Genomic DNA, 72,089 nt, shown 5'->3' on the forward strand with positions numbered 1-72,089 from the left:
ACACACACACACGCACGTTCGCCATATCAACTTTATAAAAAGTACAGCTGTTCTGTATGAGTCAGCCAGTAGAGCTGGCCAGGCACGTGCACACATAGACAGCAAAGGGGGCTTGAGCCCTGCCCTTTTATCCGTCTGTAAAAAGCGCCCTCTCCAGACCATGAATGCTGTTTTTACTATGGTAAAAGAAATGCTAATGCCATTGCCCCCTTCCCATGCCATAACTGAAGGCAGCATTCAAGAGAACGGCCTTGTCCAAATTCTCCTGAACTTGAATGCAGCATCTTATGTTGAAATAATTGCTCTCTCTGTGTAGAAATCCATGCCGTTACGCCACAATTCCAGAATCGACTTCTGATTATGCTTATTTCAGTGTGGTATCACTCACCGAAAATAGCCGACCTCCAAGCTCACAACGCGTCGCAGTGCGACTCATTGTGAGCTTGGAGGTCTGCTATTTTCGATATTTCCACCAAAAGGCCCTTTTAGAAATTTCAGCCCCTGCCTCTCTTAAAGAGGTGGTGCCATGATATTCCCCCCATCTAAAACATGATTATCAGGTATTATGATTATACTAGGAGGAAGATTTTTTCCAAAAAAGTATACAGAAAGAGTTAAAATTGGGTTTTTATGTGGCCACACCCCCAGTTCATTAAGTATGCATGGATGTCATGGTGGGTGGTGACCTAGCTGAGTTAGCCACACCCCACAGTGTTGGGTGAATGGCAATTAGGGGAGGAGTTGATTCTGTGATGTCATCATATCTGTGTTTTTTAACTGACACTTTTGACCAGAGGTGGCAGCCTCCAAGAGAAAACAAACAAATACCAAGTGAATAAATAATTGCTCATAAAAACCCCACCAGGGGGTCTAATGAGGTACTTTCAACCTCCTAGACACATGAAAAATAGAAAAAGTACAAAACTATGGCACCACCTCTTTAACATTCTTTGCACATCCCTGGAGCTGGCCTATGAACTCTTGTCAGACTCATAGGCAAAGCCCAGACGTTGCAAGACATTGGTTTCGCTGCATATGCTAAATTCAACAGGCTTGTGTGTGTCTGGAATAAATGTATGATGAGGTTGGGGTTTGGGGAATAGGCTGCTGGGGGATTGATGATAACAGATGAACTAATAGAGCGTTCAACTGGGACATCACCTCCAAAATGCTGCTGTGGGTGAGATTAGCTTGTGAGGGTGTTTATATTAATGGGATATTTCACTTTCAATCGTGTTTGGGGTCATTTTAACGTCTACTCAGTCAAACCCATTGTGACTTCAAACTCCATTTGAACCGTGATAGATTGATCAAAAACATCCGTCATTGGTTCTGGTGACTCATACCGCGTTGTTTCGATTACTTTTTTCATAAATTTTATTTTATTTGTATTGTATTCTTTTCATTTTCCCAAAAGATTATACAAAATAAATGAAAGGAATTGGTCCTGGGTTCGATTCCCGCCGGGGGACGCTGTGGGCGCTGGGGGCGGGTTCTCTCCTCCGTGTCATCAGCGCCCACACCCTAGGTGGGGTTGGCAAAAGGGCCTTTCTGTGTGGAGTTTGCATGTTTCCCCCTTGTCTCCTAGGGTAGATACCCTCACAAAAACATGCAGTAATCCTGGTCTCTATAATGCAGTAGTAGCGAGATCATTTAGCGACCTACAACCGGGTCGCAACGTGGTCTGTCGTTTTCAGCGACCGGGTCCCCCTGGTCAGCCTGGGCGCCTGATGGAGGGGAAAGGAACAGGTTGGAAAAACGTGTTCCTTCCACGCGCTACGTCCAACCGGGGATGCTCCCCCCTGTCAGGTGATAAGAAGCGGAAGCATGAGCTCATTTCGGGGCCCTCCCCAGGTTGGCAGAGGGAGAGCAGAGCCCAGGATTACAGCTTCTTAGGCAATTGGCACTGGGTGAAAAATGGGTTACAAAATCGTGGGATAAGAATTTAGGAAACAATGAAAAGGGTTATTGAAATACACGGCCCCCTCACACATTAAAAGGGCAAAATTGATTGATGACTTTATACAATAGAAAAGATGTCATTGTATCGTTCATTCATTCATTCTTTCATACTCACACACACGCACGCACGCGCACACACACACACACACACACACACACACACACACACACACACACACACACACACACACACACACACACACACACACACACACACACACACACACACACATCATGTTCTCACCTTCCTCCTCTGCGTAGGGCATTAACAAAAAAGTCGACAAGTCGTCTCAGTCAACTTCATTACACAAGTCGACTCCCACCAGAGAAAGTTGAAAGTCGAAGTTGAAAAAAAAAACTTTCTATTGTGAAAATAGCAGATCTACATGCTCACAACGCCTCGCGTTGCGAGGCGTTGTGAGCATGTAGATCGGCTACTTTCACAATTTCTGCCTCTATATATTTGACAATTTGGACAATGTTTAATTTGCCATTTTAGAGCTATTAAAAAGTCCTTAAATTGGCACTTTAGAAATGTGAAGATCCCTATATACACTTAAACGTTATGTTGGTTTGTTTACAGTTGAGTGAGAAAACAATGTTGCACATTAAGTTAATCATCTGGGGACCCCCGAAAATAATTGGGGGGGTCGTTTGTGATGTGATGACGTCATCGAACGATAAAGACGACTTCAACTCAACTTTTTACTGAGTCGAGTCGACTTGCAAAAAATCACAAGTCGTTAATGCACTACTCTGCAGTACTTGTCGCTGGAGGAGCCAGTGAGGAGGAGGTGCCGAACGGTATCTCTGGGGGGTACGTATCCCATCGCCAGGGGTTTCCAGCTGCTTCCAGCCAGCGCTGACTTCGGGACCCTCAGAGAAGGCAGCTCCTATGCCATCACCGTGGTGATGAAGAATGTTGGCGTCGACACCTGCAGGTGAGAAGGAAGACAGATTGCATGATGCACGACACGCAGCTCATAAGGAGTGTCCCAGACCTTCACAAGAAGGACCACTTGCACCGTATATAAATTACTTCATTGACCGGGGACCCCCAAGGGTCTATACCACGTGCCCTCTTTTTCCACTCTACATCAAATCTCTCTCTCTGAAAATAACCGTGCGACAACATCTCAACACGATGCATTGTGATCACGTGGATCTGCGATATTTGTCACATTTTCGCTTATTTTCTTCCTATAACATTATGTCATGCCCAGAATATGAATGCTAGTGTTCAAGTGGTTATGAATCGATTTGACTCGGCTGGTTGCTTTCTTCTGAATGTTCAGATTGTTCACAGCACACCATCAAAGACATCACAAGTAGAGACCTCTGTAATAGCAAAACCAAAATGTCCATAAACAGAAATTGGACAATCATACAGTAAGTACCACTTATATAATGATGCAGATCAAACGAATGGCCTTTGAATCGCAATTTCAGGTGCAAAATATTTTTTCCCTGAAAGGGTCATTGATTTCAAATGGAGAGTGGAGACTAAAATCTTTAGGCTTGTGTAGATTGGAGTACAGTGTATAAACATATTCATGCTGCCCCAGAAATCAATCACCATTCATCTGTGTATAAACACTGAAGTTAATGCTGTTCTAACCCTGGAAAGAAGATACAGAGGGCCAGTGAAGGAAGTACCATCACAATTATATTTAATGATGGATGCTGAAATTGACTTTACTTATTCAACTGCATCACAAAAGAATTGGGTGGGAGGATTGTATTTGAATTAATGCTTGTTTACAAGTAAATGGACTGTGTGCGCACACACACACTTCTTTAGGTAAGTTGGTTGACCTACAAGTGCTGTATAAAGTAACAGTGCTCACTTCTAACAGTTTGTTCTTGCTTCTTATTCCAGGTTCACGGTGAAACAGCCTCCTCCAGCTACTGGGCTCCGAGTCATCTACAACCCTGGGCCTGTAAGCTTCGCTCTGGCTGTGTGTTGGTGTGCGTGTGGGCTTGTGTGGGTGTTGTGTTGAGCATGTTTGTTTGCAAGTGTGTTTTCTCTTTGCTTTGTTATAGTTAAGGTTGTATGTGCAGTTGTACTGTTAGAATTCTATCTTTGCCATTTTTGCACACTTGAGATATATATGGTACTGTGTTTGTAAAATAACGAACTAATTCACTAATAGCAGATCTACAAGCTCGCAGCGCGGCGCTCGGTGCCGCGCTGTGAGCTTGTAACTAGACATGCAGTCACGCAGACTGTTTTAAACTGACACAGAGTTTAGTCTAGTGCAAACCAAACTGGAGGTTCTTGAAATGAGAATGTTTGAGAAACTCTGACTTAAATGTACAGTATGTATGTTTTGTTGAACCATCTGTCCCCTCTAGGTGGCTGCTGGGTTGCATGTTGAGCTGCAGGTGCAGCTGTTTGCCATGTGTGTAGTCCAAGAAGAAGAGGCGGGACCAAAGAACTACATCTCCCAGCACATCGTCATCAACACGGAAACAGAGATCCTCTACCTCCCCGTCACTGCAAATATCCTTCAAATACCTGTACTATAACTGAAAATGTTGTCTTTTGTCATGCATGTTCAGAGTCAGCAGTGTCACTTTATAGGCCAAGTACGTTAAACAGACAAGGGGTTAAATGCAGCCGATGCTCATGCGTAGTCACAACAAACAAAACATGCATATCTATTAAACATATAATGTAATATTATACAATGTAATTGACAGAAACACCTGAGGGCCTGAATAAAGAAGTACAGTAGCAGCAGCAGCAGCAGCAGCAGCAGCAGCACTATTATACCCACTGATTAAAAACAACCCTCCACAATTTAAAACGATCCTTAGGCACATATCTCAGACAGTACATCCAAAAATAGATTTGCTGAAATGATATAAATGTAAAAAAAAAGTGTTGTAATAGATGAGCTAGCAAATTACAATGATGGTGTGTATCGGAAGAGATGACATCCACTGGGGCCGGTTGTTTTTTCACGTGTAGGCCACTGTGCCAGGAAAAAGAAACAAGCTCCTTAACATGAAATCTCTCACCCGTCCTGCCTGAGACGTTGTATGATTCATGGGCAAAGGAGCGCGGCACTGCATCGCGCAACAAAGAAAGGCCTGGGGTGAACCTAATCACCTCCACGCCTTCTGTGAGACGAGGAGTGGTACTGCCCCACAGGCAGCACCGCCTCTGACAGCTGGGTGCAACAGTGTGTCCTCCTAAATCCCATGATATGGGTTCCACTTCCCTCGCCAGATCTCCAATGCCTTTTCTTCCATAGGGTTCACAATTTATCTGTGTATGACATACTGTAAGCCTAAGAGAGTTTCAAGTTTTATTCTATGACATTAATTACACAGATTAGATAGATAAATAGATAGATTAGAGTAAAGGTTGGGGTTATACCTTTTTTGTTATATTTATTTGTTTTTATATTTCAGAGGCCATATTGTATCACTGGCTCCGGAACGATATTCCGAACACAATTTCAAGTAGTCACAAAGAGAAATGTAAACTTTTAAAATAATATTCGCCCAATTTAAAAAACTGTCCTGTCTCTCAAAGATCCTGGAATCAGTAAATAACCAGCTGAAATCATTCCTCTCAGACCATTCTTTCCTATAAGTCTATGTCTGGTTTAACAGCAGCAGCACCAGCGCAGCTGTCACACTGGTATTAATTTGTTGATTTCTTTTGTTTGATTGATTGAATTAACAGTTTGCAAAAACAAGCACAGGAAAGTACAGTTCAATACAAGGTCTGCTCAGAGGATTTTAAACCCAAGTTTCCATTGGGGTCCTTTGTACTCAATTCATAAAAAATAATCACTGGTTTAGCAGGAAACATTGCCCTGCTATACAGTATTCATAGCATTTCATACAGTTGACTATTTTCTATACATTTCTAGCTTTAACTGGGACGCTTGCAGCTGGTTTCAGAATTACTTATGTGACAGCTGACAGTATTTGAAGGTCGGGGGTAGACCAGTCTGGATACCTGCCAGTTAAAATGGATGTGCCGCAGGGATCCATTCCTCACCACTGTTTCCTCTATGTCAAGGTCAGTGGGTCTTCAGAGAGATGCAATAATCATTGGTGTCTGTCTGTACGATAAAAAGCCCAGCACGGTCAGCCAATTACCACCATATCTCACATCTATGTTACATGGGTCATCAATATGTCCGTAGTACACAGACTTGTCAAAAGACTTGTCCTTGTCCGTGGCACATTTTAGCTTTTCTGTTTTACACACCGTTATAATGTTCTTATTTTGATGATAATATCCAACAAAAACTGTGGGAGGAGTAGGGCGTCAAACGTTTGGTTACTCTAGAAACAGAGAATAAATAAAGTTTCCCCAGGACTATAGGCTGGTTGCCCTGCTGGGTAACCACACTAATTACTGAATGTCGGTCTCCAGGTTTTCTTCAGAATATGTATGTCACTGATTTACCAAGACACCATGGCACATGATGAATGTTTTATTTGCAAGGACCACCGTAACTCTGAGAGTGTACAAATGGAACCAAATGGGCCCATAGGGGTCCATTTGTTTCCATTTGTATTATTATTTATTTTTTCGTTGCAGGGCCGGACTGGGCCCCCACACAGTAGACGTTGCAGGGCCGGACTGGGCCCCCGCACATTAGGCGTTGCAGGGCCGGAATGGGCCCGCACACAGTAGGCGGTGCAGGGCCGGACTGGGGCACCACACAGTAGGCGTTGCAGGGCCGGACTGGGCCCCCACAGAGTAAGCAGTGCATGGGCCCCCACACAGTAGGCAGTGCAGGGCCGGACTGGGGCACCACATAGTAGGCATTGCAGGGCTGGGCCCCCACATAGTAGGCGTTGCAGGGCCGGAATGGGCCCCCACACAGTAGGCGTTGCAGGGCCGGACTGGGCCCCCACAGAGTAAGCAGTGCATGGGCCCCCACACAGTAGGCAGTGCAGGGCCGGACTAGGGCCCCCACACAGTAGGCGTTGCAGGGCCGGACTGGGCCCCCACACAGTAGGCGGTGCAGGGCCGGACTGGGCCCCCACACAGTAGGCGGTGCAGGGCCGGACTGGGCCCCCACACAGTAGGCGGTAAAAGGCTGGACTGGCGGTGCTTGGCCAGACTGGGGCACCACACAGTAGGCGTTGCAGGGCCGGACTGGGCCCCCACACAGTAGGCGGTGCAGGGCCGGACTGGGCCCCCACACAGTAGGCGGTGCAGGGCCGGACTGTGTCTAGCTGCATTAACTACTAAGCCACTTAACCCCCGAAAAAAGGATTGTCATTTCCACAACCACAACCCCTTATTATATTACATGCGCATGTGGGGGGGAAAATGAAGGAAACTGGTTACAAAAAGATAAAATAAAAGAGAAGTGACCAAGTTAAAGAAGTGGTCAATTTTATCATCAACTTTATGTTGAAATCTTTGGACCAGGAGATCATATCTCACACTAAGTGTGCGTGAGTCCACTATGCAGAAACAAGATACATAGAAGGAAGCATAAGGTGAGCCCGAAAAGGAAGGTTAAGCCGGACCTTAATTAAACCAGTATTGTGACTTATGAAACTATTCTCATATTTTACTACTTTTTTCACCTTATGGGAGGAAACTGGTTACAAAAAGATAAAATACCGGTAAAAGAGAAGTGACTAAGTTACAGAAGTGGTCAATTTTATCTGAATTCGTAAGAACAGTTCTCTAAGTGAGTTGTGGGGAAGTCCATGGGTCGTCATAACCATGGCAGCTTGTGATGGACAGTTCTTTTCATATTTCAGGAAGGAAGGTTGATTTTTGGAGCCTTGTATACTAAAATAGTTTCAGTTAGCGTGCGTGTGTGTGTGTGCGTGCGTGTTGCATATACAGCCATAAGGAGCTCTGGGCTCCTCATTGTTCACTGATCACAGTTTGAAGACATTTCTCTGACTGAGGTCTCTTCGTCACTTCAAAACAGGTATCTTTCATTTTATTTCTATTGCTATCTAGAATATATAGAGCCATTTAACACTTATTTTAACATGAATAAATATATCACAAGATGTTGAGAACTTGCATCGGCTGTATTTAGTAACGGTAGGCCTATCTATGATAGGTATAATATTTTATTATTTTATATCCAGTAACATCCATCCAGATCCAGATTTTTCTCTATGCTATTTTGATAATGTATTATTAAATTGTAATAAGGTAGGCAATATAAGCTCTGGCTTTAGCCCATACCTTTTCGGCCTAATAGTCATCTTGTTGACTAAATTGCACTGTATTTTCTGTTTTATTTAAGAAATATATATGTTTGACCGAAATAAATGAACTAAACTAACAGAGGGAGCTGTGAGCGTCTCTTAACAGGTGATCATGTGTGCAGGTCTGCAGGATATTCATTGATCTTTAGAAAATCTCTCCTGTTAGAAACCTTAGCAGGTGATTTTGTCCAAAACTGACAAAGATTGATACACAATGTGTCTGTCAGGTGATCAAGACAAGATGTATCAGTCATATTTTTCATATTCCATGGCTATGACATTTGATTAAAAAAAAAAAAAATCACTTGTGTGTGCAAAATGTGTTTTAATTGAGATAAAATTGCTGACACATTTTAACAAAACAAATCTTGTAAGGAGGTCCCTGGCACCAAATATTTTCAGTATAATAATAAAATATGCATGTTAAAACAAAACATTAACCTTTGTTTTTTCATCTTAGGTGTTATGAGATTATGACCTCAACTGCTGTTTAACACAACGAAGAGATGTATCTGTCTGGTGGAAACTATGAGGAGTATGAATATGATGACTACAATGACGAACAGCCTGAAGTCAACAAATCCATGATCGTGTCCCTGGTCGTTTACAGCCTGGTCTTTGTGCTTGGTGTGTTGGGGAACGGTGTTGTCATCTGGGTGATGGGCTTCAAAATGAAGAAAACCGTCAAAACTATTTGGTACCTCAACCTCTCTGTGGCCGACTTCCTCATTACAGCGTTCCTGCCCCTGAGAATCACAAAAACAGCTCTGGACAACCACTGGCCTTTTGGCAAATTCATGTGCAAAATGGAAGGTATGGTTTTCTTCATGCACATGTATGCCAGCATCTACATCCTGGTGGTCATCAGTGTTGACAGATGTGTATGTGTGGTGTGTCCAGTGTGGGCCCAGAACCAACGCAGTGTCAGAAAGGCATCTTGGGTGAGTCTGGGTGTCTGGGTGTCTGGGTGCTGGCCTTGGCTCTCAGCTCCCCTTACGTCATCTTTAGGGACACACAGCCTGACTATGATAAGGACATCATCTGTTGCTACAACAACTTTGCACTCACTGATGACTACATTACAGCTGAAGTGAGGCAATTGGGGGGCATTCGATTTGGGGACCTGATCATCACTCACTTCCACTTCCTCATGGGATTCGTGGTCCCTTTCACTGTCATCGTCTCCTGCTATTCTGTCATCATCTACCGGCTCAGGAATAATCACTCGCTGGCCAGCCACTCTGGTCGCTCCTTCAAAATCATACCAACTGTTATCACTGCATTTGTCCTGTGTTGGGTCCCCTATCACATCATACATCTGATTTATTATGTGAATGTTCGGCCGACAGAGTTCACTGAAACATTGAATCAAGTGAAAACCATCGGGATCCCCATAACCATCGGTCTGGCACTTCTTAACAGCTGCCTGAACCCACTGCTGTACGTGTTCATGGGTCAGGATTTCAAGGATGTTTTCCGCAGGTCTATCCTAAATGTGCTGGAGAAAGCCTTCACTGAAGAGCTGCCTCAGACAAACGCTTCCACAATCCCAGAGAGAACCCGTCAAGAGACTGCCTTTCCTGAGAAGATAATGTTGAAGTAAAAAAAAAAGAAAAAAAGAAAAAACATTCTTTGGAGATTCTCTTTGCCATGCGTCTTTAATGTTTGAGTTTTTATTTTTTCCCTGCTCTCCCTCTCCTCCCTCCTTTTATTTCTTCTCCCTTTATTAATAAAAACAAAATTATGGGGAATATAATATTTCACCCATGTCTTTACACCTGTAAAACAGTGATGTGACAATAAAGTTGATTCTTGATTCAGGTTTCAGAGTTTGTAATTGTACACAGTGTCATGAAACACATTTTAATTTAGTGTTTGTTTGTTTTGGCCATTGGAGCATTTAGCAGGACTTTGCCGCTATGTGGGCAGAAGGAGAATTCCGTAGTAGGATTTTGTGCAGTTTACTGTAACCGGTATATGTAACAATTAAGATTTTGATTCACACTTATAATTACGCACACACACAAAGGCTATGACATATACAAGTATGCAATAAAAGTATATAAACATGTAGGGCTATACCAGGGTCCGAAATAAGCTGGTGAAACGTTTATTCAAACGGTTTTGTTTAAAGTGTAACTAAGGAGCATTTTTCATCTTACGGTATCTAATATCCTCAGCTGATGCAGAGGAGATTGACACTGGAGCAGCTTGGACAGCCTTGTATTTAGGTGCTACTAGTACAAAAAATAATGACTTGTTATTTTTTCAAGTCATTCAAAAGCTGCTCCAGTGTCAATCTCCTCTGTTGTCCCTGCTCCTGTGACGGACGCACTTGAGACCATATTAGGCTGAGGTGCGCCGGTAGAATCCCTTTATCCCCATTTGATGATTTTAATATCAAACTGAGATAGCCTACTCCATTCTAACAGACCGACACGTTATATCCATTAAATCTTTTTTAATTGCATTTGAAGACAGTGTGCGGGAGTTGTTTCCTCTCCTATTGCACCTGTGCAAATAAGAATACTTGGTTTGTATTAGTCCTCTACAAATAAAAAAAGAATTTATGAAAAACTATATAGCACAATTCAATCGTGCTTGGCCAGCTGAAAAGAAATCGATGCAAAGTTGAGCGACAATGGCTAAGTGTCCACCTTGACATTTCTATGTAACAGACTGCAGTGCTGTCACAAGGTCACTTGAGGCCTTGTGGACATTGTTCAGCGGAGAGAGCAAGGTCATGACCATACTCGAAAAGCTGTCCAACCAGAAGAGGACTGGTGATGACTTATGTTGATCAGCAACCAAATGCTGTACCACTGAATGTTTTCCCCTGCCAACAAAGACCAAAGATGATAGTAGAATGCATGTAGTGTTTTGACCGCCATGATCTCCCATGTTCCATGAAGGAGGCCACATGGAAGAGATGCCAGGGTGACAAGCCCTCAACTACTTCAAGTGGAAGACACCAGTGGGAAAGTGCCAGTAAAAAGAAGTTCCTGTCTGTGACATGTTTGTTTCATTTTCTTTTTCATTCTGTGGACCCGGTTGGTGTCATTGAAGGCTGATAATACTGTAACTGCGACTAAGCTACCACTTGGGAATGGCTATCATGTTGAAATATTATCAAGGTATATAGACCTTTTCAAAATACCAAACTAGAATTTGCCTTGTCACCGATTAGTGAAAATTCTGGACTGGGCCGGCTGGATCATCATAGCATACCATGATATCTGCTATAATTTAGTGAATTGATTTTTTATTTTATTTTTATTTTAATTAACACTAATGCTAATTTGAGTAAAATCACTGCTCTTTTCCTCTGGATTCTTTTGCTGGGAAGAATGCATGACAGCAGCTAAATGAGCGGCTGCATATAAGCCTAATATTACACCATGACTCAGTTTTATTTTATTTTATTTTAGGTTACAATATTAGGCTGAAGTTACGATTATTTGCAAATAAAACGCGCGCGTGTGCGCGTGCGTGCGTGCGTGCGTGCGGGGGGGGTTATCACGGGAATCCTTTGCAGGTGGTCATGTATGACATCACCTCCGGAGACTGCGATAGGCAGGTAAGCGGAACAGCTGACAGAAAGACGTATAATAATAAAGAAATAAAGTTGTTTCGCTTGTTTTAAATAAATCTCGAAATCATTAACCAAATCCATTATCACGTCACCGGCGAGCAAAAACCCATTAAGACCGGTTATTAATAACCATAATAAAGTAAACGACCTCTGTATTTTTGCGTTTTAATTATTTTTTTCCTCCCACATTTCCTCCTGCAGTCTCTCTCCAGCGTGTTTCATCATCCGCCTGTCTCGGCGTGCGTGCCCGTCCGTGCCCCCCAATCCAATCTCTCACGCTCACACGCACGCGCGCAGACGTTCACCGCCTCGTTTTGAGCATCAGGGGTAGCAGCAGGCAGGCAGCAGAACACGGAGCAGCGGAGAGTGAACCAGACTCTTGGTCTTGCTGCCGTGCTGCGTGGTGTTGTGTTTGTTTGGCGTTCGTTTTGTCGCAGGGAGAGGAGAGCGAGAGAGAGGGAGCTGAAGGATGAAGGGGAGACGTTGTGTGTAATAGGACAGCTTGACATCATTCTGGGGAAAGCTGACGGACCGTGAAGAAGACAGAGAGGGGACGGGGGACGGTCACGGGGAAAAAAAACGGACGTTTTATAGACGAGAATGCTTATTTGCCGCAGGCCCCGCCATCACCATCATCATCATCGTGAAACTGGATACCGACTTGCGGCGGATGGGGTGACCGAGCGTCCTCCTGCTCCGCCGGGGAGGTCCTCGACCCTCCTCCTGCCCGTTACCGGGGCTGGAGCTGCTGCTGCTGCTGCTGCTGCAGCCCGGGCCCGGTTCTGAAGGAGAGGACGGGACTAGGAAGGTGGTGAGAGAGAGAGAGAGAGAGAGACACATAAAGAGAAGGGGAAAATGCAGACGGAAGAGGAGACGGCGGCCGCAGAAGAGCCCATTTTGGAGGAAGGTGCAGGGAGAGAGCAGGTAAGGGGGGAACATAAATCTCTCTCTCTCTCTCTCTCTCTCTCTCTCTCTCTCTCTCTCTCAGTTGTAAACAGAGATGGTAGGCTAATGGGGAGGAAGGACCACTATCTTTCTCTTGAGTGTCTTCTTCATTCCATCACTTATAATTTGTTTTTGTCCTAAGAAGAAAATAACAGTTCTTCTACATGCTCTAATTGTGTAGACTTCTTGTAGGCCTAAATGAAATCACTAATCAGTGTATCTCAAACATTTCAATTTCAAGGTCTCCCCTTAACTCTGGTGTATCTCAAACATTTCAATTTCAAGGTCTCCCCTTAACTCTGACAGTGTAGGGTTCATTTGGTTCCATTATTTGTACACTGTCAGAGTTACAGACTTGTATGGGTCAATTTAGACCCCCAGGAACCCCCGGAGTCCCTGGAAGCCACTTTGAGAAACACTGAATTAAATAATGCAGATGTTTTACAATAATGTAACTCTTGAGAGCGTAAAATGAAACCAAATGGACCAGTCAGGGTCCATTTGGTTTCATTTTACGCTCTCAAGAGTTTAAGTCCTATAAGGGTCCATTTGGTTAGCAGCTCTCCATCATTTAGCTGGGGACCACCTGGAACCTCCTCGAGGACCACTGGTGGTCCCCAGACCACTGTTTGAGAACCACTGCAGTATACACCTTTACAGTTATCACCAGTCGTGTCTTCCTCACAGCACACACTTCTTGCGTGTGTGTTGTGTCGTGTAGTGTCATCTTTAAATGCATGGGTGATGCAGCATGCTGCATGCCAGAACGGGCTATAGCCAGTGTAAAAGATGTACAGTAGTAGACCTACTATTTGGACATTTGGTACTTGAAACATTGGAGAGGACACAGGACAGGATATTGGCCTTTTTTAATGTTTTGCTTTGATTTAGCCTAAATCTTAGGCAGACAGGGAAGAAGGGTGGGGGTAATGCTCATCTATGTTGTTATGAATTGTTTATACGTACTGGCTTTAATACAGACACAACATCTAGGGCAAAGCTATAAATAAACTAAGTAAAAATCTGCGAGTAAGCAGAAATAGTTCAAGGTTTCTTTCCCCTTCAGGGAACTTGTATTGGTCAAGAACGGTAAAAGGACACAGTAAGAAAATAGTTCATACAAAATAACGACTGAGTAAAAGAGGCAGTGTGGTTTGGGATATATTTGTATGTACGATCTTACTTAGGTAGTTCTCAATAATAGACCCGGACCAGGGATCTTCTGCGTTTTTCAAGCCAAGGAACCCTTAGCTGAGAGTGAGATGAAGCAGGGACGAAGGACGCCCACTACATGTTGAATAGAATTGTGCTGCAATTCTCCACATATTTCATAGATAGCTTCTTGTACTTGTTTGACAGCACTATCATCAGTGTATGTTGGAACTTGACCTTTGGCTCTGTACTCGGTCTGCTCTTTTCCCCCCTCTACACCAAACCTCTTTGCAGAGGCTTGTAGATCTGCTATTTTTGGCCAAAGTTCTCAGAATATGGATGCTAGGGTTCAAGTGGTTAATGTAAAAACCACACCTGTGTTAAGTGAGTGGTGCTCAATTCACATTGATTGCGACCGTTAGGGAGCAGTTTATTGCGACCGTTAGGGAGCAGTTTACTACCAAAACCTCCACCGGCCGTCCGTCCGTCACACGTCACACCTTTGTTTGTGTACGGTGTGATGTCATATATCTTCAGTATGACATCACACCACATGTGTACACAAACCTTTGTGTACGTTGCTGTGGCAACAGTCTGTTGTTGCTGGTCTGTTAGTGTACGTTAGCAACCACCTTAGCAACCATGGTTTTACCCTAGCAACCAACTGTTTACCCTAGCAACCAACTGTTTACCATAGCAACCATGTTTTTTTACCCTAGCAACCAACTGGGCATAAAAGGGATTCTGTTAGGGATCTCCATATATGGGCATAAAAGGGATTCTGTTAGGGATCTCCATATATGGGCATAAAAGGGTATGGGCATAAAAGTGATTCTGTTAGGGATCTCCATATATGGGCATAAAAGGGATTCTGTTAGGGATCTCCATATATGGGCATAAAAGGGATTCTGTTAGCTGTTAGTGATCTCCATATATGGGCATAAAAGGGATGCTGTTAGGGATCTCCATATATGGGCATAAAAGGGATTCTGTTAGGGATCTCCATATATGGGCATGAAAGGGATTCTGTTAGGGATCTCCATATATGGGCATAAAAGGGATTGTATCCCAGATGATGCCCTGTTAGGAGATCCACACTAACAGAATCCATATATGGTCCTACCGACAGCTGCTATAAGCCAACCCTGGCGATAAGGTCTGAATCGAAGAAATGCTTCTTTCCTGGCAAGAATTGCCCCTTCATACTGTAGGGCTCGTTTGTGTATTGTATGACATCACGCCACATCATCGGCTGAGGACTGTGTGATGTCATCATATCTCCATATATGGAGACATAAGTTGCTCATGCCCAAATATGGGCTGGTGAGGTCAGACTTAGTGTGATGCGTAGGTTATCTCCATATATGGAGATTCAACTTCAATGAGTAACCATGGCAAACTGTCAACTGCCCGTATGTCTTGATAATTGGTAAAACAAACTTTTGGCCTATTTGTGGAGATAAGCGACCAACGATTAGGGATTAGGGAGTCTTACTGGTATCCTGTGACGTAATTTCAGTTATAACCCCACAGACTTACGTCATCCAATGGGAAAACCCTTGGAAAAATCACAGCCAATGTGAAGTGAGCGGTGGTCGTGCTTGCATAACGTCTTCAGACTAGGATTTGAGTCTAGGATGTACAGGCTATGCTACACACACAACGACATATGACATCACTAGACAAACATGATGCTACGTACACACATTTTGCTGTGGCAAAACGCTGAGGAAAAAGGCTACAGACACATGCACAGCCACTTATAGGAGCGGTTTGCACCGCTCAAAAAATGATAAGCCACGTATAGGAGTGGTTACTGATTAGACCACTAAAAAAATCCTATCACACTAAGATTTGATGGGCCCTCCTGTAGTAACTCTGGACACCCCCTAGGGGTCCCAGACCCCCTGTTGAAGACCCCTGTAATAGACCTCTACCCACCTACCAGTTTCGACTCCAATAAAACACTTAGGATGATCCCACCTACTCCCCTGGGTGTGTAGAGCTACCCATTACCTGACATGCAGCCTCATTTACACTGAACTAGTTACTGGAATCACCTCTCCTCAGCAGGCAGGCCTATTTATCTGTGGCTAATCCACCATGTGTTCACCTAGCAGCCTAATTTCTAGAGAAATGGAGCAAACTGAGAAATGGAGCACAAGATAGTGGGAACACTGTATACATTAGAAGAAAAAAACTAGAGCATGCACATCACATCCACTCTGGTGATGATCAGGTGCAGGGCGAACGGAGAGTCAGCATAATGACATAATAAGAGAGTCTGCACACTGTTAAGACTCACTCCCACCACGTTTATTGAATAAACATGGTGGGAGCGACTCTAGCAGTATGCAGACAGACTCTGAGGCTGCACACTGTCTGTTATTTTACCATATCATTCCTTCAGCCTACCCCGTTTAGTCTTCTATAAAGAAATATTGGAGGAGTGGTCACAGACTCACAGTATGTTTATCTCTCACTTCTCCAGCAATATTCACTATCCTTGTTGCAATATATTCAACCTCCTCAGCTATACATTACCGGTATGACTCTGAGATATACAGTATATACTACACACACACACACACACACACACACACACACACACACACACACACACACACACACACACACACACTGTATGTACAGTATATAAACTGTGCAATCACTACGCCTGTGCAATCATGTGTGACTAACAAGGTGTCTTTACTGCTGAGGAAGTTGCTGATATTGTAACAGCAGGGTGAGAAATGACTTGCAGAGAGATATACAGTATACCACACTTTAGTGTGTACCGTCCTACAGTGTTATGTTTTCATCATTAGGTGTTTTGTATTTTCTCCTATTTGGCTAGTACTTTGTGAACAAAGTTTGTAAGATAATGGACATATTTATTTAAAGGTAATAATAATCTATTGTGAAAGACATGTTGGATGGGGTTAGAGTTAACAGTGGCTGGTGAATTTTGGGGATTTTTCCATTTTGTGTTAGTTAGGCTTAAATTACGTGTTGTGTTATATTTTTTAATTTATTTGTAGGCAGTTGTATATTGTATTTTCAGTTTTTTGTCATGTTTGTGTTGTGATTCTGCATCATGTTCAATTGATTCACTCATTAACGTGCACTTTCCCATAAATAAACGAATAAAGTTGGGTAAAGTAAAGTTTATAAGCCAATATGGCAAGTGGACAAGGGAAACGGTGTTCGGCTCTGGCTGTGATCTTCTTAAAGGAGTAGTTAACCCCCAAAATTACTTATTTTCTTATCAATGACACACCCCAGGAAACCTTGAATTCATGGAGATTGTTTTGTATTTGTTGCATTCCTGAGACAACATTTTGCTGACCGGCAGAGTCTCCGGTAGGAGACTTGCGGAGACATTAGCATCTTTCCGCCGGTCATCAAAATATTGGCTTAGGAATGTGACAAAGACATCTCCAAGGCTTGATTGGGTGTGTAATTGATTGAAAATAAGTAATTTTTTGGGCTGAACTGCTCCATCTCTCTCTTGTGGGGATTGATGTAACAGCAGGTCGATGAGGCTGTTGGAGGGATGATGTGATGTGATTCCCATCATGATTCTGCCATATTCAGAAGTCATGCTAGGTCAGACATCATCATTATTATTGGATTCTGTGCAGATGACACACATTTGAGCAGTGATGGACTGTAACTAAGTACATGTACTTCAGTACTGTACTCTAGTACATTTTTGAGTATTTATTGATGACTTTCACATAGAAACTACGCTTCTATGAAGGGACCCTTGGGACCAAAACTTATATTTATATATTTATATATATATATATATTATGAATTAACCACTTATTAAGCCCTGTTTAAAATACAGTGAAAATAACAGATCTACAAGCTCGCACCACGTTAGTGCGTGGCTTTGTGAGCTTGTAGATCTGATAACTGTACTTCATAATTTGTACCTCTTGAATGCTTGAGTGTTTACTTGAGTGTATACTTTGTCCACCACTGCTAATAACTAACCCTTAAAGTCACTTAAAAGAAAAGACACAATGGGCTGGCCAGTTGCCAAAGTGGCAAGTGGAATTGACAGAGTCTAACAGACACATTTAACAGCATTTTGTCTGGCGAACTGGAGACCGGTGACATTTTGAAGCTCAATATCTACCCCATTACAACCAGGAAAGCATCGCTCTCATTTTAGATTTTATACTGTATATATGAGTGTATTTTTAAAAAATAGATCTGTTTTAAATATATATTTTTAAGAGAACATTTTTAACTCAAATCTTTGCTTCTATCAGGGGTCCCTCTGACAAATTATTTTGAGAGGTGGGGTCGGCGGCCAAATACCGGTAGATATAATTTTCAGGGTCCTTGACATGAAAAGTAAAGGTTTGATGACCTCTGATATAGCAACATAAGTTTTTCAGAAAACTGTTAGGATTTAGAAGACCTTTTTAGAACTGGCCTCAGGTCTTAACAGGTTAAAGTAGTTCATTGTCTCACTGTTGTGTCTACTGTGCTTCCCTCCCTCCCTCCTCCCTCCCTCTCTCTCTCTCTTTCAATCTCCTGCTGTCTTTAGCCTTTCACACTGAGTTGAGTTCAGTCAGTGTCTGCTCTCTGCAGTGCAGACAGGGCGAATATAATGCAATGCATTTCCGTCTGCGTCTGTTCTCGTTCTCTGCCTCCATTACTCTCTCTCTCTCTCTCTCTCTCTCTCTCTCTCTCTCTCTCTCTCTACTTCCCCTTTGGTCTGTTCTTTTCTCTAAAGCTCTGCCTTTCCTGGAGAATGTAACATCATCCACCGATCTCTCTCCCTCAGCTCTCCATCTTTCTCTCTTTTACATTCCTCTTCCTCACATGCACTCACTCTCATATCGTCGGGCAGAAACCCTTTTTTCATAAATTAAAGCCATGCCTCATCAAGACTGTCGTACAGAACTAGTGAAAATAGCAGATCTACAAGCACACAACGCCTTTTATAATTACAAAACGAACGGTTTTGGACATGGAAGGTTTTCCACCTGACAACAGCGACTACAGTGCACACATGCACAAACACACACACACACACACACACACACACACACACACACACACACACACACACACACACACACACACACACACACACACACACAACATTCCATATGCATGCTTGCAGGAATGCACGTCGTACTACACATGCATGCTGTTAATGGGTGCACTGATGGAATAAATGGCTCAGCTGATTGTAAAAGGGGAGTGGGAGTGATAAGGGAATTGGATAGAACTCAAAGGAGTCAGCATCCTCCACTGTTTATGGTATGGTGGTCATGTATACAGCGGTGGAAAAAGTACTCAACATTTTTACTTTTATCAATACTGCAATATAGAATTAGTCTGTTACAAGTAAATGTCTGGAATTCAAAATGTAATTGAATAAAAGTATGAAAGTGTTGGCGTCAAAATGTACTTAAAGTACCAAAAGTAAATGTAATGTGACGCGTTGTCTTGTGAGCTTGTAGATCGGCTATTTTCAAATAGCCTAGGTATCAAATAGGGTGTTTAAGTGTTTATGTATGTTTTATAAAATCAGAATCAGAAATCTGAAATACTTTATTGTCACACCTTAAAGAATACTTTTCAGTAAAAAAAAGTGAAATTCATTTGACAGTGCTCCTCGGACTTGCAGTTCATCATTTAGTAGAACATAATATAAATAGCCTATATATAAAAACATCATCTCATAATAAAAAATATAATATTATAATTTATACCTGCAAAAGTACAGTATTTGGATGTGAGATGTAATGGAGTTGAAGTAAAAGTATTGGAAATTGGAAATGCCCAAGTACAAATACCTCAAAACTGTACTTACCACTAAGTACAGTTCTTGAGTAAACGCACTTTGTTACTTTACACCACTGGTCATGTACTCTTGGAACCCGAGGCTCTGGGATTGACAACATCGCTTTATTGGCTGCCGTAAAAGCGACTTAATCTTATTGTCACGGTGTGAAAAGATTAGTGACATAATCTTCTTCTCTAATAAAGGATGATGTATCTGATCCTTGGTTCATCCTAACATGTTAAAGGATTATTTAGGCTCAATAGATTGTGGGACTGTTAATCTGCCAAATTTGGGGTTTGCCTAAACACAATGATGAAAAGCACCTTTTTAAATCTTAGTAGATAGAGAGGTGCTTATAATTGGCCAGGAAATAGCCCAACTAACCCAATACAGAAGAAATACCTAAATTAATTGGCAAATTGTTTGACTAAGACCTCGACATTATTCAGGAATGGAATCGTCTTCCATAGCCGATACAGCTGCAGCAGTTAATTTGTTGATTTAATCCATTATCAAAATAAAACATTTTACTAAAATAATCCTTACTTATCATCCATAGTACCGGTATGTTCCGGCTTCTGTGGATTATCAGTTGATCATAACGGTGGTTGCCCATGGCCTGCAGAGCAACCACCAGACTATAGTACTTGTCCGACTTTATTAGTGCGGTTGCCCCTGCAGGGATTTTATTTCCATCCATCCATCTTTCCATCTTTCTAGATAAACTTCTTTTGCCGCGCTACTCCTCCCACAGTTTTGGTGGCACGCACTCGGTCCATACTGTATGTCAAATCGACCGGCTTCATTGGGACACTGTCGTAGATTAGAGATTATCATGATTGATTATGTGTGACGTTATCATGTGTTCATTGATTATATTAATATCTAGGTCTTCATGATGATATTAATACTTGATAGTTAGGAGTAGAGAGGCCTTCAGTAGGCCTCAGTAACTGTTGTTTTGGTAAAGCCTATCTTGTTATGGTACGCCTCGTCCCTGAGGCCTTGAAGCCACCCAGTATAACTCTAGTGTTTGGCCATTCCTCTTGGCAGAACTACTTTACCACTGCCCAGAGTGTTAATCGTACTTCTGTCCATGATATCATGTTATATAAACTTGACCACACCACCACCTAATATAATTGTCTTGTCTCCTCCTTTTCTGATGATTATTGATTGATCTGAATTCCACCACAACACCGACACAGAGATCTCCATGTATGGCCATCAAAAATTAGTGACTTAATTTTCCCCATTGACTTGAATGGGTAAATTCAAATGGTAAGACAGAATTAATTTGCAATTGTGACTAGCATCACGTATAGTCACGGCAACCACACTTGCAATTTCCAATTGTGTATCATTATTTTATGCTTTAACTATTGAAAAATAGCAGATATACAAGCTCGAGCTTGTAGATCTGCTATTTTTGAAAAATTGTGTAAATTAGAATTTTTACCCGATTCTATACATGTAAGTGTTTTTTGAATCCTTCTACGATTTTTTTGAAAAAAACCTATGTTTCTATGTCAGCAATCTGGCTATAGCCATCATCAAAGAAAAGGTCCTATTCACTTAAATGGAGCTCAGTTAGTCTGTTCTTGAGAGACTACTATGTCAGTGGTTCTCAAACATTTTCATGTGAAGGACCCCCAAACTGATATTTATTTGGCCACGAACCCGCATCTCAAAATATCTAGTTCCAGGGACCAACCAGAAGCAAAATTTGAGTTACAAACGTTCGCTTTGAAAATACATAATATTCAAAGATTTGTACACATTTTCACAACTTTTTCAAAAATAGCAGATCTACAAGCTCGCAGCGCGGCACTCGGTGCCTCGCTGCGAGCTTGTATATCTGCTATTTTTCACTGGTTAAAGCATTCAATAATTCTAGGCCTAAATGGGGTTAAAGTGCTCTATTGAAATGAGATGTGGTGCAAGTGACACGTCTTTTAGTTTTGTATTCGTTCTGTTTTACGATTGCGCTGCATGCATCCGTACAGTATATCCAGCACATCCCTCTCTCTCTCCTTAATGTCATCTCTTCTTCACTTCATTCACCACCCACACACACTAGGATTGCTAATTATAGCAACTCTAATCACACCTCACCAGCTGAATCGCTGGGAAACGGAGACAGAGAGAAACGACATCTTGACTGTAGCAGACAGTCTAACGTCAGGGTTATTTTACATCTTCTGCCCCGGGAAGCTTCTACTTTAATTAGAAAATTGTTATATACTTTACTTTGTTATACTTTTAGTGGCAGGAAAAGTAGCTAGAAAAGAGAAGAGAAATTATTTTGAGCTGAACACCGTATGTCTGAAGCCATAATAGGTAATAGCAACAATTATTCATTTGTACTTCATTCTAGTGGTGGACAATATGACATTTCTGGCCAATATCGATATCCAATTAATAAATGCTGATGTCGATATGATCCCATTCTGTATTAAAAATAATAATATTTGTTTCTATTCTGAAAAAGACATATAAACAATTTGAGAAAGCAATGTCTCTTTATTCCAAAACTAGGGACGCACCATTATTCAAATGTTGGCCAATATCCCAATTTTTATTTAAAAATGTTCTAACATGTTGCCCTCTGAGCTTCCCCAGAAAACACTGATAGATTCTGCAGCCTTAGCTTCATCATCACAAAAGGCTTTTTCAGCTCCACATTCAACCATAATTATTATAAAATAAAATATTACATTAATATTTTGATATCGGTTTGATACTGATATTGCATTTTAAGGCCAACATCGGCCAATACCGATATGATGACCGATTAATAGGGGGCACAGTCCCGCCGGGGACGCTGGGGGCGTGTTCTCTCCTCCACGTCATCAGTACCCATACCGTAGGTGGGGTTGGCAAAAGGGCATTTCTGTGTGCAGTGTTCCCACGGTCATGACATTCCTGGAAATATTTTGAAATTAGAAAAATATTTTTCCAGTACTGGAAAAGTTTTGAAATTGATCAAGGGTCCTGAAAGGTCCTGGAAAAAAATGTATACCTCTGAAATGACAAATTAAACATTGGCCAAATTGTCAAATATTAGAGGGAGTTGCGAGGCGTTGTGAGCATGTAGATCGGCTATTTTCACAATAAAACCGTGTTGTACACAATTCCTCAACGCTTAGTGCTCGTCAGGGTGCCGGGGTTCCCAGTTCAAATATGATTATTTCGGGGGTCACGGCCTGAAAAGGTTGAGAACCACTAGCATACACTACCTGTCTTTGGGCATTGCGCATAGGACTCGTTATTGAGCTGAATTATTGTTATGTAGTCTTGGAAATTGGGTTAAATATTCTGGAAAAGTTTTGGAAATGAATTGGTAAAAATGTGTGTGAACCCTGTGTGTGGAGTTTGCTTGTTCTCCCCTTGTCTCCTAGGGAAGGTACCCTCACATGCAATAATTCTGGTCTCTATACTGACTCCCCCTTGCCAGCTGGGGCACCTGATGGAGGGGAAAGGAACTGGTTCGAATAACGTGTTCCTTCCACGCGTTACGTCCAACCGGGGAAACTCCCCCCTGTCAGGTGAAAAGAAGCGACATGGACTCCTCATGCATAGAAGGAAGCATGAGGGCAGTCCGTTGCTCTCCCCAGGTTGGCAGAGGGAGTGTAGCGCCCAGGGTGAAAAAATGGGTTACAAAATTGTGTTATAAAAAATGTATGATGACCGATTAATTGTCCATCTCTTTCTTTCTTTCATTCCTAATCACAATGAAAATGGAGAAAAGAGGGGATTTCACAATGCTGCTTCATCAGATTCACTCATAATACACAGTATGGTGGATGCCTTTAGCCTGCTTAGCCCCTCACACAGCAACATATGAGAAAGTTAGTCAGACCGTTGGCTGGGACTAATGGATTCATATTCTTGTCCTTGGACCCACCAGAAAGATAGGCCTATCCACTGAACAGCTGCACGCAGTTAATAAAAATATATGATATATGTGGAAGGATCCTCTTTTATCTAATAAAAATGAATAAGAAGAAAGCTAATGTTTGGCTTCAGGTCAGTTTGAATGTGAACAGATTTTGTTTCCGTTTCCCTGCCTGTATAACTTGATTATGTTGCTACGTTTTCTGCACGCCACTTGAAAACTTGTTAAGGAGGCCATCTGGAACACCTTTCACTCTGATGTAAATAAATTGTAGCCTCCGGAGATTTGGAAATTGCATTAGTCAATATCTGGATTGCAATTATTTTGGGCAATTAATTGGGCAGATCTGATTCATAACCTGTGCTTGTAGAAAGGCTGATCTAATAAGCCTACTCAAGACGGCGGAAAAAGAGGAAATACTGTACTGTTTGACTCACTTTAAAGGACCACTTTGTTTTTTTACAACAAGGGTTCATTTTAGATTGTCATTAGAGAAAAATAAAGATGAGTGTTAATGTTTTCATTTACTTCTTTCTATTGTTTTAGCAATTTGAATTACTTTGATTTCAGTGCATGGGGGCATGTGTAAAAAAGTGCCTAAATAGCCGTCAATTTCTTAATTACTATTTACAGTAACATTACTAGCCCCCAGTCATATCTGCCCATGAAAGATTGTGGTGCATCTTGGGAATGGGATAGCCACTTGCACGCATGCCCCCAACCATTGAAATCAATGTAATTAAAATCGCTAAAACGATAGAAAGCGGTCAATGAAAACGTTTTAACACTCATCTTTTCTTTTCTCTAATTACAATCTAAAATATGAACCCCAAAAGTTGTCATTTAAGTATTCACCTCATCACAGTCATATTTGCAATTGTGTTTTCTAAGTTGCATGTTAAGTTTGAATTCATTGTTTCTTAAAGACGTACTATTTATTGCTCAGCAAATGATAAAATATGCATAACATTGGCCGCATATATGGATTGTCTTTCTTTTTTTAAACATAGTTGGTAGGCTCCCCCATGTATTTTCACTCCAATGCACCATCACTGGGAACATATGCAATCAATCTTGTCTAGGGGGTTGTGCTTTATGCTGGCGGCCACTGGACTCACAGGTCCATTACTGTTAGCACTGCAGAGACCAGAAAAACGCTCATCTGGTGGTAAAAGGTTAAACATTTCTTTATGAGTCCCCAAGGTCAGTCCCCAATTAATTATCGATGGAGTAGCTCCAGGTTGCTGATGATGACTGTGCAGATTAGAGTCCTGGTGCTCTGGTGTCTCTTGTCCATGAACGTGTGTCTAATGTTGACAATTAAGGTGTGATGTTTAGCAAACATGAAGTTGAGCAATCCTATTCATTCATTAAAAGGGCCATACTGGTGCTCTGCCATATGTGATTCACGGTGTACTGCTGACAATTTTCCAAAGCATATTGTTATTTTTTTTAAGGAAGCCACTGGGTTCCATTAATTTAAATATGGTTTGAAATCAGGTGATTTCATTAAAGGGACTAGTTGAACAGTCCATGAATACTAGAGGTGTCACGATACGATTAATCTTCGATTCGCTATTGACTTTTCAGCCATAGATTGTAGTAGCACAGGCCTCCCTTAAAAAAAGAGATTATTCATCATAATGGGCAAGGCCAGGAATTTTGTATGGGGTTTTAAACTGTTCTACCATGGGGTGGACGAGCAGAGAAATGGGGCAGGTATAATCCTAACTGAATAGTATTCAGATTCAGATTCAGATTTCAGATTTCTTTATTAACCATTGTGTAATACACATAGGAATTTGCTTTGGCATACTACATTTTTGCATTCAAATCATTTTTTCACATATAACATAAAAACAAAAAACCGACAAACACCAAACAACCGACAGAACGCAACACGTAGTCACCACAGCAGCCATGGGCGGCGCTATCTTAGTATCAGATAGTATCAACAGCTTGAAGAGAAGTGTGAAGTGGCTGGAAGGGAGAAAATAAGAAAGGCACGAGGTGACTGGACAACTAAAAGACTTCAGAGAAAGTGCTTAGCATTAATAGCAAGGAAGACAAGGAGACCTGGTGGTGGAATGAGAGAGTACAGGAAGGCTACAGAGGAAGAGGTTGGCAAAGAAGAATTTGGGACAGCCAGAGAGAGGAAGAAGTAGGCAGGAGTACAAGGAGATAAGGGGTAACGCGAAGAGAGACGTGATAAGGGCTAAGGAAAAGGAGTACAAGATGTTGGACACCAAGGAGGGAGAAAAGGACCTGTATCGATCACTCTGAGCTAACGCGGACAGTTTCTGTATGCAGATGGGCGGGCGCGGCGAATCTCTCCGCGAGTCTCTGGCCAATAGCATGTGTTCTCCTCCCCCCACCCCCCTCTGCTCCTCTGCTCAGCGCAGAGAACGCTGCTGCGTCATGACGTCAACACATTCGGTGCGGCGCTCTCTGCACTCTGATTGGTTAGGGAAATTCTACACAAGTTCCTACAACAGTGATCATAACGCGATCGCCCAGGCTTCTTTTTCTTCCGATCGCCAAAAGAAGCCTAGGTTTCCGAGGCTATGTATCAATTTACTAGACTGAATTAAGGTGATAAAGGATGGAGAAAGAAATGTTCTAATAAGGGAAGACGGCGTGTTGAGAAGGAGTATTTTGACAGAACGGATGGAGGAAAGTGTCAGGAGTTGATTGTGACAGAAGGGTGCGAGTGAGATGGAACATGTACAGTCTGTAGGACGGTAGTGAGACCAGCCATGCTGTGCGGATTGGAAACGGTGGCACTGACAAGATTTCAGGAGGTGCGTCAGAATTGAAGATGACACGATTCACATTAGGAGTGACAAGGAAGGACATAATCAGAAATGACAAGGGCCTGTTACAGTTTACAGTTTACAGTTTAGGCATTTAGCAGACGCTTTTAATCCAAAGCGACTTACACTAAGCAGATAGAACATCACAATAATAAACAAGATAATAGGTCAGTACATTAACAGCAATATAACAATGTAAATGGATATCTATCTAGAGAAAACACAATATAATCAAAGTTCTAAAGAAACCTAAAAAACAAAAAAAAACAAATGCTGACTAGCTTCATGTATGGTCATTGATTTTACTGTAGTGCTAAGGGTTTAGGTGGAGTCTGAAAAGGTGAGTCTTCAGTCCACGGCGAAAGGTAGTGAGTGAGTCCGTTGTTCTGTGCGACAGGGAGTTTATTCCACAACTTCGGAGCCAAGAGGGCAAACTGTCTCGGACGAGTGGATTTTTGCCCTGGAGTTTTTAGCGAGGGTTCGGTCAGCATCCCTGTGTTGGCTGATCTAAGTGAACGAGTGGGGGTGTAGGGGTTGATCAGGTTTTGGAGGTATGGAGGAGCCATACCTTTGGCTGCCTTGAAGGTCAGCATCAGTGTTTTGTATTCCATGCGGGCCGCAAGCGTGAGCCAGTGGAGGCTGTTACAAACTTGATAACAAATGTATTGAGTACCCGGTATCAATAAGCTTTGGGCTTATCAAGCCTGTTATCAAGCATAGCGGCCCATGACCTCATGTTTAAACAATCAAGAAAAGAGGCGATCAAAAGATTATTACAGTACTCTTCATAATATAAAGCAATTTAACACATATTGCACAATAATGAATGGTTGTTTTAGTGATATTTATTGATAATATGTTTTACATTTTGTCAATAGTCATCTTCATAGATGGTGGTCAGCCACAAGCTCAGTCACAACAGCCCAATTAAAAAATAACAGTTCTGTTCAGAATTTGTCATCTCACGTTTTTTCCACGAAATATTAGAAAACGCTCAATAGTGAGCTCGATAAAACCTGGCTCAATAAGTAGGATCAGTAAAGGTGCTCATTATCAATAAAAAATTAACGAGCTCCATTCCTAGAAATGACTAAATGGATCTAAATGGAACTAAAAGGATCAGCCCACGCTAGAAGGTTAGGGGTTAAAGCAAGAGAGGCGAGGTTGTTTTTGCTTTATTCCCTGGCCATCTTGAAATAAATGGCCGATATTGAATCCAAAAAATGACAGTTATTATTGTACAATGTGAAACTATTGAATTCCTTGGCCTGCTGGCTGCATGCACAAGAAATATGACGCTGACTGGCTTAGTTTTTCATGAGATTAGCAGTAGACAGACAAAACACAGACACGCGCGCGCACGCACACACACACAAAACAGCGGCAGTTACTTTCAATATCTCCACATGCCTGGCGGAGATAAAGAACCTCCTGTTAAGACGTCTGCTTCCTCCTCTGAGGTCCTGGAAGCGAACGCAGACCCACAGACATCCAGATCCTCCCGTGTTGGTGGTTTTGATCATTGCAACATTGATCTGTTGCAGAGAAGAAGAAAAAAAAAAGCGACGAGTAAGAGGGGGGGAAGCTTTTTATTTTTTTGGGCACCATGCAGGGCTCCCCGGAGAGGTGCAGTCTGGCGCTTATACCTGCCTTCTCTTTTGGCACACGCTCTTCTCATCGCTCGCTCGCTCGCTCTCCCCCTCCCCTTTCTACCCTTCTCCCATCCTATTCGCTCCCCATGTGTGCATCCAAACAAGTATCAGAGCTGACAAGGCTAGATGCTCATTTTGTGACCCAGCCTCCTGGCAAACCACTAGCGGTGGAACTTACAGCAACAACAACAATAACACCTGCGTCTCACAAACAACATTTTAGCAGTACCCATTACGTTTCTGTATAAACGGTTCTCAAACCTTTTCATCTCAAGGAGCCCCAAAATTATATAATATATTTGGCCCCCATCTGAAAATATTTTGTTCCAGTGACCACCAGAAGCAGAGATTTTAGTTAAAAAATGGTTGCTTTTAAAAAACATACATTCAAAGATTTGCACAATTGTTCATGATTTAGAGCTTGTATATCTGCTATTTTTGAATAGCCAACCAATGGGCTATTATTTATGTATAGCTAAAATCTAAAAAAGACAGATGCTTTCCCGGTCTTATGGGTTGAAATCAAGAAGGTAGATGGAAGGAGTGTGGCAGGCTGGCAGATGCCTTAATGGTTATCTGGCCGTTGGTACCACAGGAGTACTCTTTAGACGAGTGAGTCCAGGGAGAGGCAGAGGAGTGGTCGTATGGAAGAAGGATGAGGCAAGGTTCATGCAATTCATGCACTTCATGCGGTTCTTGCACTTGACATTCGTGTGTTTCCGCGTATTTCGTACAGTTGACCTTATTTTCTGTTCTGAATATGAGTTGTTGTGAACGTTTCTTTGTGAAAGCACCTCAACGCCATGCCACCACGTTTGGGGGACAAACGGAAGACTTGCTCGTCAGTGGAGGAGAAAGAGTGGAAGTAGATGAGAGAGAGAGAGACAGAGTGAGAGAGAGAACACAGACTGGGCAGAAAGGTAAAGCAAGGTCACTCAGTACTTCGATGCTCTGTGGGTTTGTGGTGCATTGGTCTGCTCAGGACAAACAGGGTAGGGTACTACTGAGTGTATTCACTATTTATACTGTAATGTACGTCATCCACACAACACAACAGCCACCACTTTACACGTCTTCACTGAGACACATTACACACATACTGTACTATACTCCATCTATGAACAGCCCATCTCTCTCTCTCCATCCATCTACCCCATCTCTCTCTCTCTCTCTCTCTTTTCCCCTATACCTCCCTATCTACCTCCATCTTTCTCTCACTCTCTCCCCTCCCTTTCTCTACTTACTTCTCTCTCTCTCTCTCCCTCTTTCACTCGCTCCATTCCTTCTTTCTCTCGTTCTATTCCTACCCTCCTTTCTCTCATCTCTCTCTCACCCTCACTCACTCTCTCTCTCTGGGGTGGTCTGACAGATAAAGTCACAGACAAGGCTTGTTTACAAGCGGTACTACAGGGAAAGGAATATCCAAAAGGGAGACATACTGTAACGATATAATGGTTGCACTTTTAACATGTGGTGTAGATAGATAGTCCACCATTGGCTGGGTTGGCTTTGCTTGTAGAAATGCCCTTCAAGCTAGTTCATTTATTAAACAGGGACCTAAAGTATATGTCTGTGCGCAACGCTGCACGAGTGAGAGTGTGTGTGTGTGTGTGTGTGTGTGTGTGTGTGTGTGTGTGTGTGTGTGTGTGTGTGTGTGTGTGTGTGTGTGTGTGTGTGTGTGTGTGTGTGTGTGTGTGTGTGTGTGTGTGTGTGTGTGTGTGTGTGTGTGTGTGTGTGTGTGTGTGTGTGTGCACATGTGCGTGCTAGGGGTGATTGCAAATGGTGGCTCCCTTCTGCTCGATGGAAAGAGAGGGATGAAGAGAGAGGAGTGTTTGTGCATGAGAGAGAGAAAAAGAGAGAGAGAGAGATTATTGTGTTCTTGCTTGTGCTCTAAATGTAATGCTGTTAGACAGGGATAGAGGGAGCAAGAATGACAGAAGGGTGGGTGAGTGAGTGAGTGAGTGAGGGAGAGAGAGAGAGAGAGTGGTCGTGAGTGAAAAGGAGAGAAGGATCATCAAGGATGGAGGCAGACGGACAGACGGACGGACGGCGGGAGGGAGGGAGGCGGAAGGGTGCATGAACTTGAAAACGACGGAAAAGGGGAGGTAGAGATGGATAGAGCAGTGTGAGCGGGTGAAAGAGAGATGTACAGGGGGGCAAAATGTCCAGAATTATTGAGAGAAAGGGAGAGATGGAGGGAGGGAAAGATGGAGAGATGGAGGGCGATAGCGATGTGCTGACAGGACAGGGGGACTTGGCCGGGGAGGAGGAGAGGACGTGTCCTCGATCGGTGTCATCCCATCTTGTCCTCTCTCTCTCTCTCTCTCTCTCTCTCTCTCTCTCTCTCTCTCTCTCTCTCGTCTCTGCATTCAGCATGCATAAACATGACGAACAACCTCACCTTTCATTTCCGTCCTGCATTACACACGCATACACACATTGTCAATCTATCCGACTATTATGTTTCTCGGACTCAGTCTCGCGCTAGTGTGCGTGCGACACACACACACACACACACACACACACACACACACACACACACACACACACACACACACACACACACACACACACACACACACACACACACACACACACACACACAAATGAATGTGCGGGCATACAGTATGTCCTGTCTGTCGCTGTCTGTCTGTCTCTCTCTCACATACGCCCATACTTACTGGATATGCGTACGTGCAATCGTGAGATTCCAGCACATGGTCATGTATTTCTGTCCCACAAGCGGAGACATACTGTACGGCACGCACACCTGAAACACTCTTTGCCTCTCTGTATTTATGTCTCACATGCAGAATACGTACATACTGTACTCGTGCACCTTAAACGCTCTCTCTCTCACATGCCATTTAGCCACACACATACGTACAGAGACTACAGACACACACATTAGACACAATACATACACAATGTTCTGTCTCTTTCGTACCCGTTCCCTAATACACACACACGCGCACGCACACACACAGTCACACAGGCACTGCAGCAGCCAGCAGTAGTGATCCTGTATGCAACTGATGGCTCTGGGTGAATGGTCTGGAAGCATCGCTCTCATCTAAATTATTCACACACAGACACTGCTTGCAAGCGCCACGACGCCGTCAACTCTGTGTATGAGTGTGTGTGTGTGTGTGTGTGTGTGTGTGTGCATATTTGGCAGAGACACAACGCCAGTCTGGACGTTTCTGTGTGCATGTTTGTTTGTTGAAGACTGTGTATTGAAGAACGTGCTTATGTCCTTGTCTGATATGTACGTGAATGCAGTTGTAGACAAGATTACGGGATTGAAGAATGTGCTTACTGTGTGTCTGTGTGTGTACCTGTGCTGTGCACATGTGTTTTGTACTGTAACTGTGATCATTATATGAACGCAAGGCTGTCTCAATTTATGCACTTAGAGAGAGAGCGTGTGTGTGTGTGTGTGTGTGTGTGTGTGTGTGTGTGTGTGTGTGTGTGTGTGTGTGTGTGTGTGTGTTGTTTGTGTGTGTGTGCGTGCGTGCTGCACTTATCCTATGATGGCGTGATGTGTGGTAGGTTGGTAATGCGTTCCTATGTGCATACACACTTATACAGCATGGAAACATGACACCCTTTACAAAACAGGATGATGATGATGATAGAGAACAACAATCGCCTTCATACAGGATCCATATCGTCGTTGTCGGGTGGAAACCTTGTATGTCCAAAACCGTTTGTGTTGTATTTATCATTTTAAAAACAATTTAAATCTAGTGAAAATAGCAGATCTACAAGCACACAACGCCTTGATGCGAGGCGTTGTGTGCTTGTGCCTAAACCTAACCCAAACCCTGACCCTAACCTCAGTGAGGCTGAGGGAATACCGGTATATGGTCGAGGGAACATAGCCATGATCCCCTTGTAGAACTACTATTTTCACTGTTTTTTTGTGCGACAGTCTTGCATGATGAAGCAGGGCTTTACGTCACGAAAAAAGTACACATTTTGAAAATTGGAGATGCGAGGTTACTGCCCGACAGTTACGATATGAAAGCTTTGCCTTACAATGTTGACACCATCAACATGAAGTCACATTGTCACCTAATAGAGCAAAAAATCACCCTGTCAAAAAGCTCAAACTTCACGTTCCAACATGATCTAACCAGTAGCTGCATTGCATTCTCTCTGTGACTCCATCTCTGTGTCCTAACCTCCTAATCTCCTTTCCTCCTCCCTATCCTCTGTTTACTGTGATGCTGCTGCTAGCCAGGCCGCTAACAAACAAAGCAGAAAAGAGAGAGAACACATCACATCATCCAGTACAGGTTTTAGCCAGCCTACGCTGGCTCCCTGTGTTGTCCACAATGGGTTTTAAAGTCCTTCTACTTGTTTACAAAGCTCTCAACGGGTTCAGGGCCGGCCTATATCACATACTCCCTGTTGTTTTATGTTGCCCTTCATGAGCCATTAGATCCTCTACTGCAGGCTTTGCTGGATATGTATTCTAACCCCACCCAAAAGAACATTTGAGATGAATGAAGCTTTCTTCCATCATGGAACACCCACAGTACCTAAGGAGATGAAAGTAGTTTACAGTTTTTTTCGATTGCTAAAACACATTTTTCAAAACTGTACGTTCTTTTCAAAACTGCACACACAAAACTCCAAACATTACACACAAATTGCTAAACCCTGGCATCCCTTTGCAAAACAACTCTTTGCCATCAAGTCTCTTAACATGTTCACAAAATGGAACTTGTGTTTTCATTTGGTAAACACAGCCATATTTTCACATGACACACACATACCATTCATTGAATAAACACAACTAGCTTTTGGCTGAACACTACCAAGCATGTACAGAACACTGAAGAGCAAAATTGAAAACACAATTGTCGAAATGGAACACACCATAAGAATGACCATGGCTCTGGAGAATAAGATATTTCTCCTTTTGTAAAATGACTCAGTGGAGGCCTACTTTTTTCATTGTCAAACATAAAACAGCACACAAATATGCATCCAAACAAAAACAAGTTTTGATTTACAGTAGATTTAGGCATCATGCCTCTGGTCAGAGATGGGCACAAAAAACAAAAAAATATATATATTTTGAAAGAAATTGGTCAGTACTTGGTCTAATACTGACCAGGATACTGTCACCAATATACTATCCTGGTGACAGTCCTGGTATTTATACCTTTGTATTTCAAATATTTTTTTGTATTTTGTGCCCATCTCTGCCCCCGGTTCCTGTCTCAATGTTCAGTTGTGCAACAACTGTGGTTTTTAGACAACAGGGGGATTTGTAATTGACACTAGACCCGAAAGTTTAGAGATTTGAATATTTGTGTGTTGTGGATTGATGCGTTGAGATTTTATGTGAGAAGTGTGTGCAAACCTGAAAATTGTGTGTTGTGTTTTGACAACAAGGTGATGTGAAATTTACATCAGAGTGTAAAGAAGGAAAGTCAGAGTCTAATATGATAAGGAAATCTAAAGTAGTAACAAATTGAGTCAAGTGATTGGGGACAGAAGTAAAGGTTGTGAAAATTGTGCCTAATTTTAGCTTTTTGTGTTTTAGCAATCGAAAAAAACTGTAAGCCCTGTTAGCTTTGATGTCTCTCTATAACACCATTATAAGAATATGCTTTGTTTTATTTGCTCACTTTTTAATCTGTTATCTTTTTTGTACTGCCTACATTTCCTCATTTTAGCTTCTGTCTCTCTTTCTTTCTCTCTCTCTCTCTCTCTCTCTCTCTCTCTCTCTCTCTCTCCTTATCTTGCGACATGCAGCTTATGATTGTCATTAATCTTTATAGTTTAGTTCATTCAAGTTTACTTAGTCATCTAATTAGTAATTTGTTTTGTCTGTTCCCTTTAATGATTTATTTCTTGTTGGAACTTAAACTTACTGAGCAGCAGCCAGCCGGTTTAATTAAAAAGGTTTTTAAGGGCCAAAATCTTGTTTTTAATGGTCATTACCTCCATGGCCATTGGCATTCGCTTTATCTTGATCTCTAATTCACTACTTTGTCTTCTCTCTGCTATCTTTCTTGTTTCTCTCTGTCATAGATCTCCTCTGTTCACCTCTCTTTCTCAGCTCTCCTCTCCTCTGTTCCTCATCGTTTCACCCTACTCCGTCTCTCTCCTCATCATATTCTGTCCAATAGCAACCCAGTGTCTTAACCTATACTTTGTTCCCCGTTCTATTAGCCGGGGACCCAGTCACCCAAAATGTGAGATGACCTGTGATGTCATGTTTTATGTATTAGTTTGGTCATTAAGGTCCACAGAATGAGAGCTCTGCTCTGCCCTCTCATCTCCTGACCCCTTTTTTCGCGATGTTTCCGGCAGAGCAGACCTCTCATTCTGTGGACCTTAATGACCAAACTAATAGAAATAAAACAGAAATAAAAAATACGGCATGACATCACAGGTTCAAGTTAACCCTATTCCTTGAGTCCCTGACTATCTCTCTTTTCTTCTCTTTCACCCATCTCCCCCTTGCTTTTCATCTTTCGCTCACTTTCCTACCTCTCTTCTCCTTCTTTTACTCGTATCTCCTCCTCTCCCATCTTTCTTCCCTCTCCCATTTCCCCCTCTCTTTCTCTATCTCTCTCTCCTCCTTTTCTTCTCTCCCCTCCGCCTTGTCTCCTGCCCCCCATGGGGTCAGTATGCAAAAGACTATTGCGATTATCTCAAATAATTGCGAATAGGCAATTGTGTAATAACTGTGACAGGCCTAGACCTCCCTAACTAATAGCAACCCAGTGTCTTAACCTAGTGGTTCTCAACCTTTTCAGGCCGCGGCCCCCCAAATAATCATATCTTAACTGGGGGACCCCCCACCCTGAGGAGCACTAAGAGTTGAGGCATTACATTTTGAATAACACTGTAAAGCGAGGCGTTGTGAGCATGTAGATCGGCTATTTTTACAATTTCTCCCTCTAATATTTTACAATTTGGCCAATGTTTGATTTTAGAGGTATTATAAAGTCCTTAAACTGTGACTTTAGAATGTGCAGATACCCTCTATCTATACACTTAAACCTTATGTTGATTTGTTTACTGTTAAGTGCCAAAACAATAATGTTGCACATTAAGTTAATCATCCGGGGACCCGCCAAAATAATGTGGGGACCCCCCTGGGGGTCCCGACCCACAGGTTGAGATCCACTGTCTTAACCTATACTTTGTTCCCCGTTCTTCTCTCCCTCTCGTCTCCCATCTTTGTCTCTCCTATCCTTTTACTCTACACCCCCATCCACCAACAGCAGCGTCCGGTGCAGCAGTCTCTGGCCTCCTCCCTGTGCCGGGAGTCCCACTGGAAGTGCCTGCTGCTGACGCTGCTCATGTACGGCTGCTTCGCCACGCTGGCCTGGTGCGCGCTGTGCCGCGTGCCCGTCCTGGGCGCCGCCTCCTCCGTGGCCCTGGCCAACGGCGGCGCCGACGCCGACGGGGCCACCTCGGCGGCCTTCTACCGGGACATCCTGCACTTCGAGAGCCCCTGCTCCAGCGGCTACGTCTACATCCCGCTGGCCTTCCTCGCCATGCTCTACGTGGTCTACCTGGTGGAGTGCTGGCACTGCTTCTCCAAGACCGCCACGCTGGCCAACGCCGAGTTCCAGGTGTGTGTGCGTGCGTGCGTGCGTGCGTGCGTGCGTGCGTGCGTACTGTAGGCCTATGTGTGTAAACAGAGCGTTCATCTTGAAATTAGATGACGGCACTGCAGATTCCCTCGTGTATGGGGATAATCATTTTTTCATTAATTTGCTGTGCATTGTAAGCACTAAAACCAAATGCCAAAGAAACTACTTACACACACGTTATATATGACCTCTAGCGTAATTCAGGTCTTTGTCTGACCAGCCAGTTGCAAGAGCGGAATTCTACTTTGTACTTGCAAAACCAAAATAGCTGATCTACAAACGTTTCTCCTGCATTGTGAGCATGCATAGATCTGCTACTTTTAGATTACAGTTTACAGTTTAGGTATTTAGCAGATGCTTTTAATCCAAAGCGACTTACAATAAGCAGATAATACGCATCACTATAATAAGCAAGATAATGTCAATACAGTACATACAACAACAATATAACAATATAACAAATGCACAGGAATATCAATCTAGAAAAAAACAATAACATAGGTAGACCATGCACATAATCAGTAAAAAACTTCTAAAACCTAAAAAATGCTATCTAGCTTCATGTATGGTCATTGAGACTGAAGGGGGAGTGTTACAGTAGTGCTATGGGTTTAGGTGGAGTCTGAAGAGGTGAGTTTTCAGTTCACGGCGGAAGCTAGGGAGTGAGTCTGTAGTTCTTAGTGCGACAGGGAGTTTATTCCACAGTTTGGGGGCCAGGAGGGCAAATTGTCTAGGACGAGTGGATTTTTGTCCTGGGGTTTTTAGCGAGGGTTCTGTCAGCATCCCTGTGTTGGCTGATCTGAGTGAACGGGTGGGGTTGTAGGGGTTGATCAGGTTTTGGAGGTATGGAGGAGCCATACCTTTGGCTGCTTTGAAGGTCAGCATCAGTGTTTTGTATTCAGTGCGCAACCGGAAGCCAGTGGAGGGAGCGGAGAAGGGGGGAGACATGTGAGAATTTGGGCTGGTTGAAGACCAATCGTGCCGCAGCATTTTGGATCAGTTGGAGAGGTTTAAGTGCACATGCTGGGAGGCCAGTGAGATGCTTGGGTTTAGTGGTTAACTGCTAAGATTAGAATGTACTATTTGGAATGGTACAGATTGTTTCTGTGACTCACTCAGGGTCCCAAATAACACGGACCAGAATGCATTTTCACTTACGTATGAAAGCATTACAGGAACCCAGTATAGCCAAGTGCAGGCAAATACAGTTCTTGGGTAAATTATGGAGACCATCCGGAACTTGGGCCGATTGGAAGAATACATTCCGTACATGCTCTGGGGAGAGATTGTTGTCCTGCAAAGTACTTGATAATAATGGATTTTATTGTATTTATAATGCACTTTACTTTTGTGAAAATCTCAAAGTGCTACAATGAGCATTGTATAATAAAAAAAAAGAAGCGTCTCTATAAAAGATCTAAGAAACTGAACTATAACATTTAAAACATGAGGGCATAAAGCCTAGAGATAAAACCAGTGTAGCTACTACTACTACTTTGATTGCAAAACAATATTTATTGCAAAAAAAAAGATGGTGATGAAAGAGAAAACGCCTGGTTATACAGTAACTGCTTGGAGAGAGGGTTTATTCTGCAATGTTTTGAAATGAAAATCCCATGACTGTCACAGCGATCATGGCTTTTAAACTTCCTGAATTGTGCAAGGATCCTTATTTTTCCGTTTTACATGTGTATATAAGGCAGAAGTCCTAGCGCAATATGCACCCTCGTAACATACATGTATGTAGCCTCCAGGCGTCAGAGAAAGAATCTTATTGTTTTACAGTTTAATTGATAGTATTAATCAGTCGATATGTACATATAGGTTTGGTTACAAGTTTGCAAACAATAGCTACCTTCAATTACAACGCACTAGTGCCAGTATGGTATAGATCTCTCCCCATGCATGATTGCTAAACTCATTTCTAAGTGTGTGTGTGATACATATTACACACATATATACTGACTGATTGACTAAATGTTTGACACAGGAAGTGTTGGAGCGTGTGCAGAGGCTCCAGCAGGCCACGCCCTGTATCTGGTGGAAGGCCATCAGCTATCACTACGTGAGGAGGACCAGACAGGTGACCAGATACCGCAATGGAGACGCATACACCACCACACAGGTAAGGCGTTATGGTACCTACTGGATGTCTTCGTCTGGTCTGCCCATATTGCCTAATGTGTCAGCACCCCTTAACTCTGTAACTCATGCTTCCAGTGGTGGAAAAGGTACTCCGATTTGTTTTTGACATGCCCCGAAATTATAATAGGATGATACAGTAGGTCACGTGGTCTCTCTGAAAACGGTCTGAAATAGTCTGAAACTCATGTCACAGTGTAATCTGCTCCTCGCCCCCCAACAACAGCTGACCAGTACAGTAAGTAGTCTAAGTACAGTCAATTAATTTGTTTGGCTTATAATGACATCATAAACATGAGGAGTAATAGCCTATAGTTTGGTCGTGCTTCCATTGTGAACTATTCTGCCCTTGTCCCTCTCCATTCCATTCAACTCATTCCATTGTAATCATCCATTGCAATAATATAGCCTATCATTCCAAATCATCAGTGACATGTAGACTATAGGCTACTCATGTCTGTCAAATATTGTTTTAGTTCAAGACAGGCAATAAAAAGCTGCGTCAACAATAGCCTACTCTGCCCACACAATAAAAAGCCATAGGCTATGCTACAGTAGACCCGTAACCCATGACATTTGTGAAATCCTTTTATTTCCGAGGTTCTGATGACCCGACCATTTAATGATTAGGCTATTAAGCCCATGCCTGCGTGCCTCTGTCTCGATCCACGCAGCACACACGTTAAACAGCTCTCAGTCCGTTCATTCTCCTCATCAGAATGCACGCCAGCACACATTGATTGATGGCTTTATAGTTCCTAGTGGTTATTTTCACTGACGTACAAAAATAGCCAAAACTGAGCACATTTCGATCTGTTGGGGCAAAGCTAATTTGAAAAAAGAATAAAAGCCTTTTAAAATGTTATATAATATTGGAATGCTCAAATAATCAATTACATCATGCTGCAAACTGGGCAAATACATCTAGGTCAGATCAATTAACTCCCGTGCACAGCTGTAAGACTGTAAAGTTAATATCCCAATAGGTCTATTTAATAGCATAACCAAATGGTATTTTCAAAACGAATAGTGGTTTACAAACCTTTAGGGTACCTGAATATTCACGCACATCCCTATTCCTTTATTAACAGTTTTAAAATGCAGCACAATAATGGCTGCATGGCTATAATGCAATGAAATTAATTCTCCGCCTCCCCGCTTTATTGTGCTTGACACGGAGAGAATAAAATCATACAGAAAATTAAAACAGACTTCTCACAGATTAGCCTAATTTAAATGATGACAATCGCTGATTTATAATGCAAGTGCTGTCAGCCTGTCAGTGCTCTTTTCATGGCCATAATTTGACCAAAGGTAGCCTAGTCCACTGGCAAGAATAAGGGATGGAGCTCGTTATTTTTTATTGATAATGAGCACCTTATCGCTCCTCATAATATGGATATTCTACAGAGACCACAGGATTTTCTCATTGTAGCAAGGAGGAGGAGCACAAGGTGACGTAACCAGGCAAAGAACTTCTCCGTTTATGCTGTCCACATGGTAAAATAAATACGCCCGGGTAACAAAAATGCACTGCAGCCGGAGTTTTGGAAACTATTCGTCTAGTCCTCCGTTTACATGCGTTTGCATGTGGACACCCATGGGTAATCGTGGCTTTACCTCCCCGGTGAAAAATAATCTGTTGTCGTCTGGACGGTCCCTTAGTTACTTCCCACCACAGAATGCTTCCATAAGTAGTTCTGAGATTCTGAATTCACAAAACAAAAATAAATACAGTATATATAATAGTCATCCTGGCCCGTAGAAGGTACGCTGTAAAATTATTCACAAAATGTGAAATATATACAGGGATTGATTCTCTTGGCCTACTGGCAGCATGCACAAGAAATGTGATGCTGATCATTGATCGGTCAGGGACGCAGACAGACAATATTCTGATCTGACCCCTTGGCCTGGAGGGCCTAAGGTTATAAAGTCCCCCTTCAGGATTTCATCAGGATGGAGGACAATTATTGTTTTTAATTTGTATTCTTTACACCACCTTTCAACACCATCGACAGTGGTTAGAATAATGAGTGGGCACTGCGTCAGTCTGAAAGATGAGTGTGACGTGTTGTGGTCTTATAGAGCAAAACACTTTAGCCAGCGCTAGCGACGTTAGAATCTTGCTAGCAGCCTCCAGTAAGAGTGCCAGGAGGCAGAAACTGCGTTTGTGGTGAACGACGACACACTGTTACATTTGACAAACCTTTTAATTTGAAAGACCCAATTTCATGGAGACCAGTATAGAGCATCGCAGTCGAAGCCCCATCCCGTCTTCACTCTGGTGTCAGAAGCGTTTTTCCCATTCATTTCTTCCATAGACATTTCATAAAGTATTTATTTAAACGTTTTTAAGCCTCGGACAAAGCCACCTCGGCTGGTGAGGAATAATGACTATTCATTTTTTTTAATGCAACGATTAATTAGAAAGCTGAAAAAATGGGCAGGGTACAAGACTGTGTACATCATTATTTTAAAAATTGCAGAGACTACACTCCCAGAATGCATTGCGAATGACACTTGTTTCCTATTTGTAAAAGAAAGACACTCGCTCATGGATTTCTGCTGAAGTGCAATAATCCGCCGGGAAGACAGGTGGCAGTAAGGTACTTCTGCGGTAACCGCAAGATACATGAAAGAAGAAGCTAGACCAATCACAGACTTCGATTTCACGGATGTAAATTTTTAGCAGTATGGGTAATGCGGTTCTTCTCTGTGCGATCTTGATTAAAACGTGATTTTACTAAAACTAGAGTGATTGCATACATACTCTGGGGTTCTACAGGAGCATATAGAACCATTTTACAACCACCAGCCTAGTGGTAAGTGTACATTGAATTGCTACGACTTTGTGGCTGATAATGAAAAACCCTATGGTGAAAATGAATGGAATATTTACTTCCGACACCTCACTGCGATGCTCTATAGCAACTATTTACATACTTTTTGTTGTTTTCTGAAATAATAAATCTCCGACCAATGGACTTGAAACTTTGCGGCCCGGCATGAAGTTATCGGATAGGCAGTTGTCCAGAACCACCGGTTTGACCGACATCATATATATTAAAATTGGATTAAAGGGATAGTTCACCCCCAAAATGACCTTTTCTCTATCGATTACTCGCCCCATGGAGACTTGAATTCATTTTGTGGATTTTTTTTCCCCGTCACATTCCTAAGCCAATAATTTGAGGAGACTACAGTATTTGTGTCTCCATAGGGTACAAACAGTCTCTTTGTGTCTCCATAGAGAACATTCCTAAACCAATAATCTGAGGAGACTCTTTGTGTCTCCATAGGGAACAAAGCAGGCCCTTTGTGTCTCCATAGAGAACCACTGCTGGACCAGATGGAGGGTGGATTCTTTCTAGATATTGTAGTCAGATAGGGTACGTCCATCTTCCTGTTGCTTTCCAGCAAATCTCAGCCTCTGCTGCTCATCTCCATATACTGTAATATGGGCATATCAGTTGGATCGACCCCCTCAATGATGGACGGATACAGAGATGGGTACTACAACAGCTAGTCTGACAATGGGTACAGTCGGTATTACATAACCGGTTGGGTCATGCATTCCCAACTTGTTCCCTAGAAGGCCGGTTCCCAACAGTCATTAAGTCATAATATTGGAAGTCAATGGGCTGGGATCGTGCTGAAACCTTGCCCAAAGGTTTCATATAGATCATAATGACCATTATTTGACAGTGTCCAATATCTATTAGAACCAGTCTTGTTGTTAATGTCTATTAGACCCTTTAGGCTTGTTGTTGTCAATGTCTTTGTCTTCATTTGTCTTCATTTATCCCCACAGCACTGCAGGTGATTAGTGCCTATGCAGTTTTACCAGAGCCCTGTTAAGCCCGTACAGAGTCGGTCCGCGGTGGAATAGTGCCGTGTAGTCTTTTTGAGTCATAAAACTACAACGTTAACGCTCAAAAAGACTACACGGCACTACACCGCGGTTCCACCGCGGACCCGACTCTGATACAGGCTTTAGTCAGCATTACCTGCTTCCACCTCTCACAACGTGGATCTAGGGTTGGATTTTGAGAGGCTTTTTGAGCGGTGCAAACCGCTCCTATAGGTGGCTGTGCGTGTGTCTGTAGCCTTTTTCCTCAGCATTTTGCCATAGTAAAATGTGTGTACGTAGCATCATGTTTGTCTAGTGATGTCATATGTCGTATGTCTGTAGCCTTTTTCCTCAACGTTTTGCCATATAGTCCACTTGCCAGAATCTGAACCCTGGCATATTGAGTACACCAAGGTTTTATGTTAGAAATGTTGAGTATGGGTCCCCAGCATGTAGAAACTGCCGGATGCTAACTTGCATATGTTGAGCAATTTTCATAATTTGCATAATTCGATTTATTTAGCATAATCCTCCATAATAATGGATAATATGTCAAAAACTGATTGGCCGATTTGAACAATATTGGAGTGGTTTTGGGGGGTATTGAGGATGCTGAATCCATTTCTGACATTTTCTAAATTCAAAATTGCTGTTTTAAACCGGAAATGGCCATATACCAACTGGAAAATCAACAAAAAGTATCAAAATCACCCCACTTTAAGTTGGTATAAGGCCATTTCCGGTTTAAAACGGCCATTTTGAATTTAGAAAATGGATTCAGCATCCTCAATACCCCCCAAAACCACTCTAATATTGTTCAAATCGGCCAATCAGTTTTTGACATATTATCCGTTATTATGGGGGATTATGCTAAATAAATCGAATTATGCAAATTATGAAAATTGCTCAACATATGCAAGTTAGCATCCGGCAGTTTCTACATGCTGGGGACCCATACTCAACATTTCTAACATAAAACATTGGTGTACTCAATATGTCCGGGTTCACAATGGGGCTCTATGGGCTGGCAAGTAGACTAATAGCAAAACGTGTGTGTGTGTAGCATGCTATAGCCTGTACATCCTAGATGTTATGCAAGCACGACCACCGCTCACTTCACATTGGGTGTGATTTTTTTCCCTTTATCTGGCCACTGGCCAGTTGTTTCAAAAATGTTATTTTATTGAAAGCACCTGATCTACAAAAATAATATAACCTTTAAAAAAATGAAAATATGAAAAAAAAAGATTGTGTACAACACAAGATGGAGTCACCCTTGACAAATACGAGTTGGATTTTGAGAGGCACACATTATTTTTTTGGTGGGTGCCTCGTGAGTCACAAAGAGAGCATATACCAGCCTCTAGTCCTTTCTTTTTCCTGAAGCTGCCTCAATCAGACCCAAGACATTACTGTATGACATCATGGTATGATAGATTTTATTTTCTATCTGGCCAGCTGGCCAGTTGTTTGAACATCTTTATTTTATTTAGCCGATTATGTATTTTTGTTATTATAATTGATTATCAAGTTGGTCTTGGACATCCTTTCCCAGCCATTTTCTCATGTTGGATTCATAAGATTGTCCTCTGCTCAGTCACAGTCACACACATCAAGTTGGAGAATGGACAAACCTTATGATTATGGAATAATTTACTGCCCTCCCCTCAGACGAAGCACAAGATGGAGGGTGGATTCTTTCTGGATGTTGTAGTCAGAAAGGGTGCGTCCATCTTCCAGTTGCTTGCCAGCGAAGATCAGCCTCTGCTGGTCAGGGGGAATTCCTTCTTTGTCTTGGATCTTGGCTTTGACATTCTCAATGTTATCACTTGCCTCAACCTCCAAGGTGATGGTCTTGCCAGTGAGGGTCTTGACGAAGATCTGCATTCCTCCCCTCAGACGAAGCACAAGATGGAGGGTGGATTCTTTCTGGATGTTGTAGTCAGAAAGGGTGCGTCCATCTTCCAGTTGCTTGCCAGCGAAGATCAGCCTCTGCTGGTCAGGGGGAATTCCTTCTTTGTCTTGGATCTTGGCTTTGACATTCTCAATGTTATCACTTGCCTCAACCTCCAAGGTGATGGTCTTGCCAGTGAGGGTCTTGACAAAGATCTGCATTCCTCCCCTTAGACGAAGCACAAGATGGAGGGTGGATTCTTTCTGGATGTTGTAGTCAGAAAGGGTGCGTCCGTCTTCCAGTTGCTTGCCAGCGAAGATTAGCCTCTGCTGGTCAGGGGGAATTCCTTCCTTGTCTTGGATCTTGGCTTTTACATTCTCGATGTTATCACTTGGCTCAACTTCAAGGGTGATGGTCTTGCCAGTGAGGGTCTTGACAAAGATCTGCATGTTTCCAAAATATGAGTTGCTGTCTGTATACCTTTATCTTAGTTTCTTAGCTTTCCACTTCCTTCCAACTAACACAATGCAAACTGCACTGAATTCATGAACATACCCTCTCTTTATATTGACAGTGATGTCACAGTTCTGTCATATTTCTGTCATAATTCTGACCTTGCACTGTGATTGGCTCTCTTAGATTTGTTTTTCCTTTATATACATACATACACAGCTGCATGAGCCCCACATTTCATGGCAATACTCATTGTACCCGAGTACTTGGTGCATACCATATAGTTGCATATGATCTAGGGTGGGGACCGTAAATCCCCAGCCATTCATTTCAATGAAGGTGCTCACCTGCACTCTCTCGGGTCCTTCACAACACAGAACACACACGTCGAGTTTGAAGACTATTGTTTGCACTGTTCTCGAGATGTGCAAAGGACAGATACGCACACACACCTACAGACACTGAGATTTCCACAATTTATAGTTAGTTAGTTAGTTAGATAGATAGATAGATACCTTTATTATCCCAAGGGGGGAAATCAGTCTTCCAGAGGCAGTACAGCAGTTTAAGGTTTACAAAGTTAGAGAAGTATGAAAAGAAAAAAAGTACTGGTGTGTTCAGTAAAAAGAGCAAGGCCAGTCAACGCTCATAAGTGTCACGCTCACAACATGAATAGCAATACTTAAAGCACAACTTATCAATGCATTGCCAAATAGGGTTGGGAACCGGAACTGGTTCTTTCGGGTACCCGGTTCAGAAATTGAAGAACCGGAGACGGTTCCATCATATTTTTATGACCGGTTCCTATAACGGTTCCTGGATGTTCTCATGAGCGTTCATTTGGCCCAGCTGTGTGCATTGCAAGTGACTTTAGTGTGGTGACGTCTCGCTACACGTGTGAGTGAGGTGGATACGCCCACTCAGAGCAGGCTCTACGTCCGCTGATCTATAGGATCAGAATGCTAGCGTCCTTCGAGTGAGACAGAGCTAGCGTTAGCACGGCAGCATAACTCCTCACAAGTGTGGTTGCAATTTATGAGAGGAAAGTGCATGAAATCTCAGAAAAACTGTACCAGTGACTCTGTAGCCGCTTCACTTTCTTCAGTAGACTAGCTAGCTGCTACTAAGTAACCACAGAACGCAATGTCCATTTCACTCGGCTTGTACTGCTGCTGTTCATGGTGTTCCAACTTCCATATGGCGGATGCGACGTTTGTCTGAGGTTTTATGAATAACTAGAACTAGCAACAGTCAGCAAGTCACTCCTTTCACGCTGGTAGCAGCTGGGAGGATGATAACGAAAGACTAGCCGATCTACAAGCTCACAACGTGTCATGTGAGGCGTGTTGTGAGCTTGTAGATCTGCTATTCATCGTGCCGTTAAATAACTCCACTGTTGAATGTCCACCCTTAACCATGCATTCCATTATATTGTTATTGTGGTTAAGTTTAAATAATAATACAAGTTGTAGCTTTAGTAATCACGGAATCACTTTATTATTATAATAATGAGAAGAAAAAATACATCTATCTGTATCTATCTATCATCAGAGAGAGTGTTTTAATGTGCTGGAGACATAGGTGCAGAACAAGCAGATATGCTCATTTTCTTGCAAAAGAACCGTTAGAAGTTGGACTCCTGTCATGACTGAGTCATGATCTCAGTTTCTCAGCCTAAATATCAGACAGCCTAAATGTGCAACCCTGACAGTGAAGTGTGTTGTCCATTTAAAGATCTGCCTACCTCAGTCATATGCCTACCTCAGTCATAATTGTAATGTGCAATAATTAAAATAAAGCTGCATTTGTCTTCTTGCATTTGTGTTTATGTACTTGTATATTATAAGTATAAGTAAGTCATCAGAAAATACAAAAAATTATATATTTGGAACCGTGCCTCCCCTAAGTAACAAGAAATCTTGTGAAATAAAATGTTGTCAACCAATCATCAAGGATGATGATACACGAAAGAAGAAGAATAGGAACCGGTCTTACCCGGAATCGATAAGAGGGAACTGAAAAAGAATCGGGATCGGTTAAATCCAAACGGGTCCCAACCCTAGAGCCAAACAAGTGTTCATAACATCAATGCCATGTCAAACACAAGCAATACCACTAACACAACCCAATAGTGCAGAGCCAAACAAAAAGTGTCCATTGGTCAGTTCCCCAAAAAAATCAAAAAAACAACAAAGGTTGACACAGCAAGAGACGCCGCATAAATTAATATATAGTGCAGTGCCTGGAGATGGTCAGCATGCTTGGAGACCAGTCTATAACCTCATCTGCTGTATGACATCAGTACCCATTATCAGAGTACTTGCTTGGACACCAGTCTATGACATCAATTTAATGCTGTTTCTGCAGCTGGAGGAAGGAAAAGGGACCTGGATGAACACTGCACCTCATCTTTTTCTCCATATATGACTTTAAAAGGGATACAGGTAGACAGACAGACAGACAGACACAGAGGTCTCTCTATACTGTATGGGCCAAAAGGGATACAAACAAACAGACGGTTAAAACAGGTAGTATGACAACGTATAGCGGGCACAGGTCTAGTCACACTAATTTGAAATACCCCATTTCATAATCATTTCTTATCGATAGGTCACATAGGTAGGTAGCTAGGTAGGTCACTGTCGGGCAGAAAACTCGTACCTCCAAGTTTCAAATGTGTATGTTTTTTCATAAATTAAAGCTGTGCTTCATCATGCTGCACAAAACTAGTGAAAATAGCAGACCTACAAGATCGTAGATCGGCTATTTTTACTACTTTAAATCACTTTTAAAACGACCAATACAAAACAAACGCTTTTTGGTTTCCACCCGACAACAATCGATATATACTGACGTCTTTCTTTAACTTTACCTCTCTATCTTTGTCTTACCTCCCCCTTCCCCCTTTGGTCCACACAGGTCTACCACGAGCGGGTCAACACCCACGCCTCCAGCTCAGAGTTCGACTACGCCCGCTACGGTGTCAAAGACGTCTCCAAGGAGCTGCTGGACCTGCAGCGGCACCCCGCCGTCCGCCTCCGCTTCACCAAGTGTTTCAGGTTAGACAGAATGAGTCATGACAAAGAGCAAGTTCAGTCAGGAAACGCAGTTGCTGCCTCCATGCTTCCGTTCTCAACCAGGACTCCCTCTTTCCCTGGTGTTTCGCCCAGGTGGGCGTGGTTTTATGCCTAACCTAACCATTTTTACTATAATTATTATCCCACGATTTCTGTAAGCCATTGTTTTCACCCGGTGTCCAATTGTCTTTATGTAATCCTGGGCGCTACACGCCCTCTGCCAACCTGGGAGAGCAACAGACCTCATGCTTCCTTCTATGCAAGCTGCTTCTTTTAACCTGACATGGGTGAAACCTAACCTCAAAAACACACTCACCTGGGCAAAACACCTGGGAAAGAGGAAATCTCATCCTCAACCGATCATATTCTCACTTTACTAATAGAGCAAGGGTTCCCAAACATTTTGGGCTGCAATTCCCCCAAAATAATCATATTTGAACTTGAAGCACGGGCTTCCATTGACTCCAATGCATTCCACCGAACTTCCGGCTGCAGCTTGGCACCCATGGTGAGACGAATCTGCCGGTTGGAATTGCGTGATAGCGAAAATTATGTTGGTGTCCTATCCTCTATCTTTGGATCAGGAAACTGAATGGGAATGTCCAGTTGCTGACTCTGTGCTTCTGTTGTCGACTAATCACATTTTCACTTTACTAATAAGCACCCTGTTTCAGAGGTTTTCATTGTTCATTCCTTGCTTGCTGCTTCCTTGCTTGTTGTCTGTGCTGTTACTTTTGTTTTCTATCTCTGCTGCTGCTGTTCATTAGATTGCTGCTCTAACCCCTCACCACCCCAGACCCCTATGTGGTAGGATTGATGTAGTACAAATATTTTAATTCAATTCATGAGTTGTCCTGACTGAAGCAGACGTTAGTCACCATTTTTTTTTAATCAAGCACAGACCATAATGATGGCTCATGCATGTACAGTATGTGATTTGTTCACTTTGAACAAGGAAGCATGAGATGACATGGTGGTGGTGAAGGTTGTCCTTGGGTGGAGAGTCATGTGTTTTGCTAGGAAAAAAATTGAAAATGAAATGTTGGTAACTTGGATGACATGCACAGAGGGTGAAGTACCCTTTAGAACAGACATCCCCATTTAATGTGCTTTCTAGCAGAAGGTGTAGGTAATATAGTGAGATCAGATGGGTTGCATCATAGATAACTGCACCCACAGGACCTCCATGATGATGATGATGATGATGATGATGATTAGGAACCTCGTCCTCAGAATGTAGTTAACAATATCAGTTTTGTAATGTAGATGACAGTTCCGTATCTGTGGATGTCCTGTGTGTGTGTGTGTGTGTGTGTGTGTGTGTGTGTGTGTGTGTGTGTGAGAGAGAAGGTCCAGGGTGACCTACGCGTACATGTGTACAGTACATCAATACGTATAGTGAGTGCACGGCAAGATAAGATAATAATATAAAATAGTCAATAATAGCCAGTAATGTCCTCTCTTCTTCAGCTTCTCCAGTGCACGTGCTGAGGCTGCATACCTCACCCAGGTAAGTCATGTTAATCACTTTACCCATTATTTTATGCTTTAAAGGGATATTTCACTTTAAAAAAAACTTTGGTCATTTTATCGTCTTCTCAGGCTTTTGTGAACATCCTGGACAGATTTTAATTTGCTTGATTCAATACCGGTATTTAGATATTTGATATTCATTTTATTAGAATTTACTGTAGATTTTATTAGACCTTCCTATACAAACTCCATTTTAACCATGATAGATGTGATTTCGATAACTTTTTTGAAGCGGTGAAAACCGCTTCCTATGAGTGGCTTTGTGTGTATCACGCCCATATATGGTCATTTTAGTCCAGAATGAACAGGCTTTTTCAAAAACAGAATGTCCGTTTAATTACCATATATGGTGATCTCAGTCCAGAATGAACAGGGTTTTTCAAAAACACAATGCAGTTTTTGAAAAGGTGTGATGCTATATTTGATAGCAATCCTTGCTACAGAGTGTCTGTTCAGGTTCTAGGGGTCTCCCTGTCTCTCCAGCTCTTTGATAAGCAGAACATAAATGTTCAAGCGGGTTGCCAATTTTATCCAATTAGGAGAGAGTACCCATTTATGAGCTTCAATTGTATAGTGGTCATTTATTTATGTCATCACTTCCAATCTCACTTATCCTGAATGATGAATTGAATATGATGATTGAATAACATTGGTATCCCAACATGAAAATGTATTTTCTGTTTCTTAAAGAGGTGGAGACACCCTGGTTACATAACAAACACAGCATTTTTTTTGTCTTTTTTAAGAAAAAATAAATCACTTGCTGAACCTTAAAGCTATAATATGTAACTTTTTTAATAAAAGTAAAACAAATCTTAAAATTGTCCTAATTAAAATCTCTAAAGTTTTAGAACACCCACTCTGTTCATTTCAGCTCCCAAAGCCTTTTCTTTATATGTGTTCTACTGAGCCCTGGTGGCCGTGACCGGGGCTGTTTTTCCCGGCAAAATTATGTCATATGCATCATTCTGTACACGTGTCTCCCTACCGGCCAATCAAAGCCCAGATCATACACTGCCGAGCTCTTCAGGAAATACACTGCAGTGTTTACAATGGGCTAGGAGTCTAGCATGTATCTCCCCAACCGAGGCTCGTAGAGGGACACGAAAGACCTCTATGGATAGGTCTCGGCGAGGCGAGGCGGACGCGGTGGTCTGAAGGCCCGGTCCGCGGCGAAAAACGGCCGAAAAACGGCCGAAAAAAGCAGACGCGACCGCGGTTTGCTATAACGCTACCGACCACTAGTTGAGCAACTTACACAGTATAGCTTTAACGAATTTTACACTGAGAAACTCTGTTATTTTGTTCCAATATACTGTATTTTCTCTTCACATGCTGTCTTGGCGGTCTGTCTCAGGTGCTGTAGATTAGTCTTTTGATAACTCTGCACCTCCCGCACAAGGACATCAGTTTGCTCTTGGTCTTGGGAGACAATATGCCTTTCTTCCTTTCCCCTCATTACCAGTGTGCCCTTGCACTGCACCTCTTATAAAGCAATAAGCCCCAAGAGGCCTTGGTTTACAGTGATTTTAGAACATCTAAGGGGTTTGTTAGACACAACATGCAGCAGAGTGCCTAATCCCTCTTACTGACTTTACTTATGCCTATAGCCCAAGGCCACACACAAGTGCTCTCCAGGCATCCCAGTCCTGGCCCACTTTCTCCAGCTGTCCCCATCTCTGGCCAGATCTCTTCACATCTGCATCCAGGTCATGCCGGCAGTTGTTTCTGGGTCTGCCCCTCTTCCTTTTCCCTTGTGGGTTCCAGAACAGGGCACATCTTGTGATATTAGGTGCAGGCTAGCCTTGAAAGAAAGAAAAGCTTGGGTAAAGCCCCCACTAACAGTGGCTCAGCCACTGTGGTTCATCACAAGTCGCTGCCGCCAAGTGCCGTAGTGCAGAAGGGTTCACATACAAATTTATTTTAATTGTAATTTTGTGCATATAAAATATATGTAGCCGTTTGGATATCTTGTTTTACAATAATATCGTTCATGTGAACTGGTTATCTGAAAATGTTTTTGTTCATGGAAATTCACAACAAAGTCAAACTTTATTTTTTAACGTGTTTTGTGCTGTAATCTGACGTGACAACAGATTTAAATGTGGCTCAGCCAATCATAATCAAGGACTGGAGCTGCTGATAGTAAGTTACTAGAGTAACTATATTATAGGTCCTTCCCCTCCTCTTTCTCTCCTTCATGAGATGACTTGTTTTACTCACTTCTGCTATTTGTTCTCTCTCTCTCCCCCAGCGGGCGCGTTTCTTCGGCGAGAACGAGGGGCTGGACGACTACATGGAGGCGCGGGAGGGAATGCACCTGAAGAACGTGGACTTCCGGGAGCACATCCTGGCGTTCCCGGACCCCGCCCGCCAGCCCTGGTACTCCCGGCACAGGGTGTTCTGGCTGGCCTCGGCCTTCCTCCTGTCCTGGCCGCTGCGCGTGGTGGCCGAGTACCGCACGGCATACGTGCACTACCACGTGGAGAAGCTGTTCGGGGAGGACGAGGAGAGCGGTGGCGGTGGTGGTGGCGGCGGTGGAGGAGGTGGCGGGGTGACAGGAGGAGGGAGGGGAGAGGGGACGGACGGAGCGACGGAGAACGGCCTCCACAGTGTCGGGGTGGGAGCGAACGGCACTAGCTACCGTGCCATCTCGCGGGTCAACACGGTGGACATGACAGAGCTGGAGTGGCACATCCGCTGCAACCAGCAGATGGTGCCCAGCTACTCGGAGGCGCTCCTCATGGACTTGGACTCGAACGGCGGAGTGGGCTCCAACGCCACCACCACCACCACGCCCATCTCCGGACCCCCCGGCACGGGCGTGGCCGTGCCGCCGCTGGCCCTGCCCGTGGTCTTCAACTCGGCGTACCTCCTCCAGAGCTGCCCGCGCTGCCGCAGGACCACGTCCAGCTCCAGCCTGCCCACCAGGCTGCGGGCGCCCTCGGGGACCACGGCGCTGCTCAACGCCACCGTGGCCGGGATGCGGGCGGCCGCAGTGGCGGCAGGGCACGGAGGAGGAGTAGGCGTAGCAACCGCAGTAGGAGGGGGAGTAGGTGGCGTAGGAGGAGTAGGGGGCGGACGGCTGGTGCTGAGCCGAAGCGGGTTCTCCCTGGGGAGGCTCGGAGGCGGGCGCCCCACTAGCCTATTTCACTCTCGGAGCATGGGGGGAGGACTGGGAGGGAGAGCAGAGGAGGGAGGAGGAGGAGGAGGAGGAGGAGGAGGAGGAGGCAGCGGCGGCACTTCAAGCGGAGGTAGTGGCGGCGGAGGGGGCGGCTTCCTAGGCTTAGGGTCGAGAGCGGACGATGAGGAGAGCAGGGGAGTGCTGGAGGGAGACGGGGACGAGGACGAAGACGCACAGGAGGAGGAGGAGGCGGCGAGGAGGAGGGAAGAAAGTGGAGGAGGGCGGGAGGACAGGAGTGAGGACGCAGAGCAGAGCGGAGGCGGTGGGAGCGGGGATGTCAGCGAGGGGAGGGACACGGAGAGGCCTCCGCCCTACCAGGATGCCTTCTTCTTCCCCGTGCTGATCGTGCACGGAGAGGAGAGCTGCCACGCCGGAGACGACATGTGATGCGATGGACGGAGCGGTTACACAAAAAAGAAACCAACGTAAAAACGAGTTATGAAGGACAAGAAGGGAACAAAGTGTGTACAGAGGATGGAAGGGAGAGTGGAGAGAAGGGACAGAGAAGCATCACGGGAGAGAACGTGACATCACTGATGATGGGGGAAAAAATAAATGGACAAAAAAAGACTGGAACAGTGTGACTTAAAAACTAAAACTGTGGTTGAGAGAGAGGAAGAAAACAAAGCATGGTCGGACGTGGGATCATGCAGAACAAGTATAGAAGTGTGAAAAGCACAGAGCGAGGAAAGATAAGAGAGGATGAGAAGCGAGTAAACAAGGGAGAGGGGAGAAGACTGAGTATAGAAGAATGGGAGAGCGTGCTGGTAGTGAGATGAAAAGAGACAGGAGTCTGTTTAAATAAATAGCTGAGAAACACTAGGATTAAAAGATGATAGATCGAATAAAGATTTCGCACGCTGTGTATGTTTGGGTACGTGAGTGAGGGATGGCCGATGTGTGTGTGTGAGAGAATGAGGATATGTGACTAAAAGATGGGAACGCAGAAAGAGGAATCCTGAAGAACTTAGAAGTATCTCTCTTTCCAGGTGTGTCCCTGAGAGTGAGTCGGGAGAGTTAAAATAAAGAAGAAAAGAGAGAGAGAGAGAGAGAGAGAGTATAGGATGCTAGCGGGAGGCCAGAAGACTGACAAGCCAGGAATGTCTTAGTTCCAGATATCTATCTATGCAAGAACAGGCGAGGGAGGAGAGACGGGTCTAAAGATAGCCATTTGGCGAGCTCTTCAAGCGGCGCAGAGACGCTGATGCGGCAGCGATATTGGATTTCTTTCAAGTCACACTGATCAAGATGCAGAGGAAGCAGTGGAGGAGTGGAAATGGTGATACTTTTGAAAAAAACAACTAAAAAACTAAACAGAGGCGTCTTGCTAAAAACAGAAAATAAATGGGGTGGGTGAGTATAGTACAACTTCAGATCAGTGCACGTTGACTCTAAAACTCATAAAGGGTGGAGAAAAGGGAGACTGAAATAGTCTATAGAGGGCTATTAATAACAGGTTGTCCTCAAAGTCAATGATTCTCCAGATGCAATGGGGACGAAGAGGGGGCCGATGGGGGAAGAATGCACTAACACAATGAAGGACGAGACAAGATCGCCACTGAATCATTTGCTCCGTCTTCCTTTGAGCTGGGGATTGTGATGCCACACCTTCAGCTCAGTAGGACATTGAACAACAGACGTGGAAGTCATCGGAGCCAAACCATGCTTGTTATCTATCAAATCTAATTTCAAAATAGTTCCACCCGTCCGGTCACGACCTGAGATGAGCCCAGCTTGATTTACGCCCCAACTCCCCTCTCCACTTTCCTCTGAATTCATATTCGTGCAGCTAATGCCATGCAGTCGCAGGAGTAGTGTTTCCCTTCATTTTTGTTCCCTCTATTTTCAAGTCAAAGCCCCCCCACTCCCCAAACTCTCCCCTCACCATTTCTTCCACTCTTATCATCGGCGACAAGCACGAGATAAGAACTTCGATAGAAGAGAAAGATTGCTTTCCCCACCTCTCACCTCCCCGTGTTTGTATCCCTCCCTATACTGTCTCTCCTCCTCTATCGTCTCTGTGTCCTCCCCGGTGTCTCTGTAAGCTCTTGGTGCACGTCGTGGTCAGTGGCTGTGAGTTTGAATGCAGGCATCTCATCTCGTCATCAAACGTGGCACGTGTCAGGAACATGCTCTCACACGGCGTAGCAACGCGACGCTCTTCTGGTGGAGGTTGTGCTGCGAGGGGCGTCGCACCAAAAAATACACTTGAATCCAACCTCCTCTTCCCCCCTCCTCCTCCTCGATCACTTTGAGTCCCCCTCTGTAACCAGACAGACAGATGTGGGTGGTTATCTGATACACCCTCCCTCTCTCCCTGCTCCTGGAAAAGCTGACTTCCGATCAGGTTTCAACCTCTCGCGACACTCAAGGCAGATTTCAACACATCGCAAATCCAATTAAGTAATTAACACTGCTCCTTAATGACCTTTCCCAACCAATGTCCCACTTTTCTGTCCATTTATTTTCAAACCGTCCGTGGCACCCGTGTTAGGGTCGGGACAGTGTCGGTCGACGCAGAACACATATTTTGGCTCAAAATCTAAAAGAAAAATCACAGGAATACAGTGAAGTGATATAGTATGCTCCATTATCCTCCTTGATGACTTCTGGCTGAGGTAGCTGACATTTTCTGAGCAGACCCCCCCACACCTACTAAGAGAGCAGTGGTAGCCTTTTTCTGGGCAATATACCAACTTCTCTGATGTGATGGATATATCCAGCAATGTGAGGAGCACAAATGTCCCATCTCGTCCTCTTTTAACCTGTGTGATTCAGAGCTCCTCGTCTCTGTAACTTAAGTCGCACAATGGCGGTCCATTGCTGAGTTGCATGATTAGTGACGAAAACATGACACTTTGGTGACATCGAATAATAACGTTTGGTCCATAAATATCACATTTAAGATCATTATAGCCCGGCACTTGCCTGGAAGGGATAGAATACACTCCTGAGAGTAGAAGCTGATCAGGGGTAACCTCATTTAGTCTGTTTACCGTAGTAGAACCACTCATGGAAGGACGTTTTTGGCCAGGTTGTATTATGGATGGAAGATAATTATGCTTGAGGATTAGTAACAGCCCTCTACAAAATACTTTATACACAATAAAAAAAATAGAGAAGAAAAAAAAAAAGACGTCAGCTGGCATGCATGTCACCTACTGTAGTAACTCCTACAGATCAGGATCACAGTATCGAGCAAACTTGGCTGGCACTGATGCAGTATCTGATAACCAACTGCTATGGCCAAAACAGGACGATTCAAAGTCATCCCACACAGACTTAGAATTTATAGCTCCTGGCAGACAAGGGTTTGAAAATGTCTCTCTCGTTGTTTTTTCTATCAGTAGGGACTGCGCCTGTATGCCCTACGTTACGTGGCGGGTGTATTTTAATGGCATCCGTGCACAGAGAGCTGGCACATCTACTGTAAGACAAATGCCAGTGCTTCTTGACGCATAATATAGAACTTTAGAAAGCACACTTATCTGCTACTTAGAAGCCAGTTATCGTAGCTTGGTGAGAATTATTAAGCTATAGCCCCTCAAGTAGTGCCCTTCACAGACCCCCCCCTGTGGCAGATTTTACAGTAGTTTAGCGCAACAGTGACTCCCTCTCTCTCTCTCTGTCCGATCACTTTGGACGCAGTGTTGAAGATTAAAGCACAGGACAAAGAACAGATTCTCCTCAGTCCCCCCGCCCCCCCGATCTCATACAAGGAAGAGCCGCCTGGAAACGCGAGGAGAAAAACAACATGGCTTCATATAATGAATCAGTTGATTAGATGAGCATGCACAATGAGGACGTACACACTCAAGAGATGCTTTTAAGGACGTCGTCCAAGAATCGGCATTTGACAGAGAGACTGTGGGCAAATTCTCCCGACGGAACATTCTGGAAAAGGAATGCTAACACAAGTGATGTATGTATGTGTGTGTGTGACACACAAATGAACGCACACGTGCACAGAGACGGTACTGTGACATTGTGGCCATCGGTAGCTTTTGGGGGACATTATGCTTCTATTAGGCAGCAGCAGTGAATATAAATATCCTGATACAACTCATGACTTGAACAACATCAACTACATCATAATCCACTACTTGGAAGGGAAGTAGCAAACGGAGTAAGCCAGACTTGTGGACAAAATAATGAATGACGATTGGGGGAAAAAAAAGAATACGACTGAAAAGAGAAGAAAGCAAGGAGGACCAAATGAGCGAGAATGGACAAAAAGACAGTTCATATTTATCTAGAGAACATGCGAACAATAAGGACATCATCATTATCACAACCTCCTGACTTGACGACTGAATCCTTTGACCTGCCCCTTCGACTCAAAAGCACTGAACACACTTCTGTGTCGGTTTTTGCACTATCATGTTGGTTTCACATGTGGTCCCAACAATTAGTTTTTGGTTGTTGGTTGTCTGGTTGACAGGGTTGGGAGGGCTCAGAACACAGACTGCGTCTTTAATCTGCAATAATAATCTGTATATTTTTAAACTTACTTTGCCCACAAAAGGTACAGAAACTCTGGCGAACAATGAACCACTTTAAAGCACCACTTCGCCCATTTTCAACCTATTTTCAAATACAGGTAATTGGTCCTCACTTACGCTCATTTTAAGATGCCACCATTTCTGTCTACTCACTACTCACAGGGTGTTCGACCTAAGGACATGTTACCCTCTCTTTAAGGCCCCATTTACACTAGGCAGCCAAATCCAGCCTGAATCAGATCTGTGCCACATCCAGATTGGAATCTGATTCGCTAAAATGAGTCTCACATGACTCATTTAAACAAATCGGATTCCAATCTGGATGTGGCACAGATCTGATTCAGGCTGGATTTGACTGCCAGTGTAAATGGGGCCTTAAAGAGAGGGTAACATGTCCTTAGGTCGAACACCCTTTGGTCCGACCACCAAAACCTAACCTTAACCTTAACCTCAGTAAAACTATGCCTAAACCCAACCCTAACCCTAACCTCAGTAACCGTGACGCGGGAGATTAGCTAACCTGCTGACACGGGAGATTAGCTAACCTGCCGACGCTGTTGAGTAGCTAACCTGTCGACGCTGGTGAGCAGCTAACCTGCCGACGCTGTTGAGTAGCTAACCTGCCGACGCTGGTGAGTAGCTAACCTGCCGACGCTGGTGAGTAGCTAACCTGCCGACGGTGGTGAGTAGCTAACCTGCCGACGGTGGTGAGTAGCTAAACCTGCCGACGCTGGTGAGTAGCTCACCTGCCGACGGTGTTCGACCCAATGGGAGTTCGACCTACGGGGCAGTCCCCCTTATTGAGTGGACGGTTCAGAAACTTGCCTACCAGCGACGGCATTGGTAGGCAGGTTTGGTCATTTCAAACAGGATTTCAAACGTAATTTTGTATTATTGCAAGAACAATGGCTTCTATTTCAGCATGTTAACCTTTCAGGAAGAGAAAGGCTAACCCTAACCCTTAGCTTGGAATCGCCCATCGATGATGTCGCTGGTATGTAGTTTTCTGAACTGTCCAGAGCCCACCAATAACTGAGTAGTCGGAAATTGTGCCATCTTAGACCACGGCTATACGAATACGGATCTTTTTCTAATCGCACATTTTCACATATCCATATAGAAAAATATCCAGGTCCACATGAGTCAACAAAGATATCTAGCTCCACATGATCAGCTCCAACAAGCATGCCAGGCCAGTAGGTGGCACCGTGGCAGTAAGCAATTTGTAATACCATAGAAGAACAAGCATGCATCCATGCGCTGGTTGTGTGTGTGTTGTGACTCTCACATGCATGGAGCTATGCACTCACGCTCACACTCAATGTCATCGTTTGCGGCTCCGTTTTTCCAGTCCACACAGATCCACTGAAGCGGATATTTTGGTAAATCTTCACGTGTTTATCCGTTTACAAAAAGATCTGTTTAGTGTCTGAAATCTCTGTTTGCGTGTGGCTGCAAGCCCCAATCGCACAAAAAAGTGTGATTAGAAAAAGATCCATATTCGTATAGCCGTGGTCTTATGCACAGCAGCCATATTGGATGTTACCAATGATAATAATGAAGGCTCTGTTCCATTTCATGTAGGTTCTCAAACATTTTATCTCAAGGACCCCCCCTAACTCTTAGTGTACAAATGGAACCAAATGGACCTCGATACACTCTCAGAGTTACACACCTTTTAAGGGGTCATTTGGAACCCCCAAGGAACCATGAGGGTCCACACTTTGAGACCCACTGATGTAGCAGAGTGTTTCCAGTGAGCCAACATGCACAATATCGGCACCCTGAATGGAACGGGGGCTTCCCACCATTCCGACATGCTGCCATTCCGACACTAACCCTATACCTAACCCTAATTCCTAACCTCTATGGAAGTGTCACCACTCAGACATTTAGAACTTAGAAGTCAATGTCGGAATGGAGAGCGGCCCCTGAATGGAACAGAGCCTTCAATAGTATTATTGGTAACCCCTGTGAAGGAAGTGAGAATAGACCCAACTTCTCTCCAAAATGGCTGCTGTGCATAGCCATTTGAAAAAAGTAATGTTGAAAATGGGCCATAGTCTCCTTTTTGTTTGGTTTGATTTATACTTTGTCATAAGATGGTGTTGTGTGCCGAAAATAACCAATATGGACAAGTTGTTGAAATTATTTTTTGACATGCCCAAATTAGAGACACCGGTTTGAAAGTGGTTAAATAATGATTAACCGTTCATTATTTTAGATGTGAATTATTTCAGGTTGCATAGAAATGATTCTCAACTCACAATCAAGATGGGGTGTTCCTTCCCAACCCTGGAGGTATTTGTGATAAAATGTGTTTTTTTACGCTGTTATATTTTCCACATGCGTGTCTCTCATCACCTCAGCCTCTTTGGGAGTGCCCAGAGAAACACCGCTTTGTGCCAGTGATGTCACACTTTATCTCTCACACCCGTTCCACATACGGTACATTTCAGTGGTGGAAAAAGTACTCGCGTATTTTACTTAAGTAAAAGTATCAATACGGCAATATAGAAATAATCTTTTAGGCTGCACCCACACCAAAGTACCTATGAGAGTGGAATCCGCGTTCCGCCAATGCATTTCAATGGGAAGGGGGCGTTTTCATGTCGGGAGAGGATATCTGCGCGGTGTGCGCACTGCGCCGACCTTGCGTTTATGCTGGAGCAAATCAATTCTCCACACTGATTCTGGTTTCTGCCGCTGTCCAATCGGGTGAGTCAAAGGCGGAATGGGGAGGGTTCTGGAAGTGACTGACAGGCGCGGCACTGGCTTTGGGACAGAATGCGCTCTCTGTGTTTTTAGTCAGCCACGCACAAAAAGAGTTTATCCGCTGGCTGGCGACCATACTTTGGTGTGTGTGCACCCTTACGAGTAAAAGTCTGGAATTCAAAATGTACTTGAGTAAAAGTATGAAAGGCTTGAAGTACCAAATGTAAAACTACAAATGTTTGAAAATAGCAGATCTACAAGCTCACGACGCGTCACGATGCGACACGTTGTGAGCTTGTAGATCGGCTATTTTCAAACGGCCACGGTATAAAATACGGCTAAAGTGTTTTTTATGTACAGTATGTTTTGTAATATAATTTACATCTGCAAAGTAACTAGTAACTAAAGTTTTCACATAAGTACAATATTTGGATCCGAGATATTGGAAATCGGAAATACTTAAGTAAAGTACAAAAACCTCAATTGCACTTAGGTACAGTACTTTAGTAAATATACTTACTTACTTTCCACCACTGGTACATTTACATGCACACATAATCACACACACACGCGCTTGCATGTTTAGTCACAGCATTATGGCAGACATTACAACAGCTTAATTTAGTGACATAATCATTAATCCAATGCATGCAATGCAATAGTCTCCCACATACAGTACAAACTCACATAACCACTCATGCACACACACACACTAACGCGCTACAATTCCGCTATGTTGCCTTTGCGTCTGATGTTGCCAACTTTTTTTACTCAGGATTTTAGTTGATGCTGCATTTGTGTATCAACGCACTACTGTCTCACTCACATGCAAACGTAAAGAAATATGCTCAACGACAGCCATTGACATGCCAAAGCAAAAAAAAAAAGAATATATATAATGATTCAAACCCATGCACACCCACACTCATACGTATACACACACACACACACACAAACAAGTGCTTAATTGCACGCACACGCTAGTGACTAGCAGTGGTGGGAAAAGTACTCAAATTCAGTTGTCATTATACAGAATGTCCCATTTTAACTTGAATGTCCCATTTCAAGTTAAAAATGTATGCAAATCTTTTGAAAATGGCAGATATACAGTACAAGCTCCCAATGCATCACATCGCGACGCATTGTGAATGTGAGCTCGTAGATCGGCTATTTTCAAATGGCCAAAATGTACATGAGGCTGAATTTTACAAATAATTTTAGTGGAGTAAAAGTACAATATTTGCCTCTTAGATGTAGTGGAGTAGAAGTAAAAGTATTGGAAATTGGAAATACTCAAGTAAAGTACAAATAACTCAAGTGTACTTAAGTAAATGTACAGTACTTAGTTACTTTACATCACTGGTGACTAGCATGTGCATGCATTTAGGGGTATTGTTAGCAGCTAGTCAATACTGGCTGCCACAAGTCTGTACAGTTAAGACATACAACAGGGGTGAATCTTCTCAAGAACAGAGTTATTTGAACGCAAGACATGCGTCTAAAAAAAGGATGAAACGAAGAGCCTGATTATATTCGTATAAAACCGAAGTAAACATTTCCAAGGGCGGCAAGCTTTTTAATGCTTTAGCATTGTTAATATGCCATATTCTTCTATGAATAACTGTAGGGGGGAAAAAAGCATAATTATACTTGATTAATTGTGAAGCGGGTCTATAAATGGTGAGAGAATTTAGTTGCGTCTCGTTTTTCATAATTTATGAAGTGATTGATTGTTCTTGTGTAAGTCCCATCTGTCAATTGTTTAGTTTGGCAATAGGGATTTTCATACAGTAGGTGGCAGCAAAGCCTTATATTCACAGTGTTGCGGCATTGACAAGATGAAAGCAGGGTCTTGTACCAAGAGAGAGTTGTGGCAATGAGGCACAGGATTTCTTGAAATTCACCACAGATCTGTTTGTTACTTCTTGGAAGAGTTATTAAGCAATATTACCCATACTGTACGTTTTCATTACTGGCACTAATTCTAATTGTCACTAAGCAAGATTAGCATATTTAAATTTCAAATTTGAAGAATTGGGATCTTTAGTGGTTTCAGGGACAGACCTCATGCACAACGTGGAATGACTTCTCATAAATTCTCAGTATATAATTGAGTTAATTAGATGCAGGAAAGCAATGTTTGGCTTTTAAGATCAACAATTTTATATTTTTGAAATATAGCACTCAAATACTGAGAAAGCTTTCATATATGTATTACTTTACATTGCCACATACTGTACTATATACATGCTGTAGCTTTTCTTTTTTGTTTAAAGCAAAACTAACCCTGTCATCAACGCTACGTTCTTCAATGGATTATCATCTTGTCAATACTGTACTGTGTATGTTTTAAAATGATATTGTTTATGATTGATGTATTGTTATCAATACTGATGTTGCTACCCTCATGATCACTCAGTGATGGCACAATTATGTGGATGGGTTTACCCATCATAGCAAGATTGTGGCACAGTAAAAATATACTGTACTGTATATAGAATTGGGTTGGCTTAACACATAAGCTCCAGTTGTTTGTTTTATTCTTCAATTATTTAAGCTTTATTTTCCAGGGAACTTAATTTGTTATCAAAGTGAACAGTGTAGATTTGTGTGCATGAACACTAATCCTTCACTAAGTTTCTTGGCAGCAAAAGAAACACGATCCTTGTCTTTGTCCCGTCATTGTAATGTCATGAACAGACACTTATATTGAGCAGATTTCGTTGAGCCCAAAAATAAGAGTCCAACTTTGTGGAAAGTGTCGCCTTACTTCGTGTCGGTTTTGTGGAATACGATTTTTTTTTCTCCTTCAGAGCAGTTTAGCGCTATTAACAAATTAAGTTCAGATTTTGTTTGTCAAACAACTCTATTTACCATAGTTATTTTTATTAGTTGTAAAAGGCATAGTATACCCTTTGTTTACATAACATAATAAATACATTTTTGTTTTTTATCAATCATTTCCCTCTATACCAGCAGTCAGGGGCGTCACACCAAATTCTGGGCCCTGGGTATAAGTTTCACTGTGGGCCCCCCATGAATGTTAACTATTGAAAAATAGCAGATGTGCCGCGCTGCAAGCTTGTAGATCTGCTATTTTTGAAAAATTGTGAAAATGTGTGCAAGAAACCAGTGTTTCCATGTCAGTGATGCTCAAACTTTTTCATGTGAAGGACCCCCAAAATGATATGAATTTGGCCACGGACCCCCATTTCAAAATATTTAGTTCCAGGGACTACCCCGGAAGCAAAATTTGAAATGTTCGCTTAAAAAAATACATATTCAAAGATTTGCACACATTTTCACGACTTTTCAAAAATAGCAGATCTACAAGCTTGCAGCGTGGCACTCGGTGCCGCGCTGTGAGCTTGTATATCTGCTATTTTTCAATAGCTAAAGTTACTAGGGCCCCTCCACCTTGGGCCCTGGTAACTCAGTCCCACTTTCCTACCCCTTGTGACGCCCCTGCCAGCAGTTATCAGCCTCTGGAATAGTTTGGTATTGCCCAAAGACGTCTCATCTACCCAAACAACCTTGAAAATGCCAAAATGCAGCGAGAAGGCAATGGCTTTCTGCCATACTACCACACTACACCACACTACTCCGCTGGTTGATGACTTATGGTCAGTGGTTGAACAAGTACTACATTTTTGTTACTACAGTGGTTTATGTAGGCTATGTTTTACATAATATTAGAATGTATATCTGCAAAGTAACTAAAGTTTTCAAATAATTGTAGTGGAGTAAAAGTACACTATTTGGATCTGAGATGTAGTGGATTAGCAGTAAAAGTACTGGAAATTGGAAATACTCAAGTAAAGTACAAAAAAACCTTGAAATTGTACTTAAAGGAATAGTTCACCACTTTTCAACCTGTCTTATATATAATATATAATATATATATAATAGGTCCTCACTAATGTTCATAATAAAATAGCACAATTTTTTTCTATTCAGTCTGGGTCTCATAGGAGAGCTGTCAAATCCTTCCTACCGGTGACATCATCGTTTGACCAAAAGAAATAATAATATTTTTGAAAAAAAAAAAAAAAAAAGATTTTTATTATCACGAGAACAATGGCTTCCACTTTAACATTGCAACTTTTTCAGGAATAGAAAGCCTGCAGTTTCTATTAGCTTGCATTTCCCATTGATGATGTCACCGGTAGGAAGGATTTGACCCACCCACAGCTCTCCTATGAGACCCAAACTGAGTAGAAAAAAAATGTGATATTTTATTATGAACATTAGTGAGGACCTATTATATGAAGATAGGTTGAAAAGTGGTGGAGTGCCCCTTTATGTAAATGTACACCACTGGATAAATGATGGTTAACGTACTGTATATATTGTTCTGTTAGGTAAGCACAGGGCAAAGTTACATACTATGCCTTTAACTATGATAAATACACAAACCTCCTATATGTCCTGGCAACAAAAAGTGTCTCCTCCTTGTGACATCACTAGAGCTGTGGTGGCGCTCTGAATTACAGCTCTGTGGGAGAGCGTGTGAAGTTTACATCAAACATTTTAGGCCTTGCTTATTATTATTAATTTTATTTTACACTGTAATCTCCCTTTAAATTATTCATTCACCGAAGCTGGATTAACTTTTTGAGCTTTCAGAACCAATGCCAGTACAATGTAGTTGTTATGTAGCCTACATGAAAAAAGTTACAAACGATAAGCCCACATCAGCTGTTCTTAAAGTGGGATCCGGTGTCCCTCGATGGGGGTTCCAAATGGACCCTTACGGGTCTGTACCTCTGAGAGTGTACACATGGAACCAGATGGACTCCTTATGTTTCCCTTTGGTTCCATTTGTACACACTCAGTCATGGGGTGGGGGTCTTTGAGATTAAAGGGGTTAAGAACCACTGCACTACGGTACATCCAAGCAATGTGTCATTGATTTACACCAAAGCCGGGAATGGGTTTTCTGTTCAGCCATGGTCACGCAAAATCTCTCCACAGCGTCAAGTTACACAGGATGTTATCGCCACATGCATTATGGAAGAATAGCTCTGTGGTCATCGATCTGTGAAAGATAATGTCATTTTATCTTTATAGCTGATGACGGTTGATGGTAAACGATAATGATTGTATTGACGTTTATTTAAAGTTGGTGGCAGTGGTTCTAAAAATGGTGGTGGTGATGGTTGTCATAACAGATATCAATAAAATCTCTGCTTGATTATATCAGGAATTGCTGTTTGCGATGATGTGGTGATTTCTGTCCTTTATTTCTGGTAGACTATTTTGTTCTTTACAGTCAAAGGTTTCTTTTCGCAGCTTCTTTTCCGCCTGGCCAATTGAGAGTAGAGATGCTTCCATCCGTGGTTCTGCATTTCATCTGTTATTATTGAAAGTAATTGAAAGGCTTCGCTCTGAGGTAACTGATAAAGTAAATAACCTTCAATGCTATATTGTTCTTACCTCAGCCAGCATGTTTTTTCCCTCAGAACAGGTCTTGGACTGAAGCTGCACCGGGGACAGCTGTAGACACCAGGCTCCTCATTGAAGGTCGCAGTTTACCATGAGAAATGTCACACAGCTTGTCTCCGTACACATTTTTGACACCCTGAGATGTTTTACTAGTGTTAGTCCTATTCAGAGTTAATTTTGATGTTGTTTTAGTCAGTCTTTTGAATAAAATTCCATTTAGTTTTTAGTCATATTTTAGTCTTTTCAAATGTTTAGTTTGAGTTGACTAAATATAAGACAAAGTAATATAAGTCGATGAAAAAAATATTTTAGTGGGCCGTGATGGAGTTGTAATGCCTGATTTATACTTTGCTGTGCGGCAAAAATAGCAGATCTACAAGCTCACAATTGAAATGGTCAATATGTTTAGTCTTAGTTTTAGTCATCATAGTTTAGTTTTCATTAAGGTTTTCATCAGTGAAAAAGGGTAGCAGACGAAAATGTTTCGTCATTGTTTTAGTCGACGAAATTAACACTAGTCCCAGCAACCCTCAATACAACTTGTACGTTAACTGTGTCCACAAGGTATAGAGCCGCAGGTTATTTCACAAAGTCTAGACAGAAAAACTCCCTGCTACCTGCTGTGCCATTTTACTGAGCGCCACTCTCACACTGACAGAGAAAAGACAATAACTGTTATGCTTTCTCTGAATAGACTGGAGAGAGAAGCAGTGTGGTTTCCTGGTTGTCCCTCGGGCACCCATCTCGGATCGCCTGAGGGTGCTTTGGACTGGAGGCGCAGAGTTTGGTCATGCTGAGGCACTTTGGTTGCTATGATACTAACACATCATAGCGAGCATGATGCCTCAGTATCATAGCAACCTATCCAACCATATCACAGCATAAACAGCATCCATCCTCCAGTCTATTTGGTGCATTACTGCCATCTTGTGCTTCAGAGTGGGGATCACCAGACAAAATACTTACAATGAACTCCAGTATATAGCCTATAAGAAAGGAAAACAGAAATGCAACAGTACCCTCCCTGACCTGGGCTTGCTCTGTAACCCTGAATTTGTATATTTCCCTCAGATGATTCCTCATAGTCTCCCTATGCTCTACCAACTCCTCTTCCTGACTCCCCTCACACAACCCAGTGTCGTGTTTCCTTAAAGGAGTAGTTCACCCCCAAAATACTTTTTTTCTATTGATTAGTCACACCATGGAGACTTGAGTTCAATAATATTTTTTTGTATTTGTCGAAGACAAAAAAAAATGTATTATAGTAAATGTACCCCCATTGATTCTGGATGGGGACCCAAATGCATGGGCCTGGATGGGGACCCAAATACAAGGTCCTGGATGGGGACCCAAATGCATTTGAGAATCAATGGGGGTAAATGTACTTGACCCTTGACCCTAAATTTACCCCCATTGATTCTGACCCAAATGCATTTGGGCCCCATCCAGGGCCTTATTTTGTCCCCATCCAGAATCAAAGGGGGTAAATTTACTATAATCTTTTTTTTTTTTTTTTTGTATTAGGAATGCGATGATTAACTTTTTCAGTGACTTTGACAAGCTTCTGAATGTGATAAAGATGCTTCCCTTTCCCCTCCCTGTTCCACCTTTCTTGGCACAATTGGTTGTTTCCATCCAAATTATATAAGTCTATCCCTGCTATACTGATCTTTCTTTCTCTTAATGCCTTCTTTGCCAACTCATCCACTCTCTAATTCCCCCTGGAACCAACAGAAAGTTTAACTGACATTCCATCTCCATTTGCTAGTATTGCCACCTCATATCCTGTCACGGGTTTCTTGGCACCATCTTATATGTGAAAATCACTACTCTTTAATTGCTTGAGGATTGCCCTTTTTTATTTGCATATCCTCAGATCAAACCCTCCAAACTATTTCGCAGGTGTTGTGAGCTTGTAGATCTGCTATTTTCACATTATTTATCTGTGGAATTCCAAGTGCCCATCAGGGTGGGGGTCTGATTTTTTGGGGCCCGGAAAGGTTGAGAACCACTTGAGACAAAAAGCTGTCTCATATGCCAGTGTCTCCACCCCCACCCGGAGGACGTAGAGCCTCCACCCTACTCCTGTTGCCCAACACTCCCTGCTGACAGTTTTGTATAGACACTCGACAAAGCTGGATGCACCGCAGTGGATTCGAACCCACAGCCTCCGCCATGTTGTCTGTAAGGCAATGTCCTTTTGCAGGTAGTTTGTTTATCTAGACTGCAGAGCTGTGTGCCCCTGGTCTCTATAGTATTTACTTTGTATTCGGGTCTATGCCATTGTGCCTAGGCATCTCTTGTGGCCAGAACACGTAAGGTCACAGGCCTGCTATACACAAATACAATGAAGGTAAATTGTAAAATAACAAGACATACAGTACACATGGCTATGATTGCATCCCCTGGCCTCCCTTCAGGACATTGTGAAAGTGTTGCCGGTCTCCATGTTGGCTCCCTCCAAGCTCGACTTGGAAGACTTCAGCCACAGGACTGAGGTACAATTACAGTCCATAATACTGTCTATCTAGCCTCTTTTATCCTACTACTATTGACCTATCGACATCTCCACCTCCCTGCTTCTTTTTTCCCTCTTTTACCTAAACCCAGGCTGACAGAGCAGGAAAAGCACAAGAGAGGGGCAGAGCAGGAGAGCCCGAGGGCCTTCCCTCAACAGATTTTCCCAGTATGCTCCTGTCATGCCAGGCTGCTGCCTCGGCCCCTGGCTCTCATCCCCTATAGGACCAGCGACACGTGGCGCTTGCTCGCTCAGAATGTGCAGAACAGTCCGTGTTCTTCCTCCATGGCTGCAGGCGGCGGTGGCAGAGTACCAGCAGCTGTATACCATTCCGTGGTGGAGCTCATGCTGCATATTATCACCACCCTGCCCGTCCCTACCCGGGGTCCAAGGATCACGCTGGCATGTACACTATGGACTGCAGTGCAGCAAAAGCCAAGGAGCATAAAGGTCAGTGCACCAACTAGCCACGCCACCAGGCGCACAATTAGAAACGTTTTGAATGTACTGTAGGGCCTACTATGCTTTCACACTTTAAATGACAATGTTGGTGACATTACAGGTCTGTAGGTGTAAAACAGTGGGAGAAAGCTCTGACACAAATGGTTCCATATAATCATGAGCATTAATGAGGACCAATTATATGGAGATGCAATAGGTTGACTATGAGTGAAGTCATCCTTTAAGTGCCTATTGTTTCAGTTCATAATTTGCAATGCTTGATTATATATAAGCTAACTACAGTATGTGGCTTCAGTCATGCTTATACTTTGTATTGGCTTACTACAGCATAATGTATGGACGTCTGTATTCCATTATATTTGTAATTATTTCTGAAGTCTTCTTAGTTTCTGTGGTGTCTTTGTCTAGCAGTACCACTTGGTGGCGCCATGATCCTGCAATATTAAACTTAAGTCTGGTCTGGCAATGCCAAAGAGTTTGAATTGAGCATAATGGAGCAACAATCTAGCCCCTCTCAGACATCCCCACAAGACAAAACAGATTAGCAGAAATCTGTAAGTTGCTTTGAATAATGCTCACTTATAATTGGTATTTGGAAGGAAAATTAAGCCTCTTTTACAGAATTGGTTCCATATATCACCACTTACTGAGTGGGTGAGACGGGGAAGTGTGTGAAACCCCTGAGCTACTGTAAACTGTCTGTCATAATTGGCCTATAATTTATACTATAAATTATAGGCTAGACTACATTTTATAGCATTGGTCTGGACTAGGGAGAATAGAATATTTTATATGGCTCATTTGTGTGTGTGTGTGTGTGTGCGTGCGCTTGACTGTAAAGGTTATTAGCTACATTGAAACTCAATGCGGAACCACAAACAGCAATTTTCACACTTCTGTATTACATGTTCTACAATTTTCCAGCGGGAGCAAAACTGATATCAATTGAACGAGCGTGTCACTTCGTGCCACGCTATGATCTTGTAGAACTACTACTTTTGAAAAATCTTGACAATGTGTGTGTGCGAGTCCTTGACATGAAAGAGTTGTGTGCCATAACACTACAGTTACTACAGGGAGCCATCAAATCATTGTGTGATAGGCTATATAATATACATCTTATACATTAACCACTTGAACACTAGTACCCCTATTCTGAGGAGAACTTTAGACGAAAATAGCCAATCTACAAGCTCACAACGCCTCGCAGCTTGTAGATCGGCTATTTTTGTGTAGAGGGGAAAAACACCATTGGGGGTCCCTGCTTCATCTCTCTCTCAGCTAAGGGGTCCTTGGCCTGAAAAACGTAGAATTAGGGAATTAATTTAAGAAAAAATAATTAAATATGGAGAGAATGCTGCAGCATCCTTATTACACTGTCCTATTGAAAGTCTTGGGTGCTAGAGTGCCTTTATTTAGTCCAACGAGTAACTTATCATTGCAGCACCATATCATACAGACTTGACTTCTTGGGATATTTCCTTCTTTTCTTACATTTGTCCCTGACTGTATTTAGTTTGTTTGAATCAAATCAAATCCCGGCATATTGTTACACTGAAATTGTGACTCATAAGGTGCAGTGAAGCACCTTGTTGGAGCTGAATGGATAAACCTGTAGAGGGAAAAGATGAAGGACTCATGGGAAAGAAGGTGAATGCCGATGTAGAGGGACACACACACACACACACACACACACACACACACACACACACACACACACACACACACACACAGAATGTTGAGGTCTTACTGCTGCAGGCTAAAGGCAATGGAGCGAATGATTATATGGAAGGAGTGAGGAGAGGAATACATATAGCATCTGAAAACACATGACTGTATTCCTTTAAAATGACACACCAGTCTCTCTCTCTCTCTCTCTCTCTCTCTCTCTCTCTCTCTCTCTCTCTCTCTCTCCCTCCCCCCATTTACCCATCTGTCCACCTGTCCTGTGACTTACAGGAATCTCAACCCACTATTTGCTTTGTCACCCCCCCAACCCCCATCACAGTCTTACCATTCACTTACCGTCCAGAGTCCCTTTATGGGAAAACCAGCATCTTTTCTCACCCCTCCGCCCCTCCATGTCTAGTCTCACTTACCGCCATCGTTTCACCACCCCCCTCTCTCTCTCTCACACACATCTCCCTCCTTAGGTTGGAGCTAGCCCCCTCCCCTTTCTCTCCCCCCTATCCAATTCTTATTATCTCTCCTCCCTTCACTCTTTCTCTCTCTCTCTACTCTTTCTCCCTCCTTCCTCCTCCTCTACTTTCTTCTCCTATTCCCTGTACACCCTTTCCTCTACACTCCTTCACCGGGCCTCTCCTCTCCTTTCTGTCTCTCTGTCTCTCTAATAATAGCAACCATAATGTGTTGGGAGTACAGCAGTCTGCTTGCAGCAGCACTTTGCTCTGCTTCACTCCCCCCTCCTCCCCCCATCTCTCTCTTCTTGTCCGTTTAGCTGTTATCACCCACTCTCTCCCTCTGTCTGTCTCTTTCTCTCTTCTCCCTCTCCCTCCATCCTCTGTGTGTGTGTGTGTGTGTGTGTGTGTGTGTGTGTGTGTGTGTGTGTGTGTGTGTGTGTGTGTGTGTGTGTGTGTGTGTGTGTGTGTGTGTGTGTGTGTGTGTGTGTGTGTGTGTGTGTGTGTGTGTGTGTGTGTGTGTGTGTGTGTGTGTTTCCGGCTATTGCAGAAGCTAGCTTAGTTCTCATCCCCCTTCCCTTTTTTCCCAGTCTCCTCTCATCCTGCTATCTCTGCATGCTGGCAGTCTTTTAATGGCGTGAAAGCACGATTTTCACCCCCTCCCACTCTCTCACGTCTGTCTCTTTTCACCTCACCTCTCTCTTCTCTCTCTTTTGGAGTGTGCTTTTTTTCCCCTTACAGGCACCTAGCCATCCGACCGCCGCCTCACGTGTTGTCACGCAAACACACCGCGTCTCCTCCGCTCTCACCTCCCCCCTCCCTCTCTCTCTCACTCATTGTTCTTTACAACTTCTCGAGCCTTTCGTATTTCAATGCATGTACAGTACAGTAGGCCTATATAAGAGTGCTGATGCATGCATTTTTCAGCGTTTGGTCCATGTGTGTGTGTTTGTTTGTGTGTTTTCTCGCTCCTTTTGTGTGCATTTTCATGCGTGTTGCACTATTACCCTCTACTGTCCCAGATCTGTTTTTTATTTACCAGCTACAGTCCACCAAGAGGATGCCTTTTAACGTATCCCGGTTTTTGACAGATCTGGGGGAAACTGTATTTTTCCCTACTATGCACTTTGCCATTGAGTAATCTACAATCTGATATTAGATTGATGAATTTATGGCTATCATAAAGGACTAGAAAAAAGCTCCCTTCATGTGTTATCCCTGTTCCTACCAGAAAGCCTTTGACTTTTTGTTGATGGTGATTAAGAACACCAGCATAAAGCAATCTTCATAATCTGTACATAATTTAATGTACAGATTGATATTTTGATAGCATATTGTTTAGACCGATGCTATCATGGTTCTTGGGTTTCCTGGAATCCTAGTTTCCTGAAGCGCTACACTGTCTCTCTGCATTCTTATCTATGCACGTGATTACCTTGCTTTATTGTAAGTCGCCCTCGATAAGCGCCTGCTAAATGCCTAGATTGTACATTGTTCACACCATAGCTGTCAGCTTAGTCCTGGTGATATGCTTTGTGTTTTACTAGTGGTGTAAAGTAATTTAGTACATTTACTCACTTTACTACAATTTTTAAGTATTTTTATTTTACTGAAGTATTTCCAATTTTCAGTACTTTTACTTCTTCTCCACTACATCTCAGAGGCAAATGTGTACTTTTACGTCACTACAATGATTTGAAAACTATTAGTTACTAGTTACTTTGTAGATTTTTGCATGTCGCCTCAGGGCGACATGCATACCACGCCCTAAAGTGCGAGGTCGCGCCAATTCTTGGCTATCTGGCCAGTGATGTACTGTATATCGGACCAGTTACCCAATCTCAACAGTGCCTGTTGAGATTGGCAGAGCATGCCCATATATGGGCATTACCAAATATGGGCATTCCCAGATATGCCCTTAATATTGATGACATTGGGACAAGGATCATATGGGCATAGAACGGACAAGGATGTAATTAATTTGCAAGTGTGATCAGGGAATGCCCATATATGGGCATGTTCTGACATCACATTGTCGACTATATATGGGCATAAAATATATGGGCATAAAAGGGAGATGAAGCCAGAGTGTGATGCCAGAACAGCAAACCCATTCTGTTAAGTCGTTCCCCTACATCACAGTGACATCAGCATGATGTCAGTGATGTCACAGTGACAAGGGAAATGTGTACTGACTGACTGAATGACTGACACAGACAGACAGACGGAGACAAGCTGCGACATTTCTCATGGTATACTGCGACCTTCGGTCACAATTACAAAACATACCGTAACCACTTCAGCCCTACTGTATATGCATTTTGGCCTCGTAGATCTGATATTTTCTAAAGATTTTTATACATTTGAAAACTTGTGAAATAGGACATTGTGCATAATGAGTGCTTTCTACTTTTGTACTTTAAGTACATTTTGATACCAATACCTTTGTTATTTTATTCAAGTACATTTTGAATTCCGGACTTGTACTTGTAACAAAGTA

The 72,089-nt window shown here is 42.9% G+C and overlaps 3 protein-coding genes across 3 annotated transcripts in view; all 3 read left to right on the forward strand.

Annotated features, from left to right (window-relative positions):
• The window catches only part of spag17 (sperm associated antigen 17), a gene marked incomplete at both ends in the record, with an annotated part of 54,337 nt that extends 49,846 nt beyond the window's left edge, over positions 1-4,491 (forward strand). The window contains 3 exons of the mRNA XM_080741431.1: positions 2,725-2,903; positions 3,842-3,902; positions 4,318-4,491. Of these exons, the coding sequence (XP_080597557.1) occupies positions 2,725-2,903; positions 3,842-3,902; positions 4,318-4,491 (414 nt within the window). The remainder of the gene's footprint in view (positions 1-2,724; positions 2,904-3,841; positions 3,903-4,317) is intronic.
• Positions 4,492-8,684: 4,193 nt separating this feature from the next.
• On the forward strand, positions 8,685-9,781 carry LOC308297866 (chemerin-like receptor 1; the record flags this gene model as incomplete). Its single annotated transcript, XM_080741432.1, has 2 exons — positions 8,685-8,991; positions 9,090-9,781. 2 exons carry the CDS (start codon positions 8,685-8,687, stop codon positions 9,779-9,781), a joined length of 999 nt encoding a protein of 332 aa, XP_080597558.1.
• A 2,844-nt stretch (positions 9,782-12,625) lies between these two features.
• On the forward strand, positions 12,626-52,196 carry LOC308298494 (transmembrane protein 151B-like; the record flags this gene model as incomplete). The annotated part of the gene is made up of 6 exons (XM_080742109.1): positions 12,626-12,694; positions 35,299-35,652; positions 37,664-37,798; positions 46,935-47,074; positions 48,563-48,602; positions 50,880-52,196. The coding sequence occupies 6 exons, from the start codon at positions 12,626-12,628 to the stop codon at positions 52,194-52,196; spliced, it is 2,055 nt and encodes a 684-aa protein (XP_080598235.1).
• Positions 52,197-72,089: the final 19,893 nt, after the last annotated feature.

Source organism: Nannobrachium achirus, assembly GCF_963921795.1.
Source record: "Nannobrachium achirus genome assembly, chromosome: 14".
NCBI classification, from domain to species: domain Eukaryota; kingdom Metazoa; phylum Chordata; class Actinopteri; order Myctophiformes; family Myctophidae; genus Nannobrachium; species Nannobrachium achirus.